This window comes from Grammomys surdaster, unplaced genomic scaffold, assembly GCF_004785775.1.
Source record: "Grammomys surdaster isolate TR1022 unplaced genomic scaffold, NIH_TR_1.0 61, whole genome shotgun sequence".
NCBI classification, from domain to species: Eukaryota; Metazoa; Chordata; class Mammalia; order Rodentia; family Muridae; genus Grammomys; species Grammomys surdaster.
Window position 1 is genome coordinate 6,715,659 of NW_021604563.1, and position 72,089 is coordinate 6,787,747.

A 72,089-nucleotide genomic window follows, 5' to 3' on the forward strand; every position below is an offset into this window, starting at 1 on the left:
ACATTTTCTGCATCCATTCTTCTGTTGAAGGGCATCTGGGTTCTTTCCAACTTCTGGCTATTATAAATAAGGCTGCTATGAACATGGTGGAGCACGTGTCCCTGTTGTATGTTGAAACATCTTTTGGGTATATGCCCAGGAGTGGTATAACTGGGTCCTCAGGTAACACTATGTTTAATTTTCTGAGATACCGCCAGACTGCCTTCCATAGTGGTTGTAACAGTTTACAATCCCACCAACATTGGAGGAGTGTTCCTCTTTCTCCACATCCTCGCCAACATGTGCTGTCATCTGTGTTTTTGATCTTAGGAATTCTGACTGGTGTGAGGTGGAATCTCAGTGTTGTTTTCATGTGCATTTCCCTGATGACTAGGGATGCTGAACACTTCTTTAGGTGCTTCTCAACCATTCGAGCTTCCTCAGTTGAGAATTCTTTGTTCAGCTCTGTGCTCCATTATTTAATAGGGTTCTTTGATTATCTAGAGTCTAATTTCTTCCGTTCTTTGTATACCTTGGATATTAGCCCTTTATCAGATGTAGGGCTGGTGAAAATCTTTTCCCAATCTGTTGGTTGCCGCTTTGTCCTATTGACTGTGTCCTTTGCTTTGCAGAAGCTTTGCAGTTTTATGAGGTCCCATTTTTCAATTCTTGATCTTAGAGCACAAGCCATTGGTGTTCTGTTCAGGAAATTTTCTCCTGTGCCTATGTGTTCCAGGCTTTTCCCCAGTTTCTCTTCTATTAGTTTCAGTGTGGCTGGTTTTAGGTGGAGGTCCTTGATCCACTTGGTATTGAGCTTTGTACAAGGACATAAGTATGGATCAATTTGCATTTTTCTACATGCTGACCTCCAGTTGGACGAGCACCATTTGTTGATAATGCTGTCTTTTTTCCACTCTATGGTTTTATCTCCTTTGTCAAAGATCAGGTGACCATAGGTATGGGGGTTCTTTTCTGGGTCTTCTATTCTATTCCGTTGATCCCCCCACTTGTCTCTGTCCCAATACCACACAGTTTTTACCACTATTGCTTTGTAGTACAGCTTGAAGTCAGGGATGGTGATTTCCCCCAGAAGTTCTTTTATTTCTGAAAGTAGTTTTCGCAATCCTGGGTTTTTGTTATTCCAAATGAATTTTAAGATTGCTCTTTCTATCTCTGTGAAGAATTGAGTGGGAATTTTGATGGGGATTACAATAAATCTGTAGATGGCTTTTGGCAAAATAGCTATTTTTACCATATTAATCCTTCCAATCCATGAGCATGGGAGATCTTTCCATCTTCTGAGATCTGCTTTGATTTTTTTCTTCAGGGGCATGAAGCTCTTGTCATACAGGTCTTTTCCTTGCTTGGTTAGATTCACACTGAGGTATTTTATATTATCTATGACTATTGTGAAGGGTGTCATTTCCATCATTTCTTTCTCAGCCAGTTTGTCTTTTGAGTAGAGGAAGGCTACTGATTTGCTTGAGTTAATTTTATATCCAGCCACTTTGCTAAAGTTGTTTATCAGGTTTAGGAGTTCTCTGGTGGAAGTTTTGGGGTCACTTAAGTATACAATCATATCATCTGCAAATAGTGAGATTTTGACTTCTTCCTTTCCAATTTGTATCCCTTTGAACTCCTTGTGTTGCCTAATTGCTCTGGCTAGGACTTCCAATACTATATTAAATAAGTAGGGGGAGACTGGGCAGCCTTGCCTAACCCCTGATTTTAGTGGGATTGCTACAAGTTTCTCTCCATTTAGTTTGATGCTGGCTACTGGTTCGCTGTATATTGCTTTTACTATGTTTAGGTATGGACCTTTAATTCCCGATCTTTCCAAGACTTTTATCATAAAGGGGTGTTGAATTTTGTCAAATGCTTTCTCATCATCTAGTGATATGACCATGTGTTTTTTTTCTTTGATTTTGTTTATATAGTGGATTACATTGATGGATTTCTGTATTTTGAACCAACCCTGAATTCCTGGGATAAAGCCTACTTTATTGTGATGGATAATTGTTTTGACATGTTCTTGGATTCAGTTTGTTAGAATTTCATTGAGTAATTTTGCATTAATGTTCATAAGGGAGATTGGCCTGAAGTTCTCTTTCTTTGTTGGGTCTTTGTGTGGTTTAGGTATGAGCATAATTGTGGCTTCATAGAATGAATTGGGCAGTGTACCTTCTGCTTCTATTTTGTGGAATAGTTTGAAGAGTCTTGGAATTAAGTCTTCCTTGAAGGTCTGATAGAATTCTGCACTAAAACCGCCTGGTCCCGGACTTTTCTTTGTAGGGAGACTTTTAATGACTGCTTTTATTTCTTTTGGTGTTATGGGATGGTTTAGATGGTTTATCTGGTCTTGATTTAACATTGGTAACTGATACTTGTCTAGAAAATTGTCCATTTCATCCAAATTTTCCAAGATTTTGAGTATAGGCTTTTGTAACACGATCTGATGATTTTTTGTAATTTCCTGGGTTTCTGTTGTTATGTCATCCTTTTCCGTTCTGATTTTATTAATTTGGATACTGTCTCTCTGCCCTCTGATTAGTCTAGCTAAGGGTTTATCTATCTTGTTAATTTTATCAAAAAACCAGCTCCTTGTTTTATTTTTTCTTTTTATAGTTCTTTTTGTTTCTATTTGGTTGATTTCAGCCCTGAGGTTGATTATTCCCTGCCATCTACTCCTCTTGGGTGTATTAGCTTCTTTTTGTTCTAGGTCTTTCAGGTGCTCTGTCAAGCTGCTAGTGTATGCTCCCTCCAATTTCTTTTTGTAGGCACTTAGAGCTATGAATTTTCCTCTTAGCACTGCTTTCATTGTATCCCATAGATTTTGGTATGATGTGTCATCATTTTCATTAAATTCTAAAAAGTATTCATTTCTTTCTTTATTTCTTCCCTTACCAGATTATCAAGGAGTAGGGTATTGTTCAGTTTCCATGTGAATGTGGGCTTTCCAGTGTCTTTGTCATTTTTGAAGACCAGCCTTAGACCATGGTGATCTGGTAGTATGCAGGGGATTATTTCAATTTTTTTTAAATCTGTAGAGGCCTGTCTTGTGCCCAATTATATGGTCGATTTTGGAGAAGGTACCATGAGGTGCTGGCTATATTCTTTTGCTTTAGGGTGAAATGTTCTATAGATATCTGTCAAGTCCATTTGGTTCATAACTTCTGTTAGTTTCACTGTATCTCTATTTAGTTTCTGTTTCCATGATATATCCATTGCTGATAGTGGGGTGTTGAAGTCTCCCACTATTATTGTGTGAGGTACAATGTATGTTTTGAGTTTTAGTAAGGTTCCATTTATGAAAGTGGGTGCTCTTGTATTTGGTGCATAGATATTCAGAATTGAGAGTTCATCTTGACATCAATGGACTCAATTCCCCAATAAAAAGGCATAGGCTAATGGACTGGATACACAAACAGGACCCAGCTTTTTGCTGCTTACAGGCAACCCACCTCAGCAACAAAGACAGACACTACCTTAGAGTAAACGGTTGGAAAACAATTTTTCAATCAAATGGCTCTAAGAAACAAGCGGTAGTAGCCATTCTAATATCAAATAAAATCGACTTTCAACTTAAAGCTCTCAAAAAGGGCAAGGAAGGACATTTCATGCTTGTCAAAGGAAAATTCTTTCTTTCTCTTTAAAAAAAAAAAGGGATGTCATTTGTAACTGTTTTCAAACTAAATAAAGTCATAATTTGTACACAGGTAAGATTAAAGGATTTTTAATTATGTAAATGTACTCTTAATACTTTCAAAATGTGAAAACATTGCTGGCTGTATCATAGCATCCTGATTGCTACAGAATTTAAACTAATGAGAACAAGATACAATAATCCTCCTTGTTTTTCACAAATAAAAGAATGGCCTCATTTAATATGTATATTCCCTTTTATGAGTATATAATCGAAAAGGCCGGAGGGAAGTGAAGAAATTAGCATCATATCTCTTCTTTACAAGAGTCAAATGTTCCAAGGATGGGTAAGATTCTTCACAGAGCCTTACCAACCTAAGACAGAAGTACATTACTTTTGATAATGATAAGGATTCCATGACAGGTAAGGAAGGCATTCTTGTCAGAATGACCTAAGGCAGGCTCAGTCTTGTTTACGAAATAAAAAAGGGGGAGATATGGAGAGCATTTAGGGCTTCTTGGCACAAATCTGACATGGGCCAAGGAAATGAAATGGGCTTCAGGGAGAAATCCTACAGTAGGCTAAAACAAAGAAGTAATTTCAGGCAGAAATCTAAATCTTAGGTTAGAACCAAGAAGTAGACGTCAAACATGAAAATCACTTCCAGCTAGGATAGGGAAGTAGGCTCAGATATTTTGATAATCCTTATAAGCCCTTAGAAACAGTGTTCACGGGACTTTATTTATTGCCTTGATTGTTCTTTGACTATTTGTGTTTTTTGTCTTGCTTGTTCCTTGACTATTAGCATCTATTGTATTGCTAGTTACTCAACATAGAGCTGACCTTAATACTTGCATGTAATTAAAATGGCATAAAAGCAGATTGGAAAAAAATAAAAAATAAAATAAAAATTGAAAAAGAATTAAAGAAAATCAAACCATTTGCTAGAAAAGTTATTATATGAGAAAAACTAAGCCAGTTCCATGGAATAAATAAATTAGAATATACATTTTCAGATTAAAAGAGCTAAATATATGTGTTTATAACCAATTCTTTTAAAAATATATTTTCTCCTAAATGATATCATGATGATTTTAATTTAATTGTTGGAAGAACTATATAAGTAGAAACTGAATAATATTGGATACACAGCTATTTGGTAAGTGTATTTTTCACTTGATTTTAAATTGAATGACAGGAATCTGACATTTTATTTATTGCTCTTCTATTTGTAATAAAAATATTCTATTACACATTTACTTGAACAGGAAATTATAGTAGTATATACATATTACCAGATTAGTGCTTCAAATCTACTGTGAATTAATAAATGCACTTATAAAGCAAATTGGTACAATCTTTACAAAAGGCAATATTTCTTTAATGATTCAGGAGCTGAATTTTCATAATTCTTGTTGATGCTTTTACTCACTACATTTTTCTTTATACATTACATTCATTTCATATTTTTAGAGAATGAAAATCAGTAAGTAGCCGTTTTTGAAATGGATGTAAATCTTCTAGATGACTTCTAACTATAATTATTTCTGTCACAAGGAAAAATGTTAAATGTCACAAATCACTAAGAAAAATGTGTATGCATAGCCAGTGCTACCATAAGGAATTCATAAAATTCAAATATACCACATTATCATGGTACCATCTGGAAAATAAAGTAAAATTGCTTTCAGAAAAATAAAAGACACTTTTTATTGTTGTTTTAGTTTTCCTCTGAGATTTTTGCTTCATTTATTTTGTTTTAACGAACTCAAAAGGACAGAAAATATCAAAAATGTATAAATCATTTAAATATCATTTCATATATTTTGTAAGGTTTTCTATATCATTTACATCTATTTAAAATATATGCTAATTATATTTTAGGAAGACATTTTTCAGTTTTGTTGCTCAAACACAGGGCCTTTCTCATGTAATGATTTTCAATTCATTCTATTTTGTAATATTTATTTCCTTTGAATTTTTTACTTATGAGAATTATTAAGTTTATTATATCTAGGAACAAATAAACACTCACAGTTTATGACTTTACAAAACCATCTTTCCATGAGACTCTCTAGAAGCTGAATTAATTTTCCCATCCCAGTGTCTTGATAGTTATAATTCTAACTGAACTTGATTTGACTCTTTTTTAAAGAAGTATTTTCTCAAGATTTCAAGTGTGTAAAGAACTGCTCATTTGAAATAAATCCAGAAAAATATGAACATATTTACTACTATAAAAAATTCCGAAAAATATTCATTTTGTCTTTCCATTTTTTAATTTTCATGGATACAAATTCCCATGCTTTTAAAGTACTATTTTTCAAAGATTCAGGCTGCTTACATAGTTCATAACCTTTTGATTCACTGTTCCTTCTCATCATTTCCTTTTTTACATTTTGTTAGGTATTGATGGAAGTAGATAATGCAGACACAGTGGGTAGTATTTAGCCAAAGTTTCTTCACATGACCTTAGAGGTTTTTAATGTTTAGATCATTTTACATCCTCTGAATTTCAGGTTTTTAGACAAATCTATTTTTTTAATATCTACTAAGATAATAAAAAACCAAGTTTTATATATATATATATATATATATATATATATATATATGATCAATTTATACTTTTAACATCATTTTTCCTACTGTTTTTGAAGTTTTGTGTTTGATTTTGGTCTTAGGGAAAAGAAGCAAATTAAAATCTTCTATTTGTTCACATTCTTTGAAACTGAGAAGAATTATATGGAAAAACAAAATACCCAGGAGAACCAAAACAATTCTGAACAACTCATTTCAGTAAATATATATCACATTCTTAGTCATGTCTTTTCTATTTTTTTTATTGAAAATAAATTTTTTTGTGCAAAATATTTTCTGTACAATATTTCCTCTCCCAACTCTTTTGAGATTCTTCCTCTCTTCTTATGTGAAGAAGATGAAGCACAAGAAGAATTAGAAGAAGAAAAAGAAGTAGTCATAGAAGTAGAAGAAGAGGAAGAAGAAAGAAACAAACAAATCAGAACATGACGAAACAAACAGAAAAAATGCTTAGAAAACAAATGAAAGCCATACTTTCATACACAGGAATCTCATAAAATCACAAACTGGAAGCCATGATATATACAAATCTGTCTTGTAAGGAAGAAAACTTTTCTTAATCACACAAAAGTTTAAAATGAATAAATAAATGCCCTGACTAAACATTATGAGAGAACATCAAAAGTTGCTTTCTCTTTTGGCCATCTAGTACTGAGTGTTCGACAAGCCATTAAGAGTGTTTTGAATGTTCAGTGAGACTCCTATAGCAGAAATTAATTTTTCATTTGTGAAAAGTTGATATTTGATTATATCTTCTTGGTTAAGAATGGAGGCTTGTTTCCACTTCTCATCTTAGTGCTGGACCCGATCTGATACAGATTCATGCAGGCCCTAGGTATGCAGGTTCAGTATTCTGAATTCCTATGTGGATCAGCCCTGTTTTGTTTGGAAAGCCTTGTTCCCTCAAGTGTTTTCTATTTCATGATTTATAACCTGGCATAGGATCTAATCTGTGTTCCATGTGTTAATGGAAAGAAAATGCATATTTATTATTTGTAGGATGTAATGTTCTACAGTTCTCTCTATGGTAGGTCCATTTTATCTCGAGCATGATTATCTTTTCTGTGTTTTTTGTTTGTTTGTTTGTTTTTCCTTTTTGAATTGTTTTTGTGTGTGTTTTCTGTTGGTATCTGTCCACTGTTAAAAGTGGGACATGAATGTGCCCCAGTAGTATTGCTTTAGAGTTTGTATTCCTATATATTTGTTAATATCTAATTTAAATAGATGAGTGGTTTAATACTGTTCTAATCTGCTTAAGATGGCTGATAAAATGTATTAAACTGTGTAGCTTCAACAATCGGTGTTTGTGCTTTCTTTTATATAGACTAGAAATTTAAAATTGAAGAAGAAAATGCTGGTTTCTATATTCTTCTGGCATTTTCTATGCAGAAAGAGGTGAGGCGAGGCAAAAAGAAAGGAAGGTGTACAGGAGCAGAGAGATAGAAAAAACATGTTTCTGGTGCCACTTTTTAAAATCACCAATATTATCCCATTGGTGACTCAACTACATACTCTCAGTTAAAGTCAGGTATCTCTGAATAATCCTATCACCAACATAGCTATGTTGTGGGTTATAATGTAAGCATTATTTATTTATTTATTTATTTATTTTTACACTCCAGATTTTACTCCCCTCCTGGTCTACCCTATGACATTTCCACATCCCATGTTTCCATGAGGATATCCCCACTTCTGCACCTCATACCCCACCAGCCCTTGAAACTCCCTGGGGCCTCCAGTTTCTTGAGGGTTGGGTGTATCTTTTCTGACTGAAACCCAGACCCAGAAATCCTCTGCTGTATATGTGTTGTGGGCCTCATATCAACTGGTGTATGCTGTCTGGTCTGGTGTTTGAGAGATCTCAGGGGTTCAGATTAATTGACACTAGTTTATTATATTTTATTTTGCAAACACATAAGTAAAAGCTGATAAACTGACATCTCATTTCAGTGTAAATAATGATATCAAGAGAATAATGAAAGTACATAACAAATTACTTCTTAGATTTTTTTTTATAGAAAAAGTACAGATGGTGTGAGGAGATTATTCAGTTAACAAAATAATTCCTACTCAGGCATGAGGACACATCTTCAGATCCCTATCACCCACATAAAAAGAAAACATGACTGTAACCCAACAAGTGGGAAAACAGCAATAGCAAGTTCTATGGGAGCTTGCTGACCAGCTAGTTTTAATGAGTCTATGAGCTCTGGGTTCAATGAGAGATTCTGAATAAAAAATTTAGGACCAAGAATGATGAGAAAGTCACCTGATGTTAAACTTCGGCCTATACACACATGCAGGCACACACACAAACACACACACATAGACACATACATGCACACACACATAGACACACGCACATACACACACACACACATTTATGTGTTTAACACATACTGTTGCATAAGAAACATATCTGGGTAGTCACAACACACACACACACACACACACACACACACACACACACACACACACAGCTGCTTATCCTTAACAGACTAAAATAACAAATTCACCAAAGTCCAACTTTAGGTGTTAATGATATTTTACTGGGGTTTCTAATAAAAATATGTTTGTGTGGTTACTTACCATAGCAAGAATAACTCACAATCTTTTGCATCATCAAAAAACAAACATGAAGTTATTCAAATAACTTGAAGGCAGTTCAACACATCTAAGAGATCTCTCCTCGCTGAAGCTGAGCTGATTTGAATCTCTTACTCCAGAAATTGTTCATAGCTGGTTAAGCGCCTTTGAGAATCTTTCAAGTTTCCGTTTTTTAGTGATATTTTCTTTGCCTCCTGAGTTTCATGAGCAACCATTTCATGGAAAAATGTTTCAGTTCAGATGGACCTGATATAAAAAAGTCATTATATCACAATTCAGACACATGTGTGGGCACGTGCACACACAAACACACACAGACACACACACACACAAACACATACATACATACATACATACATACATACGTACATACTTTATAAGTATAATATCTATTAGCATAGATTATTCTGATTCTGGTTTTAATATTGAATATCAAGTATTAAAAATTGTCTATGAAAACTAAACTAGAGGATTTGATACAAAGCTGCACATTCAGAAAGTCCCTATATATTGGTTTTATAATTTAAATATTTTCTGTTTATACTTTGTAATTGGCATTTTGATCATGGATGTGATTGTTCAAGAAAAAAATCAACAGTGCAAGTAAAAACAGTTCATGGAATAAGTATTGAGTAGTTCAGTGTCCTGTGAATGTTTTGATAGTGCTTGATAAACTTTCCAAGGAGGTATGAAAAGTTTTCAATGAATTACATTGATACAATGATTACTGAAGAAAAAAAGAAACAACAATACTACTTAGTACTGTTGAGAACATATTTACAATGTTATGAAAATTATAAGAAAGGCGTTAGTTTTCAGTTTCAGAATTTGAAATAAGACTGCAATTTTGATCTTCAATTCACTATTTTAACAATTAGCAAGTTCTTTATTTCTCTTAAAACAAAATTAGCAAATACTATTTGTAAAGACTGAAATAAGATTAAATATAAAAACCATGTTGCACAAGGAAAAAAAGTGCACTAAATAAATATTTGCTGTAATTTCATATGCACTGTTTTTGAAATCCTTGGTAAAACCAGAAATTTCAGACTGTGTTTATTTTAATTAGGAAATTGTATTTTTATAAGAGATACTATATTTCATGTTATAAAACTGCCTTTTATGGCTGACATCTGTGGCTCTATACATTTTATTTCTCTTGTGTCTCTGTGTGCAAAAAAGTGTTGCTTAATATTACATAAACATTAGTAATCTTCCTTATAAGAAAATACTTTATGAATAGATTGCCAACAACTACATAACTTACGGTATGTGCTACTTAGTATTTAACTAAAAATATCAGAAATTCTACTTCTCACAGTTGTTTTTTTTATTTAAGTACAGAATTTAAAATCTTGTAAAATCACATTATTATTATTATTATTATTATTATTATTATTATTTTGCTCCAGTAAATATGCTTCTAATCCAGGCTTAGGGAAGAATCTCTAATTAAACAGAAGAGGGCCACATGCAAAATGAAGACATGAAAGTAGGAGGGGAGCTTGATGAAAGGAAACATTACAATGGGAGAATAAAGGGGAATTGGGAGCAAAATCATGTAAAATTTATTATATAAATATATGAAGTCACCAAGGAATATAAAAAATGCAGTCATTTGATTTTATATTTAAAGTTTACTTCAGCTTCTAGGCCATAAGATGGCAGTGTTACTCTTTTAGATGCTTTGTAAAAGGCATTTAGAAAAGTCAACATTTTAATATATGCTATAAATTATACACTGTTATGTACACTATAAATTATGCATTTAAAACTTCAATTTTATATATCTTAAGTTGAATATATGATTTTGTTACTGGATTTTATGATGAGATAATTAAATAACAGTTATTAGAATTATTTCTCATGTTACTGATGTTACCCAGCATATTTAAGGGGTATATACTTTTGTTACCTGCAAAAAGTATTTCGGGAAATGTCAATTCTGATGCTGCAAGGATAGAGTATATATTCTAAGACAATGAAACAGAATTGTTATCAGGAAAATACTATTTATTTTTTGAATCTTCAATAATATATCAATAACAATGGAAAGAGAGGTTATTGAGTATGTCCCCCCACACATATTTGTACATATGTGCGTACTCCTTCCTCATATATTTGCAGTTATAGAGATAAAATCCAAGACCTGATATACATCACACAAGGGCTCTACCACTGATTATGCTCCCTGTCTGACTAACTGTTTTTTAGAAAATTTTTCCTGTTTCTATGTCAAACAGCTCACAACCACTGTTAACTTCAGCTTTAAGAACTTTACTCTCCTTCTCACGTCTACATAAACATACACACACATAGCTGATGCACACACACACACACACACACACACACACACATATACTACCAGGGCTAGTGTTACTGGTGGTCATGAGTCATTTCACATTCATGCTGTGATCAAATTTGGGACACCAGAAAAAGCAGAAACTACTCAAACACTGAGCAATCTTTTTAATCCATCCTGATTTTTTTCTAAAGATATATAGGCATAGCCATAGAATCATATTTATATTTACAGTATATATTTAATGTTTTGGTAACTAGCCCAAGAAAAGTATTAGACCAGCTTGGATGAAAAGTTCTAGAAGTTGCTACTTATGTGGTGTTTGACTGCCATCAGGAAAGAACATTAATTCTCACATCTCTACAAGATCAGATAGATGAGAGTTAATCTCTATAATTGCAACTTACTTATATGATCAATTAATTTTATATACACTAGTATTCAATAAATATTTTGTGACTTCATTTTCCTTAACCATTCCAGTTTCATTATGTTGGAACATTTAGACTCTTGAAATTATTGAATATACTTTTTTTTTGTTTTGGTATAGTATCAAATATAAGAAAATTTGCATAAATGTACTTAGATAAATTGTTTATATTATAATTTAGGTTATATTTTTATATGCCTTCCTCTATGAATTTTCTCCCAATATATAATTCATACAAATTAAAGTGATAACACATTGACTTGGGGAACACATGTGAATAAACATGCTAGAACAGAGATGTTAGTTTTCTGTTAGAAGAGAGAATTGAATGTAAATAAAGAAATTTCACAAAATATGGAATTCACATTTTTTACATAAACAAAAATATCTTATAAAATAAAAAAGAACTGAGAGATTACAAGACTTTTTTTAAAAATGTCGTTGACCCCAAAGAGTACACAGGCATCAACCCTGGAATCTTCTAGACTTCAAAGGACAGCTAGGTCAGATTTACATGTATGTATTTTAATGCATTTTACCTTGATATATTTGGGTGTTTTGTAGACATTGATATATAAGCATAGATTTTTTTTTCCTGAAATAGTTATTCCTTGCAGTTTGGCTGCAATGTGATGGGTGGGTTACTCAGACTGTTTACAAAGTAAATTTTGTCGAAAGTAATGAGTTCTCATTTGCTTTAGCTTTGTGAAAGATTATGATTTATTAATTAAATTTATTAATTTTATTAATTCTTAATTAAATAATTTAGTTACTGTCCATATGCTGCCACCTTCTGTTCCCTCATCACGGAATTCCTCTCCCAGTTCCCTCTCCCCTTTGCCTCTGAAAGGGTTCTCTCTGGCATACATCCTCCCTAGTGCATCAAGTCTCTGCAGGATTAGGCGGTTCCTCTTCCCTTTGAGAACATATAAGACAGCCCTCTGATACTTATGTGCCTGGTCCTTGGAACAGCCCATGTATGTAATTTGGTTGGTGATTCAGTCTCTGGGATTTCCCAGGGGTCAAGGTTATATTTTGGATAATAGCCTTTTTTTGGATAGAGAGTTAGTGAAGCCTTTTCCAAATCTGTTGGTTGTCATTTGGTCCTATTGACAGTGTCCATTGCCTTACAGAAGCTTTTCAGTTTCAGGAGGTTTTATTCATCAATTGTTGATCTTGAAGCCTGAGACTTTGGTGTTCTGTTCAGGAAATGTTCTCCTGTACCAATGTATTCAAGGCTATTTCTTACTTTCTATTCTATTAGATTCAGTATATCCACTTTTATGTTGATGTCCTCCATCTACTTGGACATGAGCATTGTGCAGGTTGATAAATATGGTTCTATTTGCATTCTTCTACATGCAGATTACCAGGAAGAATAGCACCATTTATTGAAGATACCTTCTTTTGTCCATTGTATGATTTTTGGCTGCTTTGTCAAAAATCAAGTGTCCAGAAAATCTTGTGGATTTTATTATTATTATTCTGTAGTATAGTTTGGGTTCAGAGACGGTGATGCCCCCAGAAGTTACTTTATTGTTCAAAATTATTTTGGCTATCCTGGATTTTTGTTTTCCCATATGATGCTGAGAATTGCTCTTTCAGGGGTTTAGAGAATAATCTATTCTTCCAGAGGACCTGGGTTCAATTCCTAGCACCAATATGGCAGCCTACAATGATTTTTAACTCTAGTTCCATGGGATCTGACGGCCTCATGCAGACATATGTGAAAGACACAATGCCAATTCACATTAAGATAGATGATAGATAGATGATAGATAGATGATAGATAGATAGATAGATAGATAGATAGATAGATAGATAGACGGATGGATGAATAATGGATGGATGGATGGATGGATGGATGATGGATGGATGGACAGACAGATGGACAGACAGACAGACAGACAGATGGATAGATGATCAATCTTATAGAACCAATTTGGGCTACCTAGAACAAATAAATTCTCTGCATAGTGGATGCTATAAGGCAAGGTCATTGTATGCATTTTCCATTTTGTACTTGGCTATTATTCTTTTTATTTATTATCAAATTATGACTAAGATAAGGAATCCTCACTAGGCTATTTACATAATGCTGTTTGGATCTTCATGCTATCAGAATTGCAGGCCAATTTAATATAACGTTTTAACTGACAAATAACTCAGGGTTAGTTTGTGATAGGAACACACAATCTGCTTATGGTACAAACCAAAATTATGGAGTGAAATCATGTTTCTATATAACTCAGTTATCAGAAAACCAACATTAAACCTTAAAAAGATTATCAAATTCAGTGTAAAAATAGGTTTATCATCGTTTTTTATTTTAATATTTCATCCAGATTTACTGGACAGCTAGTTCTCTATCTTTACCTGTAAAATTATTATTGGATATTTCAGCACTTGTGGGTAGTATTTTTCAATATCTGCCTTTTGGTAGGAGTTTGAGACTAATTTTGTGCTTCACTTTAGTAAAGCAAATTCAATAGGTGGTATATTTTTTCTTTAATTTTTTAGTGTGTGAGTCTCTCTCTCTCTCTCTCTCTCTCTCTCTCTCTCTCTCTCTCTTTCTCTGTGTGTGTGTGTTTGTGTGTATGTGTGTGTGTACATGTGTGTGTGTGTGTGTGTGTATGTGTGTGTGTGTATGCTATGTATTTTGCATTCATTTGTGTACCATCTGGGTGCAATTACTGCAGAGGAAAGAAGAGGGCATCTAATCCACTGTAATTGGAGATAAAGATGACTGTATGCTATTCTGGTTCTGGGAATCAAGCCCAGGCTTTCAGAAGAGCAGCCAGTGGTCTTAACTAGTAAGCTGTACCATTGTTCCCAGACTAGGAAACATTTTTATGTAAATTTTTTAATTCAAAGCTTTATTTTGTTAAATTTTCCTTCAACTGACTCATAAACATTAAAAAACCTCACATTTATTGAGCAACATATTATTATTGTTACTATTATTATTATTAATATTATTATTATTATATGTTTTATTATTTACAACAATTCTCAAATTCAAATATATTTTGACTTATTGTTCTTTTTGTCCATCATTTCATTTATAAACCATCCCTTGTACCAGAAGTTCCATAGGATGGCAAGATGTATCCAAATGGGATTCCATCTCCCCCATTATTTGGTGATTTCACTAAGATTAGCTTCATTTATGTATGTATTTCAGTAAATTTCACTGTATAAGATTTCAATACTACCACTCAAATGTACCCTAATTTTAGCTGTCTCTCACTTTATTCTCTCCCACAACCAGCTCTCTTCTCATTGGTCCCACTTGATCTTCACATTCTAGTTCAGCCACCTATCCATAGTTATCTGTTCTGTTTCCCTTTCCTAACAAAAAAACATTTGTTCTCTATTTTCCCTTAATTTATTCCTCCCCTGTATGATTCCATGGATTGTAGCTTGGTTCTCTATTGCTTTCATATCAGATATCCACATATAAGTGAATATATTCCATATTTGTCTTTACAGATCTTGGTTACCTTACTTAGAATGTTTTCTCCCTAGTTCCATCCATTAGCCTACAATTTTCATGTGTCATTTATGTAATGACTGTGAAATAATCCATTGTGCAAATGAACCACATTTCTTTTATCCAATTAGCTGTTGAGGGATATCTCAGTTGTTGCCATCTTCAGGATATTATAAATAGAGCAACAGTGAACATGGTTGAGCAAGTATCTCTGTGGTAGTATGAAGCATACTTTGGGTATATGTCCAAAAGTGTTGTAGCTAGATCATGTGGTAGACATATTACCATATTCCCAAGGCACTGACACAATTATTTTAATAGTGGTTGTATGAATTTGCACTCCTACCAGCAATGCATGAGTGGTTCCCTTATTCAACATTTGCATTAGCAAGAGTTGCCACTTATGTTATTGGTCTTAGCCATTCTGACAGGTGTGACATGGAATATCAAAGTAGTTTTGAATTGGCTGTCCCAGATGACTAAGGATGGTGAACATTCTTTAACTATTGCTCTGGCAAAGTTTCATGTATTGAAAATTGAAGGGTGTGGTTCTGATGCTATTCTGTTTGTTACTCAATTGATTCTTGATATGTCAATAAAGAAAGCCAGGGGCCAATTGTTGGGCAGAAGGTACAGGGGGAACTTCTGTGTGTCTCAGTAGGAAAAAAAAAAAAACAGATGCAGGGAACGAGAGAGGAGCTTTCTGCCATGCTTGGGAGGAAGAAGAACACAACAAGCATGTAAGGTCTCGGGGGAAGCTGAGACTTGTGACCACTTCTATAGCCAGGTAGCCAAGGATGTTGGACAGGTTCTAGGTGGGACTAGTCACTAAAGTTTAGGGCAAGTGGAGAGATGGAGACAATAAATTAGTAAGAGCACGCTTTTCCAGGCTGGAGATCTTAATGCCCAGCAATTGCACCTAGAAGGCAAGTTTTAAAGTAATAAATTCTGTGTGTGTGTGAGTGTGTGTGTGTGTGTGTGTGTGTGTGTGTGTATGTGTGTCCATGTGTGTATGCATGTGTGTCTTTTATCTGTTAATTCAAGAGTCATGGGATGGTGCTGGTAGTTTGGTCAATTCCTGGAGCAAAGACGAGTAAAGCAAAAGGGAAGCTGGTTGGGAGCTTGTAACTGGGCCAGTCCTGGAGCTAAAGGTGGTAGACACGCAAGAGAAAATTTTATGTTTAGGTTTAGGTTTGTAACCCATTTTAAATTGGGTTATTTTTCATAAGATATATTTTGTTCTTATTTCCCACTCTCCCATGATCCTTTCCAGCTCCCTACCCAAAGAAAAGGAACTAGTATTTTTTAAAAATAATTCTGTCCTAGAAAGTAGACAACTTCTACTTTCCCAGAGACCAGGCATGTGACGAAGTCCCAGAGGGTTTCTAGCTGAGACTACCAGCAGTGGGGGATATGGATCCTGAGATGGCCACTTCCTGTAGTCTGGCAGGACTCCCAGTGGGGATTAAGACAGAAACAAACGCACAAAGCCTTCAACTTAAAATGTGCCCTGCTTTCAAGATGTCCAGGGGCAAAGAACAGAGTGTAAAGGAATGGCTAAATAATGACTACCCGAAATTGAGACACATCCTACAGGCAAGAACCAATCCCCACCATTCTCATTGATACTTCATTTTACTTGCAGACAGGAACCTAACATAACTGTCCTCTAAGAAGCTCCACACAACAGCCACTGGAAACTGATGCAGAAACTCACACCCAAACAGTAGAAAGAGCTTGGAGAGTCTTATGGAAGAGTTGGGAGAAAGAGGACTGGTACTCCACAGAAAGATCAAGAGCGTCAACTAACTTGGACCTTTGTGGGCTCCCAGAGACTGAGTCACCAAAGAGTGAGCATGGGCTCTACCTAGGTACTCGGCACATATGTAGCAGATGAGCAACTTGGTCTTCATGTAGGTCCCCCAAAAAACTAGAATAGGCTCTGTACCTTAGCCTGTTGCCTACCTGCCTGCCTCTGGATCCTGCACCCCTAAATGGACAGCCTAGTCTGACCTCAGTGGGAGAGGATTGGCTAGTCCCACAGCAACTTGATGTGTGCACTTGGGGATTTAGGGGTTTGTGGGGTTGAGAGTTGGAGGATGAGAAAGGGAGCAGTAGATGGAGGATGTGGGAGAGTTGACACCCAGAGGGGACTTCCCCATTCCAAGGTGAAACGGGGAACGACTTATGTGAGTGGGCACTCGGAGGAGAGGAAAGACTGATATTCGATTGTAAAGAAATAAACAAATTTAATAATAATATTTAATTTATAAAACAAAAACATTTTACAGATGAATCTTACAAAATAGAACATTTTACTTGAATATTATAAACTTAGAAAAAATCTAATAATTGATAACATGCATAATAGCTGAGTATTTTCTCAGCATGACATTTAACCATGGGTGGTGGTATATACCTTGATCCCCATTACACCTGATGCAGGTGCATCAGTAGTTCAGTGTTATCTTTGAGTATAAAGAGAATTAAAGTTTGCTATGAGACACACAAAAATCTGTTTCAAGGAGGGGCAAGCAAGATAGATCATAAGGTAAAGGCAAGTACTACACAAACAATGATTTAAATTGGATCTTGGAACCCACATGCTAAGAGAGAACTCAGTCCCACAGACTCGTCCCCATATTTCCACACATGCTCTGATGCATACATGCCCATTCACAGAGTAACCTACAAAAAAATAAAATAAGTGAATATACATATATGATCCAATAATTTAAAAATATTTATTTTCTGCAACTTTACATAAAATATTGTCAAAGACTGATACTATATTAGGCAACAACATACATCTCAACTAATTTATGAAGACTAAAACATATGAAGTCTCTTATTTTGACCATAATTCTACAAAACTAGAAATTAATGCTAGAGAGACCTGTGGAAAATCAATATGGTGGTTAAACAATATGCTTCTATGGTTCTAAAAACTAATTGTCAATAAAATGATTGAAAAAAAATTGAGAAAAATTAAAATAGTAGTAAAATCTATTCAAGCCAGTAGGATATTGTATAAATGATTTTTAAGAAGAAAGTTTTATCAATAAATGACATGAATATTAGTAAATGTCTAAAATAAATTAGCATTGCACACCAAAGAATTAAAAAATCTAAGAATAGAATAAATACAATCATAAATTATTGAAGTCTGGAAATGACTCACATAAAAAGTCCAGGTTCATAAGTCTCAAAATACATGGCAGAAGGCATGATCCAGGAGGGAAAATAAGGATCATATTTAAGTTAAGGTACCCAGATTCAAGGAATCTGACAACAACCATAAAAGGCTACAGAAGAAAACTGAGACCTCATCTGACCCAAAGTTTGGCTTCCAGGTCAGAGATCTGAGGGGAAAGTAGACTGTGCCACTAGACAAAAGATCTGGTAAGGTTAAATTAGCTCAGACCAAGTGATTCCTAGACTTGAGAACAGTAGGTGTAGAAACTTTACTTGCCTACTTCTACTTGCTCTGGAACACATAACCACAGCATACAACTGAGAACCATGGTAATCAGTAATGTAGCATAAAAACCTGGAGTTCTCCATGTTGATGAGGTATCTATATAGGCCCAGAATGTCAAAGCAATGACCCTACATTCCTTGAGTAAATTGCATGTACAACTTTCATCAAATTAAGAAGTTTGAACAAGCAAGGGCCATCTCTCTTTATCAAGGATCACTGCAGTGGGGGTATAGTTCTTCATAATTAAAGAACCTATGCCTAAGTCTCCCAGAGAAGGCCTCCTCTCCTCTACCTGTTCTGTACTCTTGACACTTATTCATAATCAAATATGGTTCTAACCCAGACCCTGGCCCTGACCTTTCATGCCTGGAGTGTGGATGCCCTGAGGGGAAGTGTGGATAGGGACCAGGTTCCCTACTCACAGCAGTAAACTGGCATTGCTCAGGTACACAGGAGACTGAGAGAAGCAGCAATCTTCCTAGACTCTGTTGTTTCACATTGCAGGAAAACATAGACTGAGGGCTCCCTTTACAGACTTAGATAAGCCCTCCCTGAGCAGTATGTCAGTGACACTCAAGGCAACCCAGTGGTGAGGCAGACATGCAGCCCAGAATAGATTTACACTTGAGTAGGACAGAGGTAGGGACCAGCCAGAGTTCTGATAACCTCTATATACTGTCATAGACATTAGAGAATGTTTTAAAGATAGAGGCTAGAACCTGTAACCATGAATAACCATCCCACAGAGAGAGATTACCTTTGAAACCTGCAAAGTCCTTATAAATTCCTTCATTAAGTAAAAGTAATTTTTAATAAAATTAAAGAAAAGAAAGAAAAACAAAAGCAACAGGGTCATAGGAGATGTGAAAGTGAAGACAGTACATTGTTTCTAAACCCTGCTAATCTCCTGATAAAAACCATCTATAAAAATGCAACTCAAGGAAGCCATGCATTTACCCGAAAAGAATACAGATAACTGACTAGAATAAAGAAATCTATTCAAAATATGAAAGTAAAATTCAATGAAGAAAACAGTACCCTAATGTAAAAGTTCAGTGGAAATCCTCATCAATAGAATGGATCATGTGAAAAATAGAGTATTAATGCTGGAAGACAAGGTAGAGGAATAGGATTTTTAAGTAAATGTTAATGATGAAATAAAACTTAAATAAATGAAGCAAAGATAAAGCTTATGAAGTCCACAAAAAGACTAAGGTCTTTGAATTATGAGCATAGAAAAAGAAGAATATCAAAGGCATAGAAATTATTTTCAAAAAAAAAATCATCAATGAAAAATTTGCAAACATTCAGAAATAGATCCACACATATGCAAGAAGCCTAAACATGGACAGGACAAAAAAAGAAACCACAACATATTTTACTTAAGTACTAAAACAGAATAAACCGGCTTTTAAAGTTACAAAAGACTACATACCATGCATTTCCTTTTGGGTCTCAGTTACCCCACTCAGGATGAAATTTTCAAGTTCTATTCAATTGTCTCCCAAACTCAGGATGTCCTCATTCTTAATAGCTGAGTAGTATTCCATTGTGTAAATGAACCATATTTTCTGTATCTATTCTTCTGTTGAGGGACATCTGGTTTGTTTCCAGGTTCCGGTTATCACAAATAAGGCCTCTGTGAACATAGTGAAACATGTGTCCCTATGGTATGGTGGGGCATATTTTGGGTATATTCCCAAGAGTGGTATTGCTACGTCTTCAGGTAGATCTATTTCCAATTTTCTTAGGAACATTCAGATTGATTTCCAGAGTGGTTGTACCAGTTTGCAATCGCACCAGCAATGGAGGAGTGTTCCTCACTTTTCACATCCTCGCCAACATGTGTTGTCACCTAAGGTTTTGATCTTAACCATTCTGATTGGTATGAGGAATAAAAAAAATAAATAATCCCCAAGATACATTCCACAGAACTCAAAAAGTATGACAAGCTGAAGGTCCCAAGTGAGGATGTCTCAGTCCCAATTGGGAGGGAGAAAAAAGCAATCACAATTGGGGAGGGAGGGACCTGGGAGAGAAAGTATACACAGTGGGTGGGTTGAGGGGAACCTGATCTAGTACTGGGTGAAGGAAAAGGACTGAAGCCCTGAGGGACAGCAGAAAGAATGGAAACAGGCAACATAGGAAAGACCTGGAAGGAGGGAGATTCTCAGGACTCAAAGGGAAGGACTTTAGATGAAGTGCCTGGAAGTGGGGAGAGGTAACTTTGGAGGCCACCTCCAGTGGGAAGACAGAGCATCAAGTGAGGGAGAGCATTGCCATCCCACAGTCAAAATTCTGACCTATAGTTGTTCTTGTCTGAAAGAACTACAGGAATGGAAATGGAAAGGAACCTGCAGAAAAGAAGGTCCAACGACAGGCCCAAAGTGGAATCCAGCTCAGTGGGAGGTCCTGGGGCCTCACACTATTACTCAGGTTATGGAGTGCTCACAAAAAGGGACCTAGCATGACTGCCTCTGGAAGACCCAGCAGGCAGCTGAGGTAGTCAGATGCAGATATTTGCACCCAACCAATGGACAGAACTTCTGACCCCTGTGGTTGAATTGGGGAAAGGCTGGAAGAAGCTTAGGAAGAGGGTAACCTTGTAGGAGGATGAGCAGTCTCAATTAATCTGGACCCCAGGGATCTCTCAAACACAGGACCACCCAAAAGGCAGGATACACCAGTGGATATGAGGCATTCCGTGCTTCAATTTCAACTATATCACTCTGATAATATGGCTCAATAATTAAAGCTTTTACATTATAAATATTATTCTGACTAGCATCTTAGTTTTTAGTGACAGACTAAGAAAACTATTACAACATAGAAATCTATGGAGCAAACTCAGTGGTTTATCTCATTTATATGAGAAGTAAACTATTGCTGTCATTAATTATGAAACATTTTACAAGGGAAACATGTTTTAAAATCACCTAAGTTTCCATCTCTTGAAAACACTGTTAATACTTCATTTAATTTAAATTTTGATATCTTCTTTCCTTGACATTTTGCTATTATAGTATTTATATGGTTTTGTGCTTCAATAACTATAAACTAAATATTATCATCAGCATTTCAATGATATGAAATAAGTCCCTAGGAATACAAAATCTATTTAATAATAATGAAACAAACAACGAAACAAATCCCCTAATCAAACAATAGAACAGCATTCAAGGCAGAATTCTTTAAAATTAAATTATAAATAACCTCAAAATATTAAAAAATAGCCTGTATTAAAAATAACTTTAAAAAAGAAGTCATGACTTCCTCCCCTGCCTGGTCCTTTGGGCTGAGGCAGACACAGAGTTGGTCTGCTCCTATCCTGTGGAAATACTGACTCCTGAGTCATCCTAGAAGAGCCGCTGCACTCAGAGCAACCGAGGAGCCACTGCATTCAGAGCAGCAGACACCAAGGTGGTTTGCACTTGGGAGACATCATATCCTGAGCCATCCTAGAGGATCCACTGCACCCAGAGCAGGAGGATTTCCAAATCCAAGAGGTGGCCTGAGTCCCAGGAGTTCTTCCCCCCAGAAGATTAGGATCATAAGACTACAGAGACATCTGGACTCTGAGGACCTCTGCAACAAGCAAGATAACTGGAAATACAGACTCCAGTCTCACACAGTGAGGGCAGGTAAAACTAGAGTTAACCAGATGGCGAAAGGCAAGTGCAAGAACATAAGCAACAGAAACCAAAGTTTCTTGGCATCATCAGTACCCAGTTCTCCCGAAATAGCAAGCCCTGAACACCCCATCAAACCTAAAAAGCAGGATTCAGAATTAAAATCACTTCTCACGATGATGATAGAGGATTATAAGAAGGAATTAAGTAACTCCTTTAAAGAAATACAGGAGAGTACAAGTAAATAGATAGAAGCCCTTAAAGAGGAATCGCAGAAATCCCTTAAAGAAATGCAAGAAAACACAAAGAAGGAATTAAACAAAAACATTCAGGATCTGAAACTGGAAATAGAAACAATAAAGAAAGTTCAAAGGGAGACAACCATGGAGATAGAAAACTTAAGAAAGAGATCAGGAGTCATAGACGCAAGCATCACCAACCGAATACAAGAGATAGAAGAGAGAATCTCAAATGCAGAAGATACGGTAGAAAATATTGACACAGTTGTCAAAGAAAATGCAAAATGCAAAAAACTCCTAACTCAAAACATCCAGGAAATCCAGGACACAATGAGAAGACCAAACCTAAGGATAATAGGTATAGATGAGAAGGAAGATTCCCAACTTAAAGGGCCAGTAAATATCTTCAACAAAATTATTGAGGAAAACTTCCCTAACCTAAAGAACAAGATGCCCATAAACATACAAGCAGCCTACAGAACACCAAATAGACTAGACCAGAAAAGAAATACCTCCCATCACATAATAATCAAAACATCAGTTGCACAAAACAAAGAAAAAATACTAAAAGCAGTAAGGGAAAAAGGTCAAGTAATATATAAAGGCAGACCTATAAGAATTACACCAGACTTCTCACCAGAGACTATCAAAGCCAGAAGAGCCTGGACTGACATCATACAGACCCTAAGAGAACACAATTGCCAGCCCAGATTACTATACCCAGCAAAACTCTCAATCACTATAGATGGTGAAACCAAGATATTCCATGACAAAACCAAATTTGCACAATATCGTCCCACAAACCTAGCACTTCAAAGGATAATTGATGGAAAACGCCAACACAAGGAGGGAAACTACAACCTAGAAAAAGCAAGGAAGTAATCTTCCAACAACCCCAAAAGAAGATAAATATACAAACATAACTTTACCTCTAATAACAAAAATAACAGGAAGCCACAATCATTTTTCCTTAATATCTCTTAACATCAATGGTCTCAATTCCCCAATAAAAAGACGCAGACTATCCGACTGGATACACAAACAAGACCCAGAATTTTGCTGAATACAAGAAATGCACCTCAGTGACAAAGACAGACACTACCTCAGAATAAAAGTGTGGAAAACAATTTTCCAAGCCAATGGTCCCAAGAAACAAGCTGAAGTAGCCATTCTAATATCAAATAAAATCGACTTTCATCCAAAATTAATCAAAAAAGATAAGGAAATACACTTCATACTCATCAAAGGAAAAATCTACCAAGGTGAACTCTCTATTCTGAACATCTATGCTCCAAATGCAAGGGCATCTACATACATAAAAGAAACTTTACTAAAGCTCAAAACACACATTACACCTCACACAAAAATAGTGGGGGATTTCAACACTCCATTCTCAGCAATCTACAGATCATGGAAACAGAAACTAAACCGAGACACTTTGACATTAACAGAAGTTATGAACCAAATGGACTTAACAGACATCTATAGAACATTTCATCCTAAAACAAAAGAATATACATTTTCTCAGCACCTCATGGCACCTTCTCCAAAATAGACCATATAATTGGTCACAAAACAACCCTCTACAGATACAAAAAGATTGAAATAATCCCTTGCATCTTATCAGATCACCACGGACTAAGACTGGTCTTTAATAATGACAAAACCAATGGAAAACACACATGCACATGGAAACTGAACAACTCTCTACTCAATGATGACTTGGTCAAAGAAGAAATAAAGAAAGAAATTAAAGACTTTTTAGAATTCAATGAAAATGAGGACACATCATACCAAAATTGTGGGACTCCATGAAGGCAGTGCTAAGAGGAAAACCCATAGCTCTAAGTGCCTACAAAAAGAAACTAGAGAGAGCATACACTAACAACTTGACTGCACAACTAAAAGCTCTAGAACGAAAAGAAGCAAATACACCCAGGAGGAGTAGAAGGCAGGAAATCATCAAACTCAGGGCTGAAATCAACCAAATAGAAACAGAAAGAACAATACAAAATATCAATAAAACCAGGAGCTGGTTCTTTGAGAAAATCAACAAGATAGACAAACCCTTAGCCAAATTAACCAGAGGGCACAGAAACAGTATCCAAATTAATAAAATTAGAACTGAAAAGGGAGACATAACAACAGAAACTGAAGAAATTAAAAAAAAATCATCATATCCTACTACAAAGGCCTATACTCAACAAAACTGGAAAACCTGGATGAAATGGACAATTTCCTAGACAGATACCAGGTACCAAATTTAAACCAGGAGCAGATAAACCATCTAAATAGTCCCATAACCCCTAGGGAATTAGCAGCAGTCATTAAAAGTCTCCCCACTAAAAAAAGTCCAGGACCAGATGGTTTTAGTGCTGAATTTAATCAGACCTTCAAGGAAGACCTAATACCAATTCTCTTCAAACTATTTCACAAAATAGAAACAGAAGGAACACTACCCAATTCGTTCTATGAAGCTACAATTACACTCATACCCAAACCCCACAAAGACACGACAAAGAAAGAAAACTTCAAACCAATCTCCCTTATGAACATCGATGCAAAAATACTCAATAAAATTCTCGCAAACCGAATCCAAGAACACATCAAAACAATTATCCATCATGATCAAGTAGGTTTTATCCCAGGGAAGCAGGGATGGTTCAATATTCGGAAATCCATCAATGTAATCCACTATATAAACAAACTCAAAGAAAAAACCACATGATCATCTCACTAGATGCTGAGAAAGCATTTGACAAAATTCAACATCTCTTCATGATAAAAGTCTTGGAAAGATCAGGAATTTGAGGCCCATATCTAAACATAGTAAAAGCAATTTACAGCAAACCAGTAGCCAACATCAAGCTAAATGGAGAGAAACTTGAAGCAATCCCACTAGGATCAGGGACTAGACAAGGCTGCCCACTCTCCCCCTACCTATTTAATATAGTACTGAAAGTCCTAGCCAGAGCAATTAGACAACAAAAGAAGTCAAATGGATACAAATAGGAAAGGAAGAAATCAAAATCTCACTATTTGCAGATGATAGTATACTTAAGTGACCCCCAAACTTCCACCAGAGAACTCCTAAACCTGGTAAACAACTTCAGCAATGTGGCTGGTTATAAAATCAACTCAAACAAATCAGTAGCCTTCCTCTACATGAAAGATAAACAGACTGAAAAAGGAAATTAGGGAAATGACACCCTTCACAATAGTTGCAAATAATATGAAATACCTTGGTGTGAACCTAACCAAGCAAGTGAAAGACCTGTATGACAAGAACTTCAAGTCCTTGAAGAAAGAAATCGAAGAAGATCTCAGAAGATGGAAAGATCTCCCATGCTAATGGATTGGCAGGATTAATATAATAAAAATGGCCATCTTGCCAAAAGCAATCTACAGATTCAATGCAATCCCATTAAAATCCCAACTCAATTCTTCACAGACTTAGAAAAGGAAATTCTCAAATTCATATGGAATAACAAAAAACCCAGGTTAGCGAAAACTATTTTCAACAATAATAGAACTTCTGTAGGAATCACCATCCCTGACCTCAAGCTGTACTACAGAGCAATAGTGATAAAAACTACCTGGTATTGGTACAGAGACAGGCAGGAAGATCAATGGAATAGAATTGAAGACCCAGAAATGAACACATACTCCTATGGTCACTTGATCTCTGACAAAGTAGCTAAAACTGTCCAGTGGAAACAGGGCAGCATTTTCAACAAATAGTGCTGGTTCAACTGGAGGACAACATGTAGAAGACTGAAAATTGATCCATTCTTATCTCCTTGTACAAAGCTCAAGTCTAAGTGGATAAAGGATCTCCACATAAAACCAGATACACTGAAACTAATAGAAGAGAAGGTGGGGAAGAGCCTCGAATACTTGGGCACAGGGGAAAAGTTCCTGAACAGAACACCAATGTCATATGCTCTAAGATCAAGAATTGACAAAAGGGACTTCATAAAATTGCAAAGTTTCTGTAAGGCAAAGGACACTGTCAATAGGACAAAACGGACAACCAACAAATTGGGAAAAGATCTTTACCAATCCTACATCTGATAGAGGGCTAATATCCAATATATACAAAGAACTCAAGAAATTAGACTCCAGACAACCAAATAACCCTATTAAAAAATGGGGTATAGAGCTTAACAAAGAATTTCCAATGGAAGAAACTCGAATGGCCAAGAAGCACCTAAAGAAATGTTCAGTATCCTTAGTCATCAGGGAAATACAAATCAAAACAACTCTGAGATTCCATCTTACACCAGTCATAATGGCTAAGATTAAAAACTCAGGTGATAGTAGATGCTGGCGAGGGTGTGGAGAAAGAGGAACACTCCTCCATTGTTGGTGGGACTGCAAGATATAAATCAGTGTGGCGATTCCTCAGAAAATTGGACATAGCATTACCTGAGGATCCAGCTATACCACTCCTAGGCATATACCCAGAAGATGCTCGAACATATAACAAGGACATATGCTCAACTATGTTCATAGCAGCCTTATTTATAATAGCCAGGAGATGGAAAGAACCCAGATGTCCTTCAACTGAGGAATGGATTCAAAAAATGTGGTATATTTACACAATGGAGTATTACTCAGCTATTAAAAACAATGAATTCGAGAGTTTCCTAGGTAAATGGATGGAACTAGAAATCATCATCCTGACTGAAGTAAGCCAATCACAAAAGAACACACATGGTATTCACTCACTGATTATCGAATATTAGCCCAGAACCTTGAAATGCCCAAGATGCAACTCACAGGCCACATGAAGTTCATAAAAAAGGAAGACCAAGTGGGGGTGATTCAGTTCTTCTTAGAAGGAGCAACAAAATACTCAAGGGAGCAAATATGGAGACAAAGTGAGGGACACAAACTGAAGGAGGGGCCATTTGAAGACCTTTCCACCTGAGTATCCATCCTATGTGCAGTCACCAAAGGTACATGCTGATGTGGAAGTCAGGAAGTGCATGCTGATAAGGGCCTGATATGGATGTCTCCTCAGAGGCCTTCAATAGTCTGACATATTCAGAGGCAGATGCTCACAACTAGCCATTGAACTGATCATGGGGTTCTCAATGGAGGAGTTAGAGTGAGGACTGAAGGAGCTGAAAGAGTTTGTGGCACCATGAGGAGAGCAACAATACCAACCAACCACAGCTCCCAGGGTCTAAACCACCAGCCTGGGAGCACTTAGGGAGGGATCCAGGGCTTCAGCTCAATACGTAAGAGTGGAGGGCCCTGCTGGGCATAGGTAGAAGATGAGATCCTTGACCTCATGAATCCTGGACGCCCCAGGGGGTGGGAATTTTGAGGATGGGGAAGTGGGAGTGGGGGGGTAGGTAGGGGTTACATCCACAGAGAAGGAAGAGGAGTGGTAAGGGGATAGGGGGGTTCCCGGTTGGGTGGGGGATGGGGTAAGGGGACAACATATGAAATGTAAAAATCAAATCCAATAAAAAATTAAAGAAAAAAAAGTCATGAATTTGAAGAAATTATGGAAAAATATTTGGGAAGCTTTAGAGCTTCCTACCTTGAGTTAGCACTTTGCCATTCACTTGTGATCGACTTAACATAAATACCCTGAGGAATAACCCTTTTATCTTCCAAGTTGTTTCTTGTTAGCATTTTTATCACAGGAAAATAAAAGAAGTAAATTAAGAAAACATTTTTCAGTAATAACTGATATTAATGATTTTAAATCCCCTAACAAAACAAAACCAAAAGCAAACAAACAAACTAACAACAATCCCCCCAAAACAAAATAGTACCAAATTTGATTATTAAATATGATTTAGGATTGTGTTGGCTCCAGGAAACACTGTTTGCCATCAAAGATATGCGCAACTTTAGGGATAAAAGTTTTAAAAAGTTATTAAAAGCAATTAAAACTGAAAATCAAGTAAATGTAGCTATTCTAATATCTGACAAAACAAATAAACCCCCAGAAAACTGAAGTCTGAAAGATAGTATATATACCTTTACACTTGAGTAGATAATGAAACAAGAGGATAGTATAAATCTAAACATATACACACTAAACATAGGTCTACTCAATTTCATATAACATGTACTACTATAGGTAAACATACAAACTAATCCCAACATACAGTGGGTGCCTTCAACATTCTACTCTCACAAACAGGTAAATTATCAGGATAAAACTTAAAAAGAGAAATACTAGAGTTGACTAATGGTTAGATAAATTTAACTAACAGATGTCTACAAAGAATTCTACCCAAACATTAAAAATCTTCATTTTTAATCCATGGCTTGTGTAACAGTCTTCAAAAATAATCACACGTTAGGACATTAAACTTAAACCAATATAAGAAAATTAAGAAAACATCTTTTGTTCTCTCTGACTATAATGAAATAAAACTAGATATTAACAAAAACAGTAAACAGAGAAAGTACTCATTTATGGAGATTACACAATGCATTATTGAGATGTGAATGTGTCCTTACAGAGAAAAAAATGAATACATTTCTAAAATCTTAGGCACCAATGAATATCTTATTTCTATTCTATTGCTCTGAATACTGTTGTAGTACAATGAATTTAGCTTATCCCTAACTAGCTTACAAATAAATTAGAATGAGACTATAGTTATTTGGCTTCACCAATTATATGGGATAACTTCTAATCTATTTTTCTTTCTTTTTTTATTAGATATTTTCTTTATTTACATTTCAAATGTTGTCCCCTTTCCCAGTTTCCCCTCCCCCTGGAATCCCCTATCCCATTCTCCTTCCACCTGTTTCTATGTGGATGTTCACTCACCCACCCACCCACACCTGGCTTCCTGACCTGGCATTCCCCTACACTGGGGCATTGAACCTTCACAGGACCAAGGGTCTCCCCTCCGATTGACATCCTCCCAAGGACATTCTCTGCTACATGTGAGGCTGGAACCCTGAGTCCTTCTGCATGTATTCTTTGGCTGGTGGTTTAGTCCCTTGGAGCTCAAGGGACAGGTGTGTCTGTTTGGTTGATATTGTTGTTCTTCCTATGAGGTTGCAAACCCTTTCGGTTCCTCCAGTCCTTTCTCTAACTCCTCCATTGGGGAGCCCGTGCTCACTCCAATGTTTGGCTGTGAGCATTTGCCTCTGTATTTGTCAGGCTCTGGCAGAGACTCTCAGGAGACAGCTATATCAGGCTCCTGTCAGTATGTACTTCTTGGCATCCAGAATAGTGTCTGTGACCAGAGACTGTATATAGGATTGTTCCACAGGTGGGGTAGTCTCTGGGTGGTGTTTTCTTTAGTCTCTCTGCTCCATACTTTGTCACTGAATTTCCTCCCATGAGTACTTTGTTCCCCATTCTATGAAGAACTGAAGCATCAACACTTTGGTCTTCCTTCTTCTTGAGCTTCATGTGGTCTGTGAATCTTATCTTGGTTATTCGGAGCTTTGGGGTTAATATCCAATTATCAGTGAGTGGATACTATGTATGTTCTTTTACAACTGGATTACCTAAGTCAGGAGGTACCCTTCACTCTTCTTTTTCTTTTTTTCATTTGTTTCAAATGCAATTGTTTATTCAAAATTACAAAGTGGCATGACGCGTGTCTCCTCCACATTTCTCTGAAAAGACATTCTACCTTCAGGATGTTTTTAATACTTAATCCATGGACACTAAGCCTATTTATTACAAATAACAAAGTATTTGCAGGAATTTTAAGTATCCTTCTGAAACATCTAGGTTCCTTTTAACCTCAATATGTAAACACTACCTAAAAAGTTGTCAGGACAAAAAAAAGTCTAAACATGTTCTGTGCAGAGATCTTTCTATATCTTTTTGCCTTTCTGGTGTGGATTCTAAAACTGGAGAAGTTATCTGCTTTGGAAAATTTCTAAAGCTTGTGTTCTCTGACACTAGCAAAGGCGAGAAGCTGGGGTCAGCTCTGGTAACTGGTTTGAGTATAGTAATTTGCATCCCAGTGGTTTAAACTGAGATAGCCTGATCAGGCTGGCCATATTGTGAGTAGAAGTGATCTTTTCCCAGGAAGTGAGATGGATAAGTCTCTGGAGAACAGCTTTGCTGAACTGGTAGGTCAGACTTTTGTGATCTCCCCAGTTCTGGCATAATTCCTCAGGGCTCTGGCCATCTTCTGGTAAGTCATGGGTTTCCAGTTGCCTTTTCTTTCCCCCCAAAATTCAGTGAGTTTTTCTTTGTTTTTAAATATAAACTGAAATACACCTTTGGCTTTGTTGATCCACTGAATATAAGACACCACCTCCAAATTGCCCAGGAATTTGCAAAGGTATTCAAATAGCCTAAGCTTCCTCCTGTCTCTTCCTCTCTTTTTAAGAAGAGGGCTTGTACCAGTTGGCTTTCAGCTATGTTCTGCAGGGATTGATGGAAGCTTCCTTTCAAATACAAGTCTGCAGAACCATTTGTTACACTTCTCCAGTCATAGAGGAGATTCTCTGTGGGTAACATTCCATAGTAGTTAAAGTTGCCTCTGATGTGAGGATAAGGGTTAATGGTAGACATGTAATTTTTATTTTCTGGGGGCTAATGAATTTCTGTAATTGAATGGTGGGTCAATACTTCAAAGGCATCTTGAAATGGTTGGCCCATACTGTTTTATTCAACTCAACAAGTCATTATTCATGACTTGAAGTGTCTTGGGTTGAGGAAACTCAATGGCCAGTAAGGATGTTCATAGTAGTTTTCACAAGGCTCTGGGTTCAATAACACATTCTGTCCAACGCAGTGTCCAACAGTGCAAGAAAGAGACAAATTCCTTTTCTGGCAGGGACAAACTCCTTCTCTGGGATCCCCCAGGATGATATTTTCTAGTTCCATCCATTTGCCTAAGAATTTCAGGAAGTCATTGTTTTAATAGCTGAGTAGCATCCATTGTGTAAATGTACCACATTTTCTGTATAGAAAGAATGAAATAGGCTTAAATTCATTCTTCTCAAAAAGGACTTTCTGAACAGAACATCAATAGCAGAGGCATTAAGAAAAACAATATAAAAATGGAACTTCATGTAGCTAAAAGACCTCAGTAGAACAAATGACATCATTCAAGCAATGGGGATGCTTAAACAATTAGAAAAAATCTTTTAAAGCTATACATCTGATAGAAGATTAATATCTAAAATAATTAATGTCTGATTTAAAGAACTAAAACCAAAATTAAATGTCAATAAAACAATCTAATTACATGCAAGATTTAAAACTAAATGGAGAGTTATCAAAAGATAAAACACAAATGACTAAGAAACATGTAAATAAATATTAAAAATCTTAGCAATCAGGAATCTACAAATTAAAACTTCTTGAGACTTCATCTTACCTCAGTCAGTCAAAATAACAAAGATCAATAAAATTAATTATAGCACATGCTGGTGATCATCCAGGAAAAGAATACTTACTCATTACTAGTCATAGTGCAAAAGTAATGCAGCACTATGTGCATCAATGTGAAGATTGCTCAAGAAGCTGAAAACATATTTATTCCAATATCCAGCTGTACAACATTTGGGCACATACACAAAGAACTCCACATTTTACTGCAGAGATAACTTTCCTCTCCATGGTCATGAGTCCTTTATTCATATTAACCACAGATTGGAAACAGCCTAGATATCCATCAAGTGATGAATGAATAATGAAAATATCATATATTTATATAATGGGACATGATTTTTCAGCTGTTAGCAAAAACAAAAATATGAAATTTTCAGGTAAATGGATATATCAAAATATAATCATATTGAATGTGGTATCCTAGATTCAAAATGGAAAATATTGCTTCTATTTTCTTATATATGGAGTTACATATTTAAGGTTTCAAAACCTGTGCTTCAACCCAAATAACCACAGATATTATGCTTCTAGAAAGAAAAAAAAAGAGGGAGGAGAATAATGTTATAAATATATAAATGGGAACTAGAATAAGAGGCTTAAATTGAGAATTTGCGTGTTGAGCAGTATAAAGAAAGACATATGGGGAAGGACAAGTAACAATAAAAGTTTTTGAAAAATGTTATGGAAACCTACTACTGTAGAAGCTTCCTAAAATATGTACAAATATCTGAAAAAATAATTTAAAGGGTGTCATCATACAATGATGGTAATAATGTCAAATGTATATATTTTATTCCACTACACAAAATCTACAGGGCCAAGAATGGGTTATATCTTGTTTTTTAATTGGTCAAATTGTCCCATATACCTATGAAACACTCCAGTCTATTACTAAGGTTATTGGTAACTCTCCACAACCTGATGGCACTATTGGTGAAAATATAACTTACTTACATATCATCAAACATGAAGTAATTGTGCTGGAGCTCAGTTGAAAATTTTACCCCTACTCTGGTACTAGAAGGTACTATTCATACTACTGGAGGAAGAAAATAATAACCTATGTCATCTATCTGCAAGACACTAATACAATGTTATACAAGTAACCAGCCACAATTTAAATTGGATTGAAAGCCTACTCCATGAAGTAGGACCCATACCTGATACTGCTAAATTGGCCAAGACTAATATGTTGAAACTCGATAGATTATTGGCCTAGGGAAACTTACTATTATTCTGCTAAAGGAACACAACACTAAGATGATTCCTTATGACAAATGGGTATATTTCAATTTATTCCAGTTCAAATCAGAGATGCTTATTGGAGTAAATTACAATTAACAAAAAGATCTACAGCTAGGTAATGAATATATAGAGAGAGGCTTAGGAGTACTCAGCACTAAACGGGATGTCTTTGTCAAACTCCTTCCCTCAAGCCACAGGGAACTATATGAAAGAGGAGGTGGAAAGATTTTTAAGACTCTAAGGTGTTTGAAAACTCTAACAATAAAGTATTTTCCAGAAAACCCATGAGTAATACAGACAGAAATTCATAGGGATTGTTACAGCAATCACAAGATCTACACATGTATAAAACCAAACAAAATTCCAATGCTGAGAAAGGAAATTAGACACACAAAGTTCCCCAAACAAGGAGATATCTGCAACAAATACCTGCAGGGAAAAATCAGCTTTCTTGATTAGAGTGTCAAAGATATATTAACCAAACTCCATGACAGGCTTCATGCCAAGGAGTAGCTGGACAATACAAAACAGACAAGAGCGTGTGTGTGTGTGTGTGTGTGTGTGTGTGTGTGTGTGTGGTTTAATTTTAACATTTACTCTTTACATAAATTACATCCTAACCATAGTTTCACATATGTCCATGGTTCATGGTTTCCTCCTACCCTCTCCCCTAGATTCCTCTTCAATTTTTCTAAAAAAAAAAAAAAATGTGCAGGCTTCTCAAAGATATCAACCAAACATGACATAACAAACTGCAATACAAATGAGCACCAACTCTCGCATCAAGGCTGGACAAGACAACTCAATAGGAAGAAAAAACCTCCAAGCACAAACAAAAGAATAATAGATGTCCCCTACTCCCACTCATAGGAGTCCCACAAGGACACCAAGTTACACAAATATAACATATATGCAGTGTACCTAGATCAAACCTTTACAGAGTCCATAACTGTCACTTTAGTCCCTGTGAGTCCCTTTGAATACAGCTTAGTTAATTTGGAGGATAATGTTCATTTATAAGTGAAAACATGTATTTTTCTTTTGGAGTCTGGATTAGGAAGATTGTTTTTCTTCCATCCCCTTGCCTGCAAATTTCATTATGTCATTGTTTTTAACAGCTGAGTAATATTCCATTGCATAAATGTACCACACTTTTTTTTATCCACATTTTCAGTTGAAGGATTTCTAAGTGGTCAAAAGTTACTTGCTATTATGAACAAAGCTGTTATGAATGCAGTTTCACAAATGTTCTTTTAGTAGAATATTCTTTAGATGTATGCTCGAGAGTGATATAGCTGGGTCTTCAGGTAGATTGATTTGCAATTTTTTTTGAGGAAATTAGATATTGATTTCCATAGTGGCTGTACAAATTTATACTCCTACCAGTAATGGAAATATGTTTGTTACCTATGTTCCACATTCTTGCCAGCATAAGTTGTCACTTGAGATTTTTATCTTAGTCATTCTTAATGGTGTAAGATGGAATCTTAAAGTATTTTGAATCACATTTCCATGATGGCTAAGGTGAATTCTCTGTAGAGAATTCTCTGTTTAGATCTGTACCTCCCAATTTTATTGAATTATTTGGATTGGTGATATCTCGTTTGTGAGTTCTTTGTATACTTCAGATATTAGGTAGGCCTCTGTAAGGTCCATGAAAAATCTTTTCCATTACATAAGCTTCTGGTTTTTTGTTTGTTTGTTTTTGTTTATTTGTTTTGTTTTTAGTTTTTTTGTCAATTGATATTATCCATTGGCTAAACTCCAGGACATCTCATTTCTTGCCACTCTTAGGGTCTGGGCTATCAGTCTTTTGTTTAGGAAATTATTTACTATGCCAATACACTCAAGGCTCTTTCCAACTTTCTCTTCATTTGGGTTTAGTATATCTGATTTTATGTTGAGGCTTTTGATCCATTTCAACTTAGGTTTTATGCAGAGTGATGAATATGGATATATTTGTATTGTTCTATGTGTTAACATTCTGTTAGTCCAGCATCATTTATTGTAAATACTTTCTTTTATCCATTGTGTATTTCTGGTTATCTGGTGGCCAGAAAAGTGTGGACTTATGTCTCAAATTTTAATTCAAGTCCTTTGATTAACATATCTGTTTTTATGATAATACTTTGTATATTTTTATTTCCATAGCTCTGTAATATAGCTTTAACTTAATAATATTGATATCTCCAGATGTTCTTCTATTGTATAGAATTGTTTGAGCTATCTTGTTCTTATTTTTTTAAGTTATTTTTACTTGATTTTTTCCCTCTTGCCTCTTGTTTCATATGAAGTTGGATATTGTTCTTACAAGATCTGTAAAGTGTATAGTGATAAATTTTGATGGGCATTACATCTGTAGATTGCTTTTGGTAGGATGGCCATTTTTAAACCATTGACCCTACAGATCCATGAGCATAGAAGATATTTCCTTCTTATAGTGTCCTATTCAATTTCTTTCTTCAGAGACTTGAAGTTTTGTTATATAAGTCTTTTACTTGCTTGGTTAAAGTTACAGATAATATAAAATGTTTTGGCTATTATGAATATGCATTATTTGACTGATTTCCTTCTCATCCAATTTGTCATTTGTGTATAGGAGGACTATTAAGTATTTTGTGTGTTATTCTTGTATCCACCCACTTCAGTAAAGGTGTTTATCAGTTCCCAGATAGAATTTTTGAGCTTGCTCATGTACATTATCATATCATCAACAAATAATTATATGTTTACTTCTTGAATTCCAATTTGTATTCTCTTGATCTCTAACAATTGTTTTATTGTTCCAGCTATAACTTCAAATATCATGTTGAATAGATATGAAGAGAGTAGACAGCTTTGTCTTGTTTCTGGTTTCAGTATAATTGCTTTAAGTTTCTCTTCATTTACTTTGATGTTTGATATTAGCATACTATAAATTGTCTATCTTATGTTTAAGTATGGTCTTTTTGTCCTTAAGCTCTTCAAAGTGTTCATCAAGTATGGGATTTGAATATTGACAAAGGCTTTTTCAGCATTTATTTATGATCATAATTTTTCTTTCAGTTTATGTATATGGTGGATTACATCAAGAGATTTTTATATGACGAACTGCCCCTTCATCCCTGGGATGAAGTTTATTTGATCATAGGGAATGAACTTCTTGATGTATACTTGGAATCAATTCACAAGTATTTTATTGAATATTTTGCATCTATGTTGATAAGAAAAAATTGTCTGCAATATTCTTTGCTAAATCTTGGTATGGTTTGGGCATCAGGGTGAATAATATCCTCATCAAGTGAATTTGGAAGTATTTCTCCTCTTTTATTGTGTGGAATAATTTGAGGACTATTGGCATTAACTGATTCATTGAATGTGTGGTAGAATTCTGTACTACATGTGTCCGTCTCTGGTCTTTTTTCTTTTCTTTTCTTTTCTTTTCTTTTCTTTTCTTTTCTTTTCTTTTCTCTTCTCTTCTCTTTTCTTTTCTTTTCCTTTCTTTTCCTCTCTTCTCTTCTCTTCTCTTTTCTTTTTCTTTCTTTTCACTCTTTCTTTTCTCTTCTTTTCCTTTTTTGTGTTTGGGACACATTTAATAACTTCTTCTTTTTAAAGATTCATCATTTTTCTAAAATGTTTTGGGTTATCATGATTTAATTTTGATAAGTGGTATGTATCTATTTTGAAAATCATCCATTTCATTTGTATTTTCCAGATCTATAAAGAAGGGCTAATGAAATAATATCTAACTATTCTTTGAATTTCAGCACTGTCTATGGAATATCCTTTTCATTTCTGATTTTGTTAATTTACATACTGTCTCCCTCTCTTTTAGTTACTTTGGCTAAAGGTTTGTTTGTCTTGCTGATTTTCTCAGAGAACCATCCTTCTTGTTCATTAATTTTTATATTTTTATCTCTGTTTTTATTTTATTGATTGTATCCACCAGTCTTTTTATTTCTTGCAGTCTTTTTAATCTTGAGTGAGCTTTCTTCTTTTTATTCCAGATCTTTCAGGAATGCTGTTACATTGCTAGTATGAGATGTCTGCAATTTCATTATTTAGGTGCTTAGTGCTATCAACTTTCCTCTTAACACTCATTTCATTGTGTTACATAACTTTGGGTATTTTGAGAATGTACATTCATTTTTATTGAATTCCAGGAAGCCACAAATTTATTTATTTCTTCTTAAGTCTAGTATTTATTCAGTAAATGATTGTTGCATTCACATGAATCTATGCACTTTCTATTTGTTTATTGTTGTTTTTGTTGTTGAAATCCAGCTTCAATCCATGGAGGCCAAATAGGATGGGGGGTATTATAATTTTCTTGAATCTGTTGATATTTGCTTTGTGGTCTAGTATACAGTAAATTTTGGAGAATGTTCTGAGAGGTGTTGGGAAGAAAGTGTTTTATTTTGTGTTTGGGTGAAACATTCTGTAGATACTTGCTAGGTACTTTTGAGTCATAGTATCTGTAGGCTCCATTATTTCCCTGTTTAGGTTTTATCTGGATTGCCTGCTCATTGGTAAGAATGGGGCATTGAAATTTCTCTGTATCAATCCAATAGGAACAATGTATAATTTAAGTTTTTATTATGTTTCTTTTACAAACAAGCATACCCTTGTATTTGGGGTATAGATGTGAATAACTGAAACATCATCTTGGTTGATCTTTCCTTTGAGGAGTATAAAGTGGATTTCCTAGTAGTTTTTTGTTTCTTTTGAAGTCTTTAGTTTGTCTGTTTTGTTTAGTTTTTGGTTTGTTTTGGGTTTTTGTTTTGTTTTATTTAGATATTATAATGGCTACACAGGCCTTTTTCTTATGTTCGTATGCTCAGAACAACTTTTTTCAATAGCTTTCTTTGACGTAATGTCTATCTTTGATGTTGATATGTTTTTCTTATATGCAGCAAAAGGATCCTGCTTTACATCCATACTGTCAGTCTTTGTCTTTCTACTGGGGAATTGAATCCTTTGCAAATTGATTATATATATCCAATGATTTTAAGTTCTGTTATTTTGTTGTTCTTGGTGGTGGTGGTGGTGGTGGTGGTGGCAATGTGTGTCTCTGTCTTTGTGTGTTTTCCTTCTTTTGGATTTGCTGGTTTGGGATTATTTATTGCCTCTCTTTTCATGGATCTAGTTAATTTTAATTTTCTTCTAGTACCTTCTTTTAGTGGAGGATTTGTCCACAGATATCATTTAAACTTTACTTCACCCTGGAATATCTTGTTTTCTCCATCTATGGTGATTGAAAGTTTTGATGGGTATCATAGTCTGGGCTGACACTTGTGGTCTCATAAAATCTGTGGGATGTCTCTGCTGGCCCTTCTGGTTTTGAGAGTCTCCACTGAGAAGTCCTGTTCAATCCTAATAAGTATCTCTTTATGTTATTGGCCTTTTCCCTAACACTTTATAATACTCTTTGCTTTTACTGCGTTTTTAGTATTTTGATTATTATGTGGAAAGGTGACTTTCTTTTTTGGTCCAAACTATTTGGTGTTCTTTCAAGATTTTTGTACCTTTATAGGCATGTTCTTTAGGTTTCAAAATTTTTCATCTGTGATTTTGTTATATTTCTTAAAGCTCGGATTCTTTCCTTTCTGTTCCTATTATTTTTAGGTTTGGTCTTTTCATTGTGTCCCAGATTTCCTGAATGTTTTGTTAGGGATTTCTTTTTCTTTCTTTTTTTTTTTTAGATTTAAGATTTTCTTTAACAAATGTATCTTTTTTTTCCATTTTATCCTTTATGCCTGAGATCCTTTCTTCTATCTCTAATATTTTCTTGTTGATGCTTGCATCTGTAGTTCTCATTCTCTTACCATTGTTTTCTGTTTCCATATATCTGTCAGTTTGTGTTTTCCTTATTATCCTTATTGTTTCTATTTCAATTTTAAGGTTATGAAAATTTTATGCATTTCATTCAACAGTTTTTTTTCTTTTAGTTTGTTTATTCTTGGCTTCCTTAAAGGGATTTATCAATTTCCTAAAATTGTTTCTTTCTATTTTCCTGGCTTTCTTTGAAGGATTTATTCATTTCCTTTAATTATTTGTTTTATTGAATTTGTTTAAGAAATTTATAAATTCTCTCTTTAAGGACCCAAATCATTTTTACAGAATTGGTTATAGGTCATTTTCTTGTCTTTCAGCTGTGTTGTAATATTCAGGGCTTTTGGTAGTAAAACAGCTGGACTCTTGTTACTGTTGATTATGTTCTTTACTGGCATTTAGGCATCTGGGCTTGTGGTGATTATATGTCTAAGTACCAATATGCCTTTTTTGTATGGATGTTTTGTTCTTTAGTTTCTGTTTCCTTTCTGGTTTTCTGGCCAGAGTGGCCTGTGTTGGCATAGAGGATATCTGCTGGAGTTGAATGTAGGATTTCTGATAGCCATGATGGCCTCTAGTCTAGAAGGGTTGTTTCCCTAGTTGAGGGTTGAAGTTCTGGAGGTTGTAGTGGCCTTTTGTCGAATTTTGTGTCCTCTATTGGAATTTTGTTCTCAGTTTTGAAAACAAGGATGGGGAAGCCATTTGGGGGTGGCCTGAGAAGTCACTGTGAAATTGTAGGAGCTTTCTTTGAGTTCTGGGTATTGTCTTGGCCTGTGGTGACAAAAGGAGCCTTCTAATGGAGGTATGGATTGGAATATGATGATTAGGAGTGGAAGAGTTTTTGTAGTAGGCTAGATTGACAGTGGGGGTTTGGGGATGATCTGCAAGCAGGCGAGGGTGGGGAATGACTTACTTGGGCTAATGCTTTGTGTGTGTGTGTGTGTGTGTGTGTGTGTGTCTGGGTGTGTGTCTGGGTGTGTGTGAGTATGTGTGTGTATATGTGTGTATTGATGTTTGGGAATTTTTTGTTTCAAATTTGTTGTATTTTTTATTGCTCTTGATTTGATTTTCACTTTTTTTCTTCTTTCGTGAGAGAAATTAATAAAAAAACAAGAATTGGGTCAAAAGGAAGTTAGGCAAGATAGAGAAAAAGTAAAGAAAAAGGAAAACTTTATCAAAATATTTTCTTTGTAAAATATACGTAAAGTAGCACAGAGTCAGAGAAGAATTAAGAGCAATACTACACAAATTAGCTACTCAATAACAAGAAAATAATACTTTAAAATTCTTTTTATATGAGATCAATGTTACCCTAACAGCCAAAATACACAATTACCTAATGAATGATAGAAGACAATTATAAAATATTCTTTCTAATAAGCACAGTTACAACGATGCTTAAGGAAAAGTTGCAAGCGATATTCAAGGCTATATCACAATGACTACACTGGCTATATTTCAGACATGCAAGGGTAGTTCATCATATATTAACCAATATATCCAATGTATCACATAAATAAACTCAAAGAAAAAAAACATGATCATCTCATCAAACACTGAACAAACTTTTGGGAAAATCAAACTTCATTATAAAACTCATGGAGAAGGTAGGGAAAGAGGGAGGTTGCCTAAACCTAGGAAAAGGTATATTATACAAATCTATAACCAACACCGTACTAAACAGAGAAAACTCAAAGTAATCTCATGAAGATATGAATCAAAATAAGGGTCACCAAATTCTCCATTTATGTTCAGTATAGCCTTTGGAGAATTGGAAAGAGCAATAAATTAAAAGAAGGAAATAATATGTAATAAACTGTAAATAAACATAAAAATGATCAATGGATCACCTAACACTGTTAAAGCTCTTAAACACTTTCTACAATATATCAGGTTGTAAAACTAATGTACACAAATCAATAACTTTCTTCTATACCGATAGGAAGCCTACCAAAACAAAACAGAAAATGAATCAAAATTACAGTAGTTACAAATAAAAATAAAATGAAATTCAACATCTGCAAATAATCATAACTAAAGAAAAGATAAAAAAGGAACTCCTTAATGAAGACTTTAAGATATTGAAGAAAAAATTGAGTTAGATAGTAAAACAGAGAAAGTTCTAGCATGTTCATGCTTATATAAATTAATATTAGCAAATTTACCTTCCTATCAAAATAAAGCTACAGGTAAAATGAAATCACAATATATATTCCAGGTTCATTCTTTGCAAACATAAAATATAATCCCAAATTATATATAGATACACATAAGACTGAAGATACGTTAATAAACAACAACAAGAAAAAAATACTATGTATTGAATCATCATTAAGTGATTTTAAATAATACTACAGAGTACGATATTAGTACAAAATGAGACAAATCATATACAAATCCAGATATATATCCATATAAATATATATGGCAAAACACACATATTGACTATGTGCTTTTTATTGTGCTTTTATTTGGCTTTTGGAGTCTCTGTTTTTTGTTTTGTTCTATTTATAATTATTTGCTTTCACTTTATCTAATTTTTATTTTATTTCTAAGATGACTTTGGTTTTTAATGAGAGATAGCAAGAAAGAACATTATTTTGGATGTGGGGATTTAGGAAGGATCTTGAAAATACGCAAGGGAAAATCATAACCAGAGTATAGTGTTTGAAAACTTATTACTGTCAATTAAAAAAAAAAGTCTGAAAGATCATTAAATAGATTCTGTACAGAAATTAATCTCAAAATTTTTGTTTCTAAAATGTATTAGTTACTTTACAGGTGCTGTGATAAGACATGATAACCATGGCAACTTATAAAAAGAAATATTATTTGGGTTTATATTAATATAGAGGTTTTCTCTGAGATTATAAACTTCCTTCTTGAAAAATATTCATTTTTTAACTTTTTCATTGTTTATTTTATTTACTTTTCAAATGTTATCCTATTCCCGGTTTCCCTTGTGAAAATCCCCTATCTCCCCTCCTCCACCTGCTTCTACGAGGGGGCTCTCCAACACACCAACCTAGTCCCATCTCACCACCCTAGCTTTCCCCTATGCTTCACAGGACTAAGGGCCTTTCCTCCCACTGATGCTGGATAAGGCCATCCTCTGCTGCATATGAGGCTGGAGCCACGGTTCCTCCATGTGTATTCTTTGGTTAATGGTTTAGTCCTTCAGAGATATGGAGTTCTTTTTGGTTGGTATTGTTGTTCTTCCTATGGGATTACTCCTTCAGTCCTTCCCCTGACTCCTCCATTGGGGTCACCCTGTTCAGTCTGATGGTTGGCTGCAAACCTCCACATCTGGATTGATAAGTCTCTGGCAGAACTTCACAGAAGACATCCTTATCAGGCTCCTGTCAGCAAGCATTTCTTGGCATCAGCAATAGTTACTGGGTTTGGTGGCTGCATATGGGATGGATACCCAGGTCGGGCTGTCTTTTCTTCAGTCTCTGCTCCAATTTTTTTTCCCTGTACTTCCTTCAGAAAGGAATAACTCTGGGTTAAACTTTTTGAGAAGGGTGGGTGGCCCTATCAGTCAACTGGGAGCTGTGCCTAACCTCTCAATATGGTTTCCACAGGTTCTTTCTCCATTTGTCATCCCCATTGGGTCCTGGGAGCCTCTTGCTTTCCTGGCATCTGAGACTTTCTAGTGGCTACCCCCAATTTCCCATCTCCCATTGCTACAAACATCTGTTCAATCTCCTGATCCTCTGTACATCTCAGATGTTTGCAACATGGTAAAACAATAGGAAAGGCAAAATACTGCAGAGAAGTTGTATAAGAAGAGAAGTAAACAACTCAAAATAGCTTCAAGTGGTACGTGAAACTGGCCGGGTGTACTTGGCTTATTTCTCCCCAAGATTATATAAACAATAAAGACTGCTGGGAGACGCTTCACACATAAACCGATCTGCCTGTAAGAAGCAGAGTCCAGCCTGGCGGCATAGGAAACTCTCTTGACAACTTTAACTATCTAGAAGTGGTTAAACCAACTGTGATATGTTGCAAGAACACTGTCCTACTCATTGAGCTACCTATAGGTTGTGTGCTATTCTCTACTTTCCCAGCTCTTGTGAATTGTCACCAATGGTTGCCCTTGGTAATGATGCTATTTTAGATTCATTTTTACTGATCTAAGTACCCTCTCATCCATACTCTTATAAGCAATAAATAAAATTCATTGGTTCAACATGTTCAATTTATGTGCTATCTGAATGTTGTTGTATTTTTGTTTCCCTATTGTGATAACTAGACATTTGTTAGCGTCTCCCCTGAAATAGTTTCATAAAATAGTTTACAATTCCAGACTAACAAGGGGTCATCATGATAGACAGTCATGGCAGCAGGTATGCATGATAGCAGGAGAAAGAAGCTGAGAGAACACATTCTCATTCAGAAGCATGAAACCAAAAGTGACATGGAAAGTGGTTGGAACTATAAGCTCAGAAATCTTTAATGCAATAGCATACATTCCAGTAAGGCTAAAAATCTTGAACCCCTTTAGACAGTGCTACTACTGAATTCAAATGTTCAAATGTCTGAAAATAGTGGAGACATTTCTCATTTTAATCAGTACATCCAGTGATGGAAATGAGACACTTGGGAAAGAAGAGACAGAGAGAAATCAAGGAAGCTTCAAGAGAGTATACATAAAATTCTCTGAGACAGAAAATTAATGTTCCAGATACTAGAAATCTGACACCATAGGTATTACCTACAGAGAAATACTGCCCTGAAACTGGATGTCAAAATGACAAAACTAGTCAATACTAAATTGATTTTACTTCATTTTTGGCCAGTTAGTAACTCCTATTTTTCTTCAGAATTGAGAGATTTGAGAGATTTGGCTAGTAAGTATCTCTTCACCAAGTTATCCTGTATTGTAAAAAAAAAAGCATAGTTTTTAAAAATGTTCACAGAGCTCCCAAGGTCTAAACCAGCAGCCTGGGAGCATGTAGGGAGGGACCCATGGCTCCATCTGTATATGTAGGGAAGGATGGCATTGTTCGGCCTACATGGGAGAGAGGGTCCTTGGTCCAGTAAAGGCTGGATGCCCCAGTGTGGGTGGAATTTGAGGGTGGGGAGGTGGGAGTGGGTGGGTGGGTGGGGGCACATCCTTAAAGAAGGAGAAGGAGGCGGGATGTGATAGGGTGTTACTGGGTGGGGGGGAAATGGGGAAAGGGGATCACATCTGAAATGTAAATAAATATCCAATTAAAATAAAGAGAAAATGTTAGAAAAAATACAAGCAAAATATGAGTAGTTATCAGAATTTCAAGTCTAATTCTATCTTAATTTCTCAAACTCTTATCTCTATATATGATACAGCATTGTGAATATTTCTTTATTTAGATTTTTCATGTTACTAAAACTGAATGAGAATTTACAATGAATTATCACAGCAATTTTATGCTTTATCATAAATTCTGTATAAGATAAAAGTGTTTTCCAAGCTAAGAATAATGAAAAATACTAAAAAAAAAACAGTCAACATTTTTTTCTCACCAAGAATATACAATAAACATGTACACTGGCATATCCACTTTTATGTATCACTTCTAATAATTTAATAGATATCTAACAATTCATTAACATATGGAAGCATACATCCTGAGAAGGAATACATATTATCTATGTCATCTGTATATCAAAGCTATTTATCATTTCTGAGAAACAGTGCTCAAGTCACTGAGGTCTCTGGACAGTCATATATCACATTTAACCTAAACGAAACATGAGATGACAAAAAAGAGAAAAACACACGCAATGTAGTAAGTGCAATTTATGGGAGGAAAAAGTAACCAACAAAGACAAAATATTTTACAGACTTTACCACCAATGGAATGAAAAGAAGAGATTGGGACATATATAACAAGCATTATGGAAGTGAAAATTGCTATTAACATTTTATGGTAGCTGTCTATACTGTATAGAGTTATTTATAACCAAAATAGTATCCCATTAATATATTTTGAGATCAATGACAAATGTATCAAGAAATAATACATTGCAGGAAAGTATATTTTGAGGGAAATGGTACTATAACATTCATAATGTGAAGTGCTGGAAAAAAATAAGAATTTTATGGATAGCTACTCTTTTTTATAGATATCTACCACAAATAAAGAAAAGACAAACAAGCTGTGAAGATTTGCATTTGATGCCAGATCTGGAGGCAAAGCATTTGAATTAAATGTAGAGATTTGCTATTCAATGACACAATAGCAATTTTCCTAATAAAACTTCACTTTCCTGCTACTTCCATGCTCATCATATCTCTTTAGCAACCTATTATTGATGCAGATACAAATTTGAAATGGTATTTCGCCTTACTTTAATAGCTGTTAAACCACATATTCTAACCATTTTTCTTGTTTAAGTGCTCTTCTTTGAACTTCTCTTATTCAATCAATTTTGAAAATAAGATAGCCTTGTAAATTCAATCATTCAAATAATTTAAACAAGAATATAATTATTAACAGTTAAATTTAAAGTTATTCATAAAGTGATGGTCATAGGATCAAATTTCACTTTATAGTAAATGTTTTATTTCAATATTTCTTATTCATTCTGTTTAATTTATACATTAAAATATGAACTCTTTTGAGCTAAAGTTCCTCACAAACAGATTTCAGATAATACTTAAAATAAAAATCAATTATCTGCATATTATATGTACATCTTGCTAGTTCCTTAGTAAAACTGTAAGGATTAAAAGATAATTATTATCAGGAAAAAAATTCATTTCTCAAATTATCCTGATTTTCTAGGAGAATTTTGACCATTGATTTAGAAAACCAATGAGATATGAGATATATTTTCATTCTTATATAGGACCATTCTCAATGTCAACCATCACTTACTCTCCTACAGTTGAAATTTAAAGTCGTAGTAGTATTATATTATTGATTACTAAGGTTAGGTCTTTAAGTTTGGATTCTTAACATTCTTTAGCTAGTTGTATTACTCAGAAATGTAAAAGAATGCTGAATATACTAAGCCAAGTAGATGAAGGTATTTTTTATTACAAATAATTTTATTGTTGCTTACATAATTATAATTTGAAGAAGAAATAAAAAGCCTATTATTCTTACAGCTGGTAAAAGGTCATGGATCAATTTTTAGCACTAAAAAACAAACAAAAAATTCTTGTCCATAATACTGCACTGCCCTAGGTTGTTGGCATAATAATGCAAATATTTTCCTATATTTTTAAATATTAATAATAGTGATGATATAACACTTCTATTATATATTTCTTATTTTTCTTTTTTAACTTTCACTGTTTTTTACACTCCATATTTTATTCCTCTCTGAGACCACACTCCAATTCTTTGACAGTCCAAAACTCCTCCAGTGTCTCAAAAGTCACTGGTTGAGTATATGTTCTCTTGATAGAAAGCTTAACCATATTGTGTTTGAAAACACTGACTTTGTTCATTTTGAAACACAGTCAAAATAATGCTCCAAACAAATGTTTGTTTTTCCTACTAAACTTGTAAAGGTATATAAAAAGATCAATTATGGATCTAATAAATATTTTCCACATTTACTGAGTTGTTTTGATGCCTTGTGGGAGAAAAAATGGCTAAAGTTGCATTGCCACAGTTGAGAGATAAGGAATAGAGAAACCAGTTCCATAATAATCTGGTATTTGGAAAGAATGTTACAAAATTGGAAGAGGCAACAGATACTAATGTACTTTTAAAAAGGTATATATTTCAAAGAAATAAAATTTACGTTTCCAAAAGTGTCTCTGTTCATCTCTCACATGTTATGTTCTGTCTTCTCTCTCTCCTGGTTCCCGTGTCCCAGTCCATAACTTGAGCAGAGACCCTTTGATTGAACAGAGGACATGCCAGCCACCAGAAATCCAGATAGGCAACCATCTGATATCCTCCCCTACTCTCCCTGTGCCTCATCCTCATCATGTTCCAGTCTCGGTCCAAGTTGGAAGATATCTCCTCTACACTTTAAGATCCTTCCACCCTATCCCCAGTCCGACCCACTCCTCATTTTAGCCGCATCCAAATTTCCAACTTAGGCAAAGTCACCCTGATTGATCACAGTCCACAGGGCCAGATCAGAGAGGAAATAGAAACAGAGGAATGAAACACTCACCCAACAAAGCCAACAAATCAGTAACTAGGCCTGTAATCATCACATACTCAGATACCTAGATGCGAGTGTTAGAATGCAGCAAGTGCCAAGGCAATATTTCATCACCAGATCCCAGCTATTTTACTACAGCAAACCCTGAATCATCAAACAAAGCTGAAATAGAAGAAAATGACCTTAAAACTTTATGAATACAATAAAGGTCCTTAAAGTGGAACGAATAAGTCCCTCAAAGAAATTGAGGAATAGACAAGCAAAAAAAAAAATAGTGGAAATCAATAAATCCCTTAAAGAATGCTAAGAGAAAAGAAAAAAACCAAACAATTGAAGGAAATGAGTGTAACTTCAAAACCTCAAAAGAGAATGCAGTAAATGAAGTAAGGAAAGCATAAACTGAAGGAATTATGGAGAAGAAAAAAATCTAGTTAGGCAAACAGGAACTACAGATGTAAGCATCACTAAGAGAATACAGGAAATGAAAGAGAGACTCTCAAGCACAGAACACATATGACAGAGGAAATACATACATTGGTCAAAGAAAATCTTAAATCTAAAATAAAGAAGGAAAGAGTTTCTTGCTCTTTTATCTTCTTGTTCTCACTCTGTCCTCTTGCCCCTTCATCCCTCTCTTCCATTCCCCGCCCCCTCTCTTTCTCCAGATGCTCATGGCCCTCCTCTACTCCTCTACTCTCTCACTCTCTCTATGCCTTTCTCTCTTTCTATTACCCTGTCAACTCCCCTTCCCATGCCCCGAATACACTTTATTCTATACTAAAAAAAGAAAGAAGAAAAGGAAGAAAGAGAGAGAATAAGAACAAGAAGAAAAGAAAAGAAAGGAAAGGGAAGGGAAGGGAAGGGAAGGGAAGGGAAGGGAAGGGAAGGGAAGGGAAGGGAAGGGAAGGAAAGGAAAGGAAAGGAAAGGAAAGGAAAGGAAAGGAAAGGAAAGGAAAGGAAAGGTGCCAGGAGCTGTACCCAGCTTGGTGGGGGGAGAAGGTGATCTTCTTTCTTCTCCTCTGGTCGGTCGGTTCTTCTTGAGGCAGCCAAGGGGGATAGGAATTGGAAGAGCGTCGGCGAGGGGTAAGACTCGGTCTTACGAGATTCGGGGTAATATCTTACGAGATATTTAGGGTTGCTGTTTAATAAAATCTTTCTTATCTATATTACTAAAGTTTACTTACTAGGCTGACCTGTTATCTGTTTGATCCTCTGCAGTTTCTGGCCACTAACACCTCCGCCCAGGGACAGCAGAGAATTAAGCAATGCCTTTGATCTGTCTCTGCAGTCGCTGCCAGGCTCTAACTTAGGTCTGTTGGTCTGAGGTCACAAGAAGAAAAGACACTTAAAGAAGCTATTGTAGTTTATTGTTAAGTGTAAAAAAATTTCCTATCTAAGGGGGAAAATGGGAAGGTCCTAAGTGGAAAAAGGAAAAAATTCTAACAAAGGAAAAATTCTAGGTAGAGAGATTCTAAGCAGGGAAGAAGGGAGAAGAGAGAGAGACAGAGAGAGAGAGAGAGAGAGAGAGAGAGAGAGAGAGAGAGAGAGAGAAGTGAAGTGAGGAAGAGAAAGTGAGGAGAAGTGAAGACACCGCTAACGAACGTCCCTTTGTCTTATACATCATTCAGAGTACCTGATCACATGTTACAAAGTTCATCACAAGTTCACACCAAAATTCTAATCATAAATTGAAATAGAAGTTTACAATCGAGAATGTTTACATGCATATCCATTAGGAATAATTATCTGACTAAACATCCATCACCTGTCTAGCTCCACAGGTTCACCAAAGGTTTAAAACTATAACTAAGAAGTTAGTGAAGTTTTGTATAGATAAACCCAAGCAATATTTTTTCTTCTGTCCTAGCACCTATAATAGATCGTGAGTTCCCTTTAGTTACCCTTGGTTAATTGTTTTACAACCACCTTGGTATGTGCTCTGAGTAGGAGAGAGTCTGGTTACTATCTAAGTGCTGTTAACTGATGACACTTCGGAGACTGGCAAAGTTCTCATGGCAGTTTTGACTATCAGAAAGGGACTTAATAGCAGTCCCACTATAAAAGAGCTTAATAATCATTGATATAATTTTAGGAATTCTTATAGGATCATCATTAAGACTTAAGAAGTCGTCTATTTGTCTATATAGCAACACTACAAGACAGTACATCTTCATGAGTCTGCAGAGATCTGCTCCAAAGGGGAGTGCTATTGCTTAGTGATTGTTATACATATTTAATAATAATAGGAAAAGCATATTAATAGCAGGATCTTTCCTAAAATATGTCCAACATAGCCTTGCTAAATGTGGCACACTTGTCACAGATAATAATCCGAGGCAAGCATTTCAGGATGATCAACTGCTAATTATTAGCTTGTCCTATTATGGCTTCTGACAGAAAGGCCCTGACACAAAGCATGCAAGAAATCTGGGACACTTTGAAAAGACCAACCTAACAATAACACTAGTGAAATATGGAGAAAAATCCCGGGTCAAAAACATAAAATATTTTTAACAAAATCATAGAAGAAACATTCTTAACATGAAGTATAACTTACCTATAAATGTACAAGAAGCTTGCAGAACACCAAATAGATTGGAAAAGAAAACAACATACTTTTGTCACATAATTTTCAAAACACTAATCACAAAGGACAAAGAAATAATACTTAAAGCTGCATGGGAAAAGAATAAGTAACATGTAATTGAGATCCACTAGAATTTCACTAAAATTTTCTGTAAAGATTCTAAAAGCCAGAATAGCCTGGACATATGTCCTGCAAATTCTAAAAGACCAGCAAAATATTTACTCACCGCAAAAGGACAAAACAATATATTTAATGATAATGACAATGTTTTTCTTTTTTTAACTTTTTTTATGGGATATTTTATGTATTTACATAGCAAATGTTATTCCTTCCTGGTTTCCCCTCCAGAAACCCAATATTCCATTCTCCCTCCTCCTGCTTTTATGAAGATGTCCAACAAACACCACCAACTCTGTTTGGTTGATTTTTCCTTTGATGAGTATGAAGTGTCCTTCATCATATTTTCTGATAACTTTTGTTTGAAAGTATATTTTATTGGGTGTTCCTTGGAACCATTTGCCTAGAAAAGTTTTTTTTTTTTCTGATCTGGAACAGCCAGCATAGAAAAACAATGTAGGCAATAACTAGATACATTTTTAGTTGCTTTTCCTGATAAAGTAGTTGCAATTAGAAAGTCTGAGAGGGTGTCAATAGTCACATGTTCATATTTTAATTGTCCAAAATAAGAAACATGAGTAACATCAATTTGATATAGTTGATTCGGTGTGATACCTTGAGGATTAGCACCATTATATGGTACAGGTAGAAATTGAGGCTACTCAGGAAAAATCTTTACAATTTGACATGCACATTCTCTAGAATGCTGGGTATAGTAGACTGGGTTGGTTCTTGTGTTCTCTTAGGGTCTGCATGACATGTGTCCAAGATCTTTTGGCTTTTAGAGTTTCTGTTGAGAAGTCTGGTATAATTTTGATTGGTCTGTCTTTATATGTTACTTGACCTATTGCTTCACCAATTTTAATATTGTTTCTTTGATCTGTGCATTTGGTATTTTGATTATTATGTGATGTGAGAAATGTATTTTCTGAATTTATATTTGGTGTTCTGTAGGCTTCTTGTATGTTTATGGTCATCTCTTTCTTGTTTTTTTGTTTTTTTGTTATTTTCTTTTTTTTTTTTTTTTGATAGAGGGTTTCTCTGTGTACTCCTGGCTATCCTGGAATTCACTCTGTAGACCAGGCTGGCCTCGAACTCAGAAATCCACCTCCCTCTGCCTCCCAAGTGCTGGGATTAAAGGCATGCGCCACCACCGCCAGGCAAGATTTATTTATTTTATGTATGTGAGTACACTGTAGCTGTCTTCAGACACACCAAAAGAGGGCATCGGATCCCATTATAGATGGTTGCAGCCACCATGTGGTTGCTGGGAATTGAACTCAGAACCTCTGGAAGAGCAGACAGTGCTCTTAACCACTGAGCCTTCTCTCCAGCCCCTGGTCATCTCTTTTTTTAGGTTAGAGAAGTTTTCTTCTATAACTTTGTTGAAGAAGTTTGATAACCCTTGGAATTTGGAATCTTCACTCTCTTCTATACCTATTATTCTTAGGTTTGGTCTTTTAATTGTACTAAATTTCCTGGATGTTCTGGGTTACAAACTTTTTGCACTTTGTATTTTCTTTAACTGTTGTGTCAATGTTTTCTATGGCATCTTCTATGCCTGAGATTCTCTTTTCTATTTCTTATATGCTTACATCTGTTACTCCCGATCTCTTTCCCAGGTTTGCAATCTCCAGGGTTGTCTCCCTTTGTGATTTCTTTATTGTTTATATTTCCATTTTAGATCCTGGATGGTTTTATTTAATTCCTTCACCTTTTTTTATTTTGTTTTCCTGTATTTCTTTAAGGAATTTATCAGTTTCCACTTAAAGGGCTTTTACTTGTTTAGATGTGTTCTCCTGTATGTCTTTAAGGGAGTTATTTATGTCCTCCTTAAGGTCATGTATCATCTTCATGAAGTGGAGTTTTATGTCAGAATTTTGCTTTTGAGGTGATTTAAGGAGTTCAGGGCTTGCTGGGTTGGGAGAACTGGGTTCTGATGTTGCCAAGTAGCATTGGTTTCTGCTGCTTGTGTTCTTGTGTTTTCTTCTTACCAACTGGTTATCTCTTATGGTAACTGTCTCTGACTGGAGGCTGTGTATCCTGTGAACCTCCTTATAAAAGATCTCTTGGAAGTCAAGCTGACTCTGGATACGAGTGAGGGAATGGATCTAGAGCACCTGATATGCCCCCAGGCACAATTGTGGACTGGGAGGATGATGTGTCTTCAGACGGGCAAATAGGCTATACTGGACACTTTGAGGTCCCAGTTAGGCCAGGTATTGGGGTGGGAGGGAGTTTCTCACCTGTGAGCCTGGTTATGATAGACCTCCTATGAGTCAAGTTGTCTCTGGATATGTGAGGAGGTCTGGAGCTCTGGCTGTGACCAGAGCAGAGTTGCACTCTGAAAAGAAGATATGTCTCTGACAGGGCAAATAGGTCTCACCTCAGCTCCAAAAGGAAGTTTCAATTTTTTTGTTTTTTTGAGTTAATTAATTTTAATCAAATCATAATTTTTACTTATTCCCACTGGGGTATGAACACAAAAAGGCAGGACATGGGGAAGGGGATAGCACTGGAGCTTGGGTGTTCAGGGGGGTACAGATATCTTTCAGAACAGGGTATTGGCTTGTTGAAGGTTCAGGGGACAGGTCACTACAACTCTGCCTATGATTCACTTGTCCTTATCTAAGTTGGTACTATCCACCAAGGCTACCTATTTACAAGTTCTATGACTACTCAGGCTGGTAAATTTCTACAAATGCTGCCTGTTTACAATAGCTTATAGCCATCTGTTACAATGTTTTTCCACAGAGACCCAAGACTTTGTGTTAGCATACATGTATGACAGGCCTATTGCTGATTTTAGGCCTATGGCTGATTTTAGGACTTCAGTGTGTAAGCAGGGCTGCACCTGACATCTCTCCTCCCTTCTCTAAGTATAGAAGGGCTGTGGCATTTCTAATCTTTCGAAGGTGGGGATAGAGGCATGACCTCCAGTAATTGAAGGGGACCTTTTAATGGCTCTGGTGCCTCTGTTGTTTTCCAGTGAGGCATGAAGGCCATACCAATCCTAAGGTCTTTTTCCTGGAGAGGGGATACTTTTGACATCAACCCCTATGCAGTCAGGCTTGTCCCTCAGGGAACTCAGAGAGATATTTTTAACTTTTACTTATATTCCCTTGCAGTACTTAGCCTTGCAGCCTAAGCAAGAATTCAGATCGCCAGTTAGAGGGGGTTCTGTGTGGCCCCGCTCTGCTTGGTTTAGGGGTAGAAATTCCCTCTTTTAGTTTGGGCAGAGAAGGTTTTTGGGAGCAGCCTAGATAGAGTAACAACCTCATCCTGAGTCTTTTGGTCCTCCATAGCTATCTTATGATAATGTATCTGAATAGGTTTTGCTAATAAATTATCTATCTGTTGTTTCACAAAGTTAGTCAGCCTACTTAAGGCCCAGGGACCAGAAAAATAAGCAAAAATAACCCAATTAATGGTCCCTAGATGGGAGGAAGTAGAGTTGACAACCATGCAGAGGTTGAAAACCAATTCTTGTACGAGCTCTCATCTTTCTTTCTCTCTCTGTCTTTTTTCAGGGCCTTCTCTGACCTTTTTCATGTTCTCTTTAACCATCCCTGTCTTGTCTATGTAAAAGCAACATTCTTCTTTAAAGGCAGTACACAGTTAAGAGCTGTACACAGTCTTTTCTATTGTACAAGAGTAAATCAAGTCCAATAAAATCCTTTGCAATTTTGGGGGGTCTCTTCAGACAGCAAAAGGAGGGATTTCTTCAGACCAGTGATGTCAATGTCTAGCTGTTTGATGTTCTTGCCAATGGCCCATTGAAGGTCTGAGTAGTATTAGTTCAGAGGCCAGCATCTGGATTAGAACTTCTAGCAGCAGACATTATGGGTGATTCATTTTTACCTGGAAAGGAAAATGAAGGAAATTCTCATGGAGATTTCTCTTCCCTGGATGTCAATTGTTATTCATCTTATTTATAGTTGGGCCTGGCTTTGTGGGGGTATCTATTTATTTCATCAATCATTCTGGCAGCCATTTAGCTGTGCCTTCTGTAGTATCAAACAGGCATATCAATCCTCAGCTCCATAAGAGAACTGGGTCTGGGCCATTTCCTTTAGTGGTAAGAGGGTCCTTCTCAAATATAATTGCAGGTATGTTTGTAAAAACATCATTAAATCTTATATCACACATTGATATCAACATTATACTATCAGCAAAGTACATATCTTCCAGGCAAAAAAAAGAGTAATACAGGAACTAACAAATAATATAAACTGAATACACCTAGCATTTATCTTCAAAACATTTTATCTAAACATAAAAGAATATGCCTTCTTTTAATACCCAACAGAACTGTCTGCAAAATTATCCACACATTTAGTCACAAAGCAAGACTTTTAACAGAAGAAAATTATAATAAAGATGGATTTCAGTCAACAACAGAAACAACAGAAAACATACAAACCCATGAAAACAGAATAATGCTCTATTGAGAGAAAACTAAACAGAGAAAGAGCCAAAGTAAAGGTTCTCTTGAATACATAGAAAATGAATATAGAACATTCTCAAACTTATGGGAGACAATGAAAGTAGTGTTGATAAGAAACTTCATAGCACTAAGTGTCTACATAAAAAAAATAAGAGATCTCATATAACACATTAACTGCACTATAAGTTAACTGAAATCTCTAAATTGAAAAGAAGTAAGCACATCCAAGAGAAGTAAATGGCAAGAAACAGTAAAATTTTGAGCTGAAATCAGTAAAATTGAAACAAAGAGAATACAAATAATCAATGAAACAAAGAGTTGTTTCTTTGAGAACATAAACAAGACAGACAAGTATTTAAAGTAAATAAATAGCACATAGGTAGTATCTTAATTAACAAAATAAGAAAGAAAAGAAGGAACATAACAATATACACCAAGGAAATCCAAAGAATTATTATCACATACTTAAAAAAAATTCTGGACTCCACGAAACTGGAAACTGACTATTTTCTTAATAGATACCATTTACCAAAGTTAAACCAAGACCAGACAAACAGTTTAAAGAGATCTGTACCTCCCAAGAATATAGAACAGTCATTAAAATATTTCAACCAAAAAAAAAATCAAGGGCCAGGCTGCTTTTGCACAGAATTCTATCAGACTTTCAAAGAAAAGCTAAGGTGAATATTCCTCATATTATTTCACAAAATAAAAACAGAAGGAACATTGCCAAATTCATTTTATGAGGCCACAGTCATCCTGATACTGAACCACAAAGAAAAAGAAAGAAAAGGAAATAGAGTTACAAACCAATGTCTCTACTGAACAAAGATAAAAATAATTACTGAAAATTCTACAAACTTTACCCAAGAACACATTAAAGAGATTGTTCATTATGACAAAGTTTCATCCCAGACATGCAAGGTTATTCAACCACTTTAAATCAGTTATTGTAGTCAACCATGTAAGCAAATTGAAGTGAAACAAAGCAAAACAAAACAGAGCATGTGGCAAGACCATTGGACACATTAAAAAAAAATGCCTTGACAAAATCCTAGAGCCCTTCATGATGAAAGTCTTGGAGAAATCAGGGATAAAAGGAGAATTCTTAAACAAAATAAAGGCAATTTAGAGTAAGCCTATAGGCAAAATTAAATTAAATACATAGAAACTCAAAGCAATTTCATTAAAATCAGACACAAGACGGGCTATCCACACTCTCCATACCTATTTGTAGAGAGCCGTGGAAAGCAGAGACATCTCTGGCAATCCGATGCTCTCACAAGTTCTGTAATTTACTGTCTTTGTGTAAGGGGAAAGCGCGCGAAGTCACAAGCCCTTCCCGGGGCATATAGGATTTTATGGGCAATTAACCAACCAGATATGTACACATCACTCCAGGGGGTATTTAACCAGGACCTTCCCGGGGCTCGGGGCCTTTTCCGCCAGCTGGTTCCCACCAGCCGGCTTTTTCCCAGCGGGTCTTTCCTCTATAACATCGTAATAAAGATCTGCTGAAGAACTTTGGTGTCTGTGTTATCTCGCGGGCGAGAACACACCACCGACAATTGGGGCCGAAATCCCGGGAAATTCGAAGGCACCCTGCGGAGAAGGACCTCCCAGCCGGAGTAAAACGTCATAAAGACTCACTGCAGTGGAAGGCAGAATCAGCGAGGTATGTTTAATCCTGAATCTTTTCATATTTCCCCTAAGTCACAAGCTGCAGTGGAAGCGTTGGCTATCCTGGTACCGGCTTTAATTTTATTTCTATTGCTGTTGTATTGCTTTCACCAGTTTGCCTGTTTAAATCTTGCTGCCGCTTGAGCCAGCCCTGCCCCCCTTCCAGCAGCCGTTCTGGGCTGCGAGGTTCGGTAGGCAAGTGAAACTTTGGCCCTTTCCCTTCTTCCAGCTCTTTTCTGGGGTTGTTACAAGACAGGAAAAAGTTTGGCTCTAGCTGCTTTGATCCAGCAGGTTTTACGAGCAGGCAGAGGCTTAGCATAATTAATCAGCGGTGAGTGAGCTACAGAGCCCTTCTCCCTGAGAGACAGATTCTCCCGGACATAAGGGAACAAACAGCATGTGGCCTTGCAGTCAATTGTGACCGGCTCTGCAGAGAAAACTTTGTTAAGGAGAGAGATCCGTTTGCCTGCGCGGGAACGCTGACACTCGCCTCCTGGGACAGGCTAAAGGGAAATCTGATTAAGGAACAGCAGAATGGAAAGTTGAGCCCAGGCACACGCTCATTGTGGAAATTACAGGATCAAAAGTATAGTTCAGCTATTGTGGTGAGTCAGGAGATACTGAAAGAGATTCAAGATAAAATTTTATCAGTAACTGAATCTGGGAGAGTGCTCACAAGCTCAGTTAGGAGCTTGGGTAGACTGTCTACAGAAATTCCCCAGACGCCAGATCTGAGGGAGGGGAGTAGGGACCGGAAAGGTTCCTGGGAGAGTCCGTATATGAAGGGAAAGCCTCTATATCCAGTAGAGGAATTGCAAAATCTGAAATTATATGAATATGAATCGGGGAGGTCTGGTTCTTCCAAGCGGGAACCAGAGAAAGATGGAAAAATAGTCCGTTATGAGGCAGAAAGAGATGAAGAAGTAGTCCTCTTTGAGGCAGAAGGATTCCATTCACGTGGGCGGCTGCAGCCGCAGAGTAGAGAACAAAGAGAGGCGGGGATTAGAAAGCGCGCACTTACAGCTCCCCCGCCCCCCTGGAATTCTCAGGCAGCACTCCCTGCTGCAATTTTGAGAGCACCGCTGCCTTATGCAGACAAGCGCAGTGCAACTACCTTCCTTTCAGAGGAAGATAAAAAGAAAGATGTTTCAAGCCTTTCCAGTGTTTAAAGCTGCGAAAAGAAGTTGCGTTTACACATCGGTAGAATATATTTCTATTAAAGAACTTGCTGAGTTAGTTCAAAAGCATGGGTTTGATGCTAATTTTACAGCCATGAAGTTTGAGAGATTTGCTGCTATGGCAATAGCTCCAAATGTTTGGCAAAATACAATAAAAGCTACTCTCCCCAATAAGAATTAATAGATACTGGGGCTGATGTAACAATTATTAGAAGACAAGAGTGCCTTTAACTTGGCGTTTGTCTGATCCCTCATTCAACTAAAAGGAGTTGCTTATTCAGTTAAACCAAAAACAAAGTTCAAATTTAAGATTTATGAAATTAATGAGACATTACAACCTGTCTTGCCTACGTCAGTTACCATTCTAGTAAATACATAAAATTATTATAGATTTAAAAGATTGTTTTTATTGTTCCTTTACATCCTGGTAAAGGTGATGAGTTTAAATCCAATGAATTTATTAGTGATTCTTGAGAGCCCATGAAACAATGTCATTAAAAGGCTGCTTCAAAGAATGATTAATAGTCTTATATAAGAATTTGTTATTGCTTTAATACAGAAATTAAACATTTAAATCTCTCAGTGTATTTTACTCATTTTGTTAACTGATATCTCTAAAAAGAGTTTTTCTGTACGCCCTTGCTCTAATACAATGAGTTTTGAAATTTTGGAGTACTTGTTGCTCCAGAAAAATTCAAAGACAGTATCTTTATAATATTTGAAAATTCAGTTACATCTTAAACAGATTGTCACACAGAAAATTCCAATAAGAATGGATAATGGGGGCTAGAGAGATGGCTCAGTCGTTAAAGGCTAGGCTCACAACTACAAATATTTAGAGTTCAATTCCCAGCAACCCATGGTGGCTCACAATCATTCGTAGTGAGATTTAGCGCCCTCTTCTGGCTTACAGGCGTACATACAAAAATTGGTTTACTTTTAATGATTCTTAAAAATCAAGTTAACAGATATTAATTGGCTAAAACCTCATCTTAAACTTACCATAAGAGGATTTGAGCCTCTGTTTGATGTTTTCAAGGGAGATACAAATCCTAATTCCCCTCGACAGTTAACTGATGAGGGATAGATAGCTTTGTAAAAGTATAGAATAAGCTGTTAGTCATTAAAAGATAAATTATATAGACCATGATACATTGTTGGCTGTTTACATTATTATTACTCATGTGCTCACAACAGAACTTGGCCAAAGAAACCATTAATGTAGATTCATCTATCTACAAGTAAAGTTTGAACATCTTATTTTGAAACTATTACAGTGTTAATACAAGATTGTAAGATAGAACCCTAAAAATATTTTAGATGAAATGCTAATTCTTTATTCCAAATAAAAATTAAGTTGGTTATTGGAAAATAATGATATTTGACCTATTACTTGGCAAAGTTTTTAGACAAAATTGATAATCATTATCCATAAGACAAGTTGTTAACAGTTGTTCTCTATACATGCTTTTGTTTTTCCTATAAATTCACATGCAGCCCATAGAAAAAATATTTACTATATTTACAGATGCCTCATCAATTTATTAGAGAGTATATGTAATTATGTCACATGTTCATTTTCTTGAATTTTCCCCTGCTTCAACACAAATAAATTATGTGCTGTAGACACTGTTTGAAATGCTGAAAATTCAAGCTTTCAATTGGTACACTCATAGCCAGTATATGGCTCATGGTTTGTAACTACTTAAAATTGTTGCCCTTTTAGATATTACTAATTCTCAAATTTTACAGTTAATTATAAAAATACAGCTTAATTTAAGAAACATGTACTGTTTCTTTATAAGACATTTAAGCGTTCATTAGATTGCCTAGAACCCAGGACAATGCCAGAACAGATTTGTATACTAGTCAAATTATAGACCATATAGAAACAATTGGCCATACAATCTTATTCTTTATATCATCAAAATAATAATAGCTTGAGACTATAATTTAATATTTCTAGAAAGTGTACAAGAAAAATAACAAAACTTCTTCTCAGTGTCCTCAATTTTCATAATGGTGTTAAGCCTTAAAGACTTACACATGATTAATCATGACAAATGGATGTTACTCATGTCCCATCTTTTGGGAGACTTCAATATTTACATGTTTCCATTGACACCTGTTCTGGAATCATTTTTGCCTCCCCGTTATCGGGAGAAAAGGCAGCACATGTTATCCAGCATTGCCTTGAGGCCTAGAATGCCTGGGGAAAACCTAAAATTCTCAACTTATACTTCTCAGAAGTTTGGACAATTCTGTCGCCAAATGGAGGTGACTCACCTGACAGGTCTACCATACAATCCTCAAGGACAAGACATTATAGAACGGGATCATCGTACTCTTAAATCTTATTTTTTAAAACAAAAAGGGGGAGTCGAGGAGGCTCTACCCTCAGTGCCACGAGTCACTGTTTCTATAGCACTCTTTGCTTTCAATTTTTTAATTTTGGACAGTCAGGGCCATTCGGCTGCTGACCATCATTGCTTAGAGCCTGATAGGCCAAAGGAGATGGTCAAGTGAAAGGACATCTTGACCGGACAATGAAAGGCCCGGATCCTATTTTAATAGGATCCAGGGGAGCGGTCTGTGTTTTCCCACAGGAGGAAGACAATCCATTCTGGCTACCAGAGTGACTGACGCGAAGGCTCGTGACAACTGAAGATGACACTGCGAAGAATTCATCTGCAGATGTTTCCAGTCCTAATTTGGATCCTCCAGAATTGGATTCCTAGTATATGGGGAGAACAACGATGGGCTATATTATCTGCTTTTCCTAAACCTATACCTGTTAGACATGATGCCATGGTGTTTCCAAGATTTCTTACAACTAATAGAACCATGGGGGTACCTTATCTTCCCTATGATAAAACGCAGGCCCCCCTGGGAGAAAATCGTTCCTTGCCTGAACGGGGTTCTCTCTGTTTTCAGATTACTGAGACAGGAAACTGTATAACTCTCTCGAAGAGAACCTTGGGGTGGTTTTATGAAAAGAGAAGCTGGGTTAAACTAACAACTAAAATGAATGATAATGAAAAAAGACAATAGTTATGTCAAAGAGTTCTCACAGTCCTTTTTGCAACCAGCCATTTGGATAGATGGAACATTTTTATCACCCAAACTTATTGATGGAGAACATCCTCATCAACCTAAGGTCTCTTCTTTTGGTAGTCTAGAAGATGAGGGAGCTGTTCTGCCTTGGTCTGATTGTCAATCCAGAGTAACACGATGGGCAGATACCAATGAAACTTTTTCCTTTTCACTTTTTCAATATGTTGGGAGATCCTGGAGCTGGCGCAGTAATGAGAAACGGTCCTTTTCTACAGAGCGCTAGTATGAATCCTTTTCACAAATGGCTACTCTGTGGAGTTAATGGCAGTTGTACCGACCTCAACCTGCTAGCCTTTCTCCAGGGTGGAGCGACAGGAAGAACATCCTTTACAGGAGTTATTAATGGAACTATGGTGAAACAGAGTTCAGATCCGATCCCTCAGTTGACAAATCCTATTCAGTTAATTACTGGAGTTAACAGGATCATTGTAAATCAAACAGTATTTTCACCTACACCAGTGTGTGTTTTTCCACCCTTCTTGTTTATTCTTTCAAACTCCTCATTTGAAAAATGCACTAATGATTCATGCATGATGACTCAGTGTTGGGCTGTTGGACAAGCTAAATGTGCCATGGTTGCCAGAGTGCCACGATGGGTTCCTGTTCCTGTTGAAACACCCTCTACTCTATCATTATTCAGACAAAAGAGAGACTTTGGCATAACTGCAGCCATAATAACAGCGATATCAGTCACTGCCATTGCAGCTACAGCTGCTGGGATTGCTATGACAACCAAAGTCCAAACAGCAGCAGCCTTAAATCGGCTGTCCGCTACAGTGACAGAGGCAGCCAACTTCCATACTTCTGCTAATGCTGAATTGAAAGGCGGATTGATGATTGTTAATCAGCGCCTAGATTTGGTAGAAGAAAGGATAGATATCCTCTTTCAATTGGCACAATTGGGATGTGAAAGAAGTCTGGGAGCAATCTGTATTACTAGTTTTCAATATGAAAATTTTACTCGAGCAGCTAATTTGTCCAGACAATTGTCTCATTACCTAACAGGAGAATGGTCAGAAGGATTTGATGAACTTCTCGAAAAGTTGCGAGCAGCGGTGGCAGCCATCAACTCAACGCGTGTGGACATTTCGCTGACTGAAGGACTCTCCACCTGGATCTCTTCAGCTTTCTCTTTCTTTGAAGAGTGGGTGGGAGTAGGCCTGTTTGGTACAACCCTGTGTTGTGGATTAGTGTTCATACTCTGGTTGGTTTGCAAGCTCAGAGCTCAACAGAAATGTGACAAAGTCGTGATTACCCAAGCACTTGCAGCCTTAGAACAAGGTTCATCTCCCGAAAACTGGCTGTCTATGCTAAAGAAATAGCCAACAAATAGATCCTCAGCTACAGCACCCCAAGGGCTCAGCCCATTGCACTGGGTCAGTGAGGAGTTTTAGTCTGACTGGTCCTTGTCTGTGTAGCTCTGGTACCTGAATATTGAGGCAAATAGCCCTTGCACCCCTAGGAGGTGACTCCATTGCACAGGGATGGGTGTTTGGATCTCTCTCGGTTTCCCCTAGCCTTTGCACCCAGAGGACTCATTTCCATTGCACCTGGTAAGGTAGGAGAGACTGTATCAAACTATTAGTCCTTGATCGCTTATTCCCCCATAATGGAATTTGCTTGATCGGGCTTGAGTTTGAGTTTTGATTGGTACCGTGCCAGACAGACCAAGGACAGCTCTATCTTTTGTCTCCAGGCCAGCTGCCATTGATCCCAATGACGGGAATAGGTTGATGCCATATGCCAGAGGTACACCATGTGGTGTGAGTTTACCCCATGACGGGCATTACGAGTGGCCACAACCTGGGGCGCACATTCAATGAATGCCAGGTGTGGGTGCGCAACCCTCGTAGCCTAAGACAGGGAGCTCACCATTCCTTGATGCTGGCTATGGGAGAACATCAACTAGCCTAAGACATGAGAAATGGCCAGTGCCTGTGATTCTCATTTAAAACAAAAAGGGGGAGATGTAGAGAGCCGTGGAAAGCAGAGACATCTCTGGCAATCCGATGCTCTCACAAGTTCTGTAATTTACTGTTTTTGTGTAAGGGGAAAGCGCGCGAAGTCACAAGCCCATCCCGGGGCATATAGGATTTTATGGGCAATTAACCAACCAGATATGTACACATCACTCTAGGGGGTATTTAACCAGGACCTTCCCAGGGCTCGGGGCCTTTTCCGCCAGCTGGTTCCCACCAGCCGGCTTTTTCCCAGCGGGTCTTTCCTCTATAACATCGTAATAAAGATCTGCTGAAGAACTTTGGTGTCTGTGTTATCTCACGGGCGAGAACACGCCACCGACACCTATTCAATATTATACTTGAATTTCAACCATGAGCAATGAGACTATTTAAGGAGATCAAGTAGATATAAATTAGAAAAGCTCAAAAGTATACTTATTTGCAGATGTTATGATAATCTACATACATGACCCCAAAAATTTACCAGGGAAATCCTACAACTGAGAAGGAACTTAAGCAAAGTGTCTGTCTAGATAATTAAATAAATATGATAAAACTATTGTCTTCCACATAACAATCAAAATAAAATTCATATTTAGGGCATATATGTTTTTCAGTTGTTCTAATAATTTGATGATTGTTCATCAATTTAGTTATTTATTATTGCAGTAAACATGATTCCTTCGTGTGAGTTAATTAGTTATACCACTGTCTAATAAAACAGTTATTTTTTACTTCAGTAGGAACTTAAAAAAGCACTTCTTGGGCCAAAGAGAGAGTTCAGCTGGTAAAGGACCTAACTTGAAAGTGTGAGTACAGGAGTTTGATTTTTTTTTTGCACCCACATAAATACTAGGTAGGTATGGTAGTCTCCTGAAATAACGCTAGTACAGGAGACAGAGACAGGATCAAAGGACCAATTGACTAGTGAGACAAGTTCTCAAGAGAGCCTGTCCTAATTTTCAAGATGGAGAGTGATCTAGCAAAGAACTGAACATAAACTTCTGCTTTGTTATGCACACATGTACACATGTACCTACATACACATGTGATCACACATGTATACACACACATTTGCATGTAAAAATTAAAACTATATCTATTGTATACATAAAATTCTTATAATTATAAACTATCTGTCTTTTAAATACTCGCTGTCATTTAATTTCCATAAGCATGCCTAAAAAACAAAAGTCTTTGTCACTTTATAAATAATATCTCTGTTTTGCCTGCAGACAGGATACTACCATAAATGTCCTCTTAGAGGCTCTCCCCAGAAACTGAGTGAAATAGGTATCTACAGCCAAACATTAGAGAGAGATCAGGGAGTCTTATGAAATAGTTGGGGGGGATTGAAGGCCATGAAAGGGACAGGAATTCCACAGGAGGACCAACAGAGTCAACAAACCTGGATTGGTCGTTCTCGGAGACTAAGTCACAATCAAAATGCATACACTGGCTAGACCAAGGCCCCTGGCACATATGTAGCAGACATTCACCTTAGTCTTCATGTGGGTCCTCCAACAACTGAAACATGATCTGTCCCTAAAATTGTAGCTTGATTGTGGAATTTATTCCCTAACAGAGATGCCATGCCTGGCCACAGTGGTAGATGATAATCCTATAATCCTGAAGAGACTTGATGTGTCATGGTAGGGATATCCAGGAGGGTCCCAACTTCTCAGAGAAAAGGGAGAGATGGTTGAGGAAGGGACTCTGTGACTGGAGACAATGAGGAGGCAATGTTTGGGATGCAAATAAATAAATTAAATTAAAATGTAAAAAGAAAATCTCAAAATCATATGAAATGAAGTTTGTATCTCAAAAGTATTCAAGGTTTTATCTTATAATGCAGAGGGCCTCAGATAATCAGGATCGGGAATTGTAGATGTTTGTGAGCCAGAGTGTGAGTGTTGGGAAAAGAAATCCAATGAGTGGACTTTCTTTTTTGGTTGTTGTTGTTGTTGTTTTGTTTTGTTTTCCACGCACCCAGTACCTGACAATCCAATCAAGAACATCTGCATTTTGTGTTTCAGAAGCTCAAGACTGTCCCAATGTCATTTTTCCTGCTGCATGGAGATCTGGATGTAGAACTCTCAGCTACTTTTTCAGTACCATATCTGACTGCATGCCACCATGTTTTCCCTCATGTAAATAATGGACTAAACCTCTGAATCTGTATGCCACTCCCGATTAAATATTTTCCTGTATAAGAGTGGCTGTGATCATGGTGTCTCTTCACAGCAACAGAAACTCTACATAGAAGCTGGTACAAGGGACAGAATCTGATGGGCATGACCACGTTTCTTGGCATAATGTGGAATTTGAGACTTTGGATTAGGAACCCAGTTGAATGGTTTACATGGGGCTTAATTGAGGATACTATTTAGGAACAAGTGAGATAAAGATACCTAGAGTAATGTAGATTATTACAACCCGATTCAAAAACTTTTAGAGGAGAAAATATTAATAAGTGATTTATATAATGTTCTTATAATATTTTGGTGAAGAGTGTGGCTGCTTTTGCCCTTGTTCAAAATATATGCCCAAGCTAAATTGAAGAGTTTTATGTTAATAGCACTGGCAGAGAAATTTTCACATTAATCTAGTATTGACCATGTTGCATAGCTATTAGTAACCACTCATAAAAATCTATTCAGAAAATGAGGAGACTGAGAAAGGAAAAGTATAAAATATATAAATTTGAGAAAATTTAGCAAACCAGGAAAAAGTTTAAAGGAAAAAATTATCCTAAATAGGGTAAAGGGAGTGATGATGTCAGGGCAAGAGCTCACTCAACTAGCTAAGCATCCAACTTATGAAATAGATTTAAAATACAGTTAGGTTTGCCAGTACTCCAATTTGAAACTATCCTGATCTCCAGAGAAAGTTTCAAGACAGCCAAGCTTAGGGAGTGCAGGTAACCATCCAAAAGAAAAATCTAATGGATTATATTGGAACAAGAAGGGGGCATGTTTCAGCCCCAGCAAGCAGCAAAACTTGGCAGCTTTGGCCACATGTTTCTGGTTTTATAGTCATATCTCACCAAAGCAAAGGAAATTGCTGAGGCTAGGCATATATGAGGGTTCCTCCAACCTGGAAGCCTGGAGAGGTGGTTGTGTAAAGCTGTGAAAGTTATGCCTGTATTGCCTTGGAACCCACAAGATGTTAGAGGTACCAAAGACATGATATACCTGCCAAAGAGATCTACTAACAGTAGACAGAATCAGCCCAAAAGAAAGAAGTGTATTTGAATCCAAAGAACTGGAAAGAGCTGGGGATCTGATGAGTGCTTTGATATCAGACATGGAGATTCAGAATTTGGAGCTTGTCCAGATGAATTTTGGTCTTGCTTTATCCAATATTTCCTCACAAAGTTCCCTTCACCCCTTTTAGAATGGATATATATATATATATATATATATATATATATATATATATATATACAGTGTCATTGTATGTTGGAAGTATGTGAGCTGCTTTTTGATTTAATAGTACAGGGGGCTACAGTCATAAGATTGTCTTGAGTTTCAGAAGAGACTTTGAACTTTTAACTTTTAAAAATTAATGAGACTGCTATAGACTATGGGGACTTTTGATGATGGAATACATACATTTTGCATTATAATATGGCTACAAGACTATGGTGTCAGAGAGTGGAATGTGGTGACATGATTTAAAATGCCCATCCCAGCAAGTGGCAATATTGGATGTGTGGCCTTGTTGGTGTAGGTTTGTCCTTGATGGAGGAAGTTTGTTAGTGAAAGGTGGACTTTGGAGCTTCAGAAGCACATCAAGACTGGACCTGTGTCACCATTTCTGCTGCTTGTGTATATCACAACTACTTCTCTAGCACCATGACAGCCTGTGTGCTGTCATGTTTCCTACCAGTAGAATGATGAACTAAAACTCTGAACCTTTATGTCAGCCCCAATCAAATGTTTTCCTTATAAGATTTGTTTAGAGGATCTAGCAGGGGTGCACAGCTGCTTGTATACCCCTGACTAAAGACTCATCCCCCTCTTTGGGTAAGGTTGTCCTCTTCCACTAAGTGTGTAGCTTCAAGAGAAATGTTGGATGGTGCCAGAGGAAGAGGATACCCACCTAACCAGCCAGATCATCTGAATCAAACCTCCTAATTAATGGGATGATAAATAGCCACTTGGAGTTTATTTATGCTCCAGTGAGTATATTGGCAACACAATAGGACTTTTGGGGTTTTGTCATTGATTATGATATTTTTGTTTGTATTTTCTACTTTTTTGAGGGGGTTGGCAGCTCACAAGCATGTGAGTAGAACCTGGAGGACTGGGAAGTAAGTATGATTGGGGTACATTATGTGAAATTGCCAAATAATAAAAAATATTATGTGAGAAATAAAGAATGCTGTGGTCATGGTTAACTCTTCACAGCAATAGGAAGCAAAATTAAGACATGTTCCTATTTCCAATTCACTATGATGTTATTTTTTCGTGATTCTTTTCAGTCATCCATTAGACTTTGGAAATGTATTTTATAAGTAGTGCTATTACATACAGAAAAATATGGAGGCAGGATTTATTGTATATAGGTCAATCCGGGAGATAGGTTTAACTAATCTCCATGACAAAGAGGGAAGCTTTTGTCATTTCCCTGAGCCTAGCCCAGAAAAGTGTTTGCCATTTCCTAGAAATCTGAGTTTTTTTTGGGGGGGAGTAGCTATACAAGATTGAGACAGTAAAGGCAAATTTTTATTTTTCTATTGTCTTGTACCGTTGCAGTTTTATTTGTCTTTGGAATTTTTTCAAAGGTTAGAGCTTAATAAATGAAATTGTGTTCATCTATATGGTTTTTAAAATTGTTGTTGCCAATATATTCATTCAGTAACAGATATAACTTAATATTCCAGTTCATTCCATGCCAGATTTATTTGTAACATGTGAAATGGCCACCATAAGCTATGTATTAGCTAACCTACTTGGCAGCAATCTATTATCAGATGGAAATGGTGTATAGATGATCAGTCAGACCCAAGCAGGTCCTGAGTACATAAGTAAATTACTTAAAGGAGTTTCCCAAATGACAGTGGTTTTGACTCCTAATTTGGTGCCTTCTTAAGCCTATCATGCCCCTTATTCTAGTGGAGATTTCCCTGCAATGGGTTGATTGAGGAACAAAAATCTCTACCCAATAAGGCATCATCAAGAAGTGGACAGCTTCTGCATTTCTGGAACCCTTTTTGGAACAATCTTGAAAGAATCTGGTGAAGGGAAATATTGACAGTGGGCAGAATATCAAGCAGTACATATGGATGTACATCCCTGTCTGAAAGTGTATCTGTTTAATGATTAAATAGGCTGTAGATAATTTACTTGTCAGTGTCTTGTAAAAGGTATGACTGGAAAACTGGTAAGAAAAACCTTTGGGGAAGAATTATTAGGTAGAACTCTATGAATGTGAAAATTATGTGAAGATATGTTTTGTCCAATGTAAATGCTCATCAACACGAGACATCTTGAGAGGAGTTCAGTAACCAAGTAGATAGGATGATCCATTCTGCGGAGAGTTAGGCTGTTTCCAATGGACACCCCTATCATTTTGTGGTGACAGACAAGGATGTTATGCATGAGTTAACAACATGTACTTCCAGTCAACAAGGGTGACCCAGCTCCAGTTTCTCCTGTCTTCCGAAGAAATCACTTCTGAACTCCTGAAATGGCACTATTCCCTAGGAAGTACAGCCAAAATCCTGGTGTCAAATTAACCATGGTGGAAAGTGTCCTTCTTAAAAATGGCAAAATTTATTTGTACTGGAATACATGCTGGTTTTAGATTAGAATTTCTTGCAAAACTGCTATCCGTGGAATTATAGATTGCCTCATCAACCATGATGGTTTACATAGCACTATTCTTGAGTATGCAATTGACTTCAGAGCCAGAAAAGTTGCCCAAAGTGATGAAATCCACTGTTCTACCACTGTTAATTACCATCTTCAATCAGCTGCCTTAACAGAACAATGGAATGATAGAAGAGTGTAATGGCCTTTGAAGATACAGTTAAAGTACAAGTTAGGTTGCAATAGGGTGGAGGGTTGGGCTAAGTTTCTGCAGAGGGCAGTACCATGCTAGGATTCAATGTCTAATGTGTGGTATGGTTTCTCTTTTGGCTAAGGTTTATGTGTTCAGGAATCAATGGGTGGAAATGGGAATGGTTCCACTCACTATTACTCCTGCTGACCTACCAGGAAACATTTTGATTTCTCTTCCTGCAATCTTAAGTTCTACTAGCTTAATAGTTCTAGATGGAGGAGGTCTCCTGTCAGCAAACACAACATACATTCTATAGAAATAGATACTCAAGACTTCCTGCTGGCCACTTTAGTCTTCTTATGCCAATCAAAATATATTGTGTTTGGAGTGCAGAATATCCTTTAGGGCATCTCTTGGTGTCAACATGTCCCATATTTAAAGTCAACTGGAAATAATTGAAACAACCCAATTCCGATAGTATCACAAAGGCTCCAGGCCTTTAAGGAATGAGGATATGGCTCAATCCTCCAGAAAACAAGCAAACAAACAAATATACAAAAACTGATACCTGCTGAGGTGCTTACCGAGAGTGTAGCAAACACTCAGAATGGGAAGTAGAGTAGGTAGTTTTACATAGCGGTTAAGACCATGTGATCGGCTTCAGAAGTAAGGGTTGTACTTGAAGTGAGTGTTTCCATGCAATTTTGTAGAGAACATTTTTATTCATATATATGTATATACTAGGCAGAGATTTATGTGTATTTTTACCTCCGTTTCATTTCCATGTAATGTACAATAGATTGGGATAGTGTCAACAGTTAAATGCATGCTTATGGTGAAGTAAAATGAGACTAAAACCAATTATTAGATACTGATTTATTGGTTTACATATTGATTTTCTTAAAGCACTCCTTTTCTTGCCTATTTGCCAAACATGACTTCACTTGCTACATGGAATAGAATGAACTTTAATAATAACTAAAAAAATAGGTTGTCTTATCTAACTGCTGATAGACACATATGCTTCTGTACATTTTCACTTGTTGGCTCACTTAACTTTAAAAATACTTAACAGAAAATGAAGGTACCAAATAGTTTTGATACTTAGGCTTTTTAGGATCTACCCCACCTGTTAAATCTCCTCCTCTCCACTGTCATTGCTATTAGAGTGCTTATTCCAGAATGATTCCAACAACAATGTTTTAAGATGGACAGTTACATAATATTTGGAAGAATTATGACAAGGCTTTTGTTTTCATTTAGAGATTAGGCACATTTTAAGAATATGGGTTTATGTATCAAGTTGACAAAGAAAAACTTATGATGATTAATATCATTGACAGTTTGAATATATCTAATGTTCAGAAAAAACCCAACCAATCAACCAAACAAACAAAAACCAATAAGCTTGGCCTGCTTCTACAAACCCTGAATCTTGACCACATATGCTGATAGCAGTCCATCAAAAAATAACACAGAAAAGGAAGCTTTTGCTTTTTATCTGCTTGCTTTCATTCTTGTTAGCATGATGATTATTTCTGTTGCATAAGCATTTCTTCACTGGACTATTTCTTCAGGATTATGATGTAGACTGAAGACCAACTAAGATATCCAGCCTAATATACTGAACAACTGCTAAAATTTTGCTCTTTCCTTTGAGAGACAGTCATTATTGAACTAGCTGGATAACAGCATGAAACTACTTTAAGATATGTCCCATTAATATATACTCATTCAGTAAATTGTATTCATTTCCTTTAAAGAATCTAGCTAACATAGTTTTGTTTGAAGTGATTGCTGCAAAATACTTTGAAATGAAACGTAGAACAGATCCTTATTTAGCATAGCAAATCAATATTGTTTTAATGTAATATCTACTTGTCTAAACACAAAGTAACTCTTCTTGATGATGTTGATTACCTATGGAGAACTCTTTTACTTCTTTCAGACTTAAGTGAAATGAGTTAATACATGTTGAAACTGAAAAATAATATATATTCTTGTATTTCTATTACGTAGAAAGAAGAACTAAGAAGAGCAAGAGTATAATCAAGAATTGCACTACATTAGACTGCCTCAACAATAAAAAATAAGCAAACAAAAAAGCCTAATACCTTAATTTAATATCATCACTTCTAAAATTATTGTTCATCTCACTTTTATAAGAATACCAATGGATATAAGCTAATGTAAACAGGCAGCTTTTGTGGAAATTTACAAGCCTGAGTAGTCATAGACCTTGTAAATAGGTAGCCTTGGCAGACAATACCAACTTTGATAAGGACAAGTGAGTCATAGGCAGAGTCATAGTGACTTGTCCCCTGAACCTTCACCCAGCCGATACCCGGTTCTGAAGATATCTGTATTCCCCCTGAACTTCCACACTCCAGTGTCATTCCCTTCCCCACATCCTGCCTTTCTGTGTTTATAACCCCTGTGTGAATGAATTACGATTTGAGAAAAGATAAATTAAAAAAAAAGTAAAAGACTACCTATGCTGGGAAAAAAATACCACCCTGGTTGTTTACTTTTATACATGTTTAGAAGCATGTCTATTCTGGTAGTCAGAGATAAGTGAATGTGACAGAATGTTTTCTTTGTATAAGTTTTTTACAAGAAATTCCATAGGGGAAAAAAACCAAAATAAAACAAAATCGAGAAGTAGAAAATTCTGAGTGGTCCTAGAGACTATTTATGATATTTTAGAAAGGCAATTTCAGGTATAAAGATGTCTGGGACACTATTGGAAAAACAATCCCCTCTTTATGATCCAGTCATCACCTTTGTTAGGAAAATTCTTTCGTCATTCTTTCATAGTGAATTATCTTAGTTTAGCTATCTCTAGAAGAATAATATAAGCTTAGTGGCACAGAGCGTGTGTAGCTTTAAGCAGGTATAAAGGAGAACACACCTGAGTTTATGGTGAGCAACAGCTTTCAGACGTACAAGTTGAGTTGTTCGGAATTCTGGCATTCATGCATTATAATATTAACCAGTCAAAGGATTAAAGATACTACTGGGAAAATAACATGACATGGACAATTAGCTCAAAAGAAATAAGGTAAGTATGGGAAGGTAGGAAATTGAATATCAGACATCAGGTATTTTTAGCAGTTGTACCACCAATAGCTCCAAAAAAGAAAGATAAAAGAAAATAAACAGAAAACTGAAAACATTTTGTCATCCTTGAAGTTTACCGGATCCAAGAGGTCAAAGAAATGAAGGTTAAAGCATAGTCTCTTTTGCAGGTTGATGTTTCCCACTCTAAAATGGATTTTAAATGGTGTATCGAGACTATAAAATGAACCAATAAAAATATGAAATTCTCAAGCCATTATCAGAGTATAGAATTCCCTTTAACAAGATTTAATGTTCTACATTACGTGTGATCCTCTGGAATTCACTGGTACACTATTTTTAATGTGCTAGTACTATAACACCATAGTACAATGATTACAATTTGTGTTTCCTACCATGCTGTAAGCCATGATAGGTGGGAAGAATGCTTTCTGATCCTTAGAAAAGTATATAAGAAGTAATTCACATAAGATAAGAAGTAAGAAAAATACCACAATTTGATTATGGTTTTATGAAGTCAACCATGTATTACATAAAAATAAAGATGTAACTACCTTGTGCCAGTTGCTGAGGTTCATAATAAAATTTAAATGTGCTGTACTGATACACCATAACAGATAGCAAGCCTGTGGTTTATATGGAAGACATAAATGGAGTATGTCTTTAAAACAATGGATTTGTGTGCTATGAAAGCAGTTATAAGAACAAGTGTACAGTACAAACAAGGAACAAGTGTGTACATATTGCACACATTTAAGTGGAAGCATGTGATATTTTACTGTGACAAATTTTGGGAGTAAATAGTATATATGTGCCTTTTAGTCTGAGCCAATACTCTGAGCAGACCATGGGCACTACCTTGGTACCCAGTCACACAACATCCAGAAGAACCTCAACTCCCAGAAACTCTAACACACCCAGGGATAATAGGATCTAAAGAGCTTGGTCACACCTGGATTTGAGAATCTCAGAGGCAGCTTGACTCCCAGGAGCTCTG

At 36.2% G+C, this 72,089-nt stretch overlaps 1 pseudogene; it reads right to left on the reverse strand.

Annotated features, from left to right (window-relative positions):
• Nucleotides 1-30,323: 30,323 nt before the first annotated feature.
• On the reverse strand, nt 30,324-31,036 carry LOC114623907 (annotated as a pseudogene).
• Between the last annotated feature and the right edge of the window lie 41,053 nt (nt 31,037-72,089).